The 72,089-nt window shown below is 43.6% G+C and overlaps 2 protein-coding genes across 2 annotated transcripts; both read left to right on the plus strand.

Annotated features, from left to right (window-relative positions):
• Positions 1–35,274: 35,274 nt before the first annotated feature.
• On the plus strand, positions 35,275–36,799 carry LOC309384030 (ceramide synthase 4-like; the record flags this gene model as incomplete). The annotated part of the gene is made up of 3 exons (XM_081937188.1): positions 35,275–35,444; positions 36,303–36,420; positions 36,677–36,799. The coding sequence occupies 3 exons, from the start codon at positions 35,275–35,277 to the stop codon at positions 36,797–36,799; spliced, it is 411 nt and encodes a 136-aa protein (XP_081793314.1).
• An 802-nt stretch (positions 36,800–37,601) lies between these two features.
• Positions 37,602–49,700, plus strand: LOC309384031 (ceramide synthase 3-like; the record flags this gene model as incomplete). The annotated part of the gene is made up of 7 exons (XM_081937189.1): positions 37,602–37,609; positions 38,796–38,853; positions 39,131–39,181; positions 45,804–45,896; positions 46,759–46,887; positions 49,449–49,555; positions 49,646–49,700. 7 exons carry the CDS (start codon positions 37,602–37,604, stop codon positions 49,698–49,700), a joined length of 501 nt encoding a protein of 166 aa, XP_081793315.1.
• Between the last annotated feature and the right edge of the window lie 22,389 nt (positions 49,701–72,089).

The following is a 72,089-nucleotide window of genomic DNA, read 5'->3' on the forward strand; positions in this document are numbered from 1 at the left end:
ACCAAGTGTTGAAAACATGGTATAATTCTGAGTCTGGAATAGCAGAAAAATCAAATGTTATGATTTCAGTGAAGGCCAGGCAAATCTCCTTCTCCTTCAGCATCGGCACCAGAGATGAGATGAAACGTTCTCCATTGTCATCTTCAGGGGCCAGAAGCCCAACCCAGTTCCACTGGAAATACAGGAGCAGACGGACTAATCCCACATACTGAGGAGATTCCTTGGGGTTAATCCGGAAGAAGGAGGGATAAACTCTTCTGTCTCCCTGAGAGAACTCAAAGCCAACACCGAGCTGGAGAAAGGGAGAATCCTTTTTAAGAGACAAAGTATATTTTAATGCTGACATTAAGGGTCCCCACTGTGTGGTTTGTTGCCCCACCAGTCAGGTTCATCCACTTTGAGTGGCAGGCTTCATCTTCCTCCCTTCTTAGGAAGAGCCGCCAGTTACCTATTTTACCTGGTTGTGATAGATCAGAAGTCAAGGAAACAAACCACCCACCTGATGCAGAGAATAAGATGCACTGCAGTTGATAAACTTCTATGAAAGTCAGGAAGTAATTCCTCTTGGCAAGTACAGCATTTCAGAATTACATCATCTCTTTGCAGTTATATAAAAAAATTTCATGACATATAAAATATAAAAATCCATTGTATGGATTATTTAAATCTGATAATCCTGATGTCCTCCCCACCCACCCACCTTTGTTTTAATCTTCTGTGGCTTCTGTGTGTGTTTCTATTGTTTGTGTATTCCATCCTGTATCCAGTGCAGCCCCCTTACCTGTGGGACCTTGTAGATGCTGAAGATGGAGGCCATCTGCCTTGAGGATTTGGGGTTGTCACCCCCAATGACAGAGAGCAGAGGGTCCTGCCCGTCACATTTGTAACCTGGAACCATTCGGCCTCGGGTGGAGAGCAGGGAGAGGCTGTATATGAAAATATTCCTCTCCGTCTGCTGATTTTCATAGATGTGGAAGCCAAGCGTGATGTTGGGGAGGAGAACCAGATCCTTGTTGACCTCCGTGACAGCAAACATTAAGGCCAGGAACTGCTGGTAATTTTGGGGTAGAAGTCTAGAATGAGAAAAAGATTGGGGAACATTATAGGAAAGCTCTTGTGTGCTGGTGGAGTTGCTTTGCCTTTTTTATGTGTCCTTGGAGCAGGAAGTCACAAGTTCCATTAGCTTGTTTTGGCTTCTTTAAGGATGTTCTTTGATCGCACTTGGATTGCATTTTATACCCCTCTATTCTCTTTCCTTTCTTCACTTTCCTCCAGTGGCTGGAATCTTCCCCAGTTGCTCCTTTTCCTCCTTCATCATTTTCTTTCTCTCTCAGAGTAGCTACTTCAGGCCTGAGCAAAAGACTCCAGTATTTTCTTTCTTTTTATGTACACTGAGAGCATATGCACCAAAGACAAATTTCTTGTGTGTCCAATCACACTTGGCCAATAAAGAATTACATTATCTACTACTGTTATTCTCTGCTGATTCCTAAACTGGGGGTTTTTTGGCAGTGTCCCACACTGGAAAAGGATGGAGCTTTCCTTTGAGTTTTTTTAAACTATGACTTTCTTTAATATTATAATTCAACTTCTTCATTATGCCATTACAGACTCTAAGGTGCTGTCACTTCCCACTTTGATATAGTTTATAATGACCCTGACGAAGACTTTTGAAAGACTCAGAATTCTAGCCTTATTCTTAAATTGGGCTCTTTATCAAGGAAACAGTAGCAATAGCCCTTGGGATTATAGAGTGCTTTACAGGACACTTGGAGTGGTTTACAGAGTCAGTATATTGCCCACAACAATCTGGCTCCTCGTTTTGGTGAGGAGAGGAGGATGGAAGGGAGAGGAAGAGAAGGAGAGAGGGTAGGGAGGGGAAGAGGAAGAGTAGGAGTAGGAGAAAGGGAAGAGAAGAAGGGAAGAAGGAAGGGGATGGAGAGGAGGAAGGAAGGAAGTAGGCAAGGGAGGGAGGGAGAAAAGAAAGGGAAAATAATGTGGTGCTACCACAGGAGGAAGGGATGGTAAACAAAGCAACCCAAACTGTATATTATAACCTATTAAATGAAATAATAAATGCATAAGAATGATAAATGAAAAGGAGAATAACCGTTATGTGAATGCATACTTAAAATGGTATGTAAGAGAATAAAAAATAAAAACATTTCAAAAGAAAATTCAAGGTCCTCATTTTACAAGCCTTGGAAGGATGAAGGATGAGTCACCCTTGAGCCAGTGGAGCTAAATCCCTGGCTGTGAACAAGCCCTGAATCCAAAAGGAAGAAAACAATCATCTACATCTTTCCCCTCCAGGTGAAACTTACGAAATCCCTTCAGTAAACAGAGATGGGGGCTTTTGAAAGCCAGCGACACTGGAGGTCACAAACGTTACCAGGGGTAAATTCCCTCCAATAATCAGATCACCAGGCCTGTAAAATTCCCACTGATAGCGAAACTTTAACTGTTTTGGCAACACACACATGGCTTCAATGTCTTTAGCAGTAGATGGAGGCAGGAGGCAGGAGAGCAGCAGCAGCAGCAGCAGCAGCAGCAGCAGCAGGGGAGGCAGCCCAATAATTCCGGTCAGCCTCCCTGCCAGATTAGAGTTTGTGCAGAAGCAGAATTGCATTGGAAATCTCAGCAGAGCTTTAGCACACTGGGCAGCTTCCGTGTGGCCTCGGGGCAGGTTTATCTCCCCTCTCTTTGTATTAACACATTTGTATTTTGTCCTTTTATTACATCCGATCTTATTCCAAAATTGGATTATGTGCTGTTATTTTATTTTAATGATAAGGTTGCAAGGCTAAGCAATCAATAAACCTCTATTATAGCCATCATGCTTTCTCCTACCTCTGTTAGGACTTTACATGAAGACCAGCTGAGTCTCACCGAACTCCAGAGTTAGTTCTTTGGAAGACAAAGCAAGGTTTTTCCCTGGAAGATTTCTGTGAGTTGAAATCCACAGGGGATACATTACGAATTACTGTTCTTCTGGTAATTGCAGGAAAAGCTACTCTTCTACCCACTGAGCAATAGATGTCATTTGCACATTAGATAGCTCAAACATGTTTGTGTCTTTTGTTGCTAATCCACCCAGCAGATGGTCTTGAGAGTCAAGGTGAAGTTAAGTTTTTGATCAACATGAAAGTGAACGCCTGCACACAAGATAGTAAAGATGACACTAAACTGACAGGAATAGCCAAAACCTCAGAAGACAAGCTCAGGGTCCAAAAAGATCTTGACAAACTTGAACAATGGGCCCTATCCGACAACATGAATTTCAATGTGGAGAAAAGCAAACGTTTACCTTTAGGAAGGAAAAATCAAAGGCATAAGGACCGATTAGGCGAGACCTGGCTCAAAAACAGCAACTGCCAGAGTTGGAGTCTTAGTGGATGTCCACTTGAACATGAGCCAGCAGGGTGCAGCAGCAGCCAAAAGAACTAATACAATCTTGGGTTGTAGAAACAGAGGCATAGAATAAAGTGGCGCTAATATGTCATGTGATTTTGATTCTTACTTACTAGTGAGACCACATATGGAATACTGCAACCAATTTTGGTCACCAGACTGCAAGAAAGTTGTTGAGACTTTGAAAAAAGAGTCCAGAGAAGAGCAACTAAGCTGATCAAAAGTCTAGAGACTAAACCACACGAAGAGGAGCTTTCAGGTTTTGGGTTTGGCTACTCTAAAGAAAGGAAGAATTAAGGGTGACGTGATAGCAGTATTTAAGGCCACAAAGCAGATGGGGTCAAATTATTCTCCAAAGAACCAGAGGGCAGGACCAGAAACAATGGATGGAAACTAATAAAAGAGAGAAGCAACCTGGAATCAAGTAGAAACGTCCTTATAGTGAGGAGAATTAAGCTGTGGAACAGCTTGCTACCAGAAATTGTGGGTGATCCATCACTGGAGGTTTTAAAGAAGAGATTAGACAGTCACTTTTCTGAAATGATATAGGTTCTCCTACTTGAGCAGCAGGCTGGACTAAAAGACCTCCAAGGTCCCTTTCCAGCTCCATTCTATGGTAAGATGGAGTTTGGCCTGTGTCATAGCACGTTAGCAATAGCAATAGCATTTAGACTTACAGAGTGCTTTACAGCCCTCTCTAAGTGGTTGACAGAGTCAGCCTCTTGCCCTCAACAATCCGGGTCCTCATTTTACCGAGCTTGGAGGGATGGAAGGCTGAGTCAACCTTGAGCCTGGTGAGATTCGATCTGCCAAACTGCTGGCAGTCGGTGATCAGAAGCACTAGCCTGCAGAAAAGGTAAAGGGGAGCCCTCACACATATGTGCTAGTCACTCCCGACTCTAGGGGTGGTGCTCATCTCTATTTCAAAGCCACTGTCCAAAGATGTCTCCGTGGTCATTTGGCCCGCATGACTAAACACCAAAGGCACCCAGAACGCTGCTACCTTCCCACCAACGTTCCTATTTTTCTATTTCCATTTTTACATGCTTTCAAACTGCTAGGTTGGCAGAAGCTGGGACAAATAATGGAAGCTCACTCTGTTAGGTCCCCAGAGTGTAGTGGGACTTGAACCACTGAACTGCCAACTTTCCGATCCACAAGCTCAGCATCCCAGCCACTGAGCCACCACATCCTGCAGTACTGCACTCTAAGCACTCTGGCACCAAGGCTCTTAGATAGAACGGTTGCTAATGGAGCATGGCAGCTGTCAGCTGTACCCGAGGAAGTGTGAGCAACCATGCAAATCATTGGTTTAGTTATACCCACAATACAGGGGATGGAATGGATTGATTGATCGAATTTATATGGCCACCCATCTCATGCAAAGTGATTCTGAGCAGCATGCAACGGTCCAGTAAAAATGTAAACAAAGAAGGCAATCATTGCTTAAAACCTTTATACAAGGACGACTTCTGGTCCCCGAAGGCGACGGACCTGCGTGTCCACCGTTCGTCTCTTCGGTGGGCTCCTTTTAGGAGCACAGGGGTCCTTGGAGGGGCTCCCTGCTGTAGGGTGGCTCGCTGGGACCCCATGGATCAGCGGCAGCCGCAGGGGGGTCTCCAACCTCGCCCCAGGAGCCGGGGAGCATGGGCGGGCGCAGGGCGGGGCTTGCTGTTGCTGTGCGCCTTCACTGAATGGAGCCTGGAAGGAAACAATTAATCAGATGCTACAGCTGAAGTGCGGTGAGGTGGGAAGTTTCCCTCAATCTCTTTTAAATCTACCTAATTGATGAGCAGCAGCCTTTCTAAATTGTGGATTCAATCCTTTGAAGTGTTAAGATTGGAGAGGGGGTTTTCCACCACCCCTCGGAAAAGTGGCACTCGGAATATCTCTATCTCTCAGAGAGAGAGATATTCTGCTGGTGCCACTGCTTGAATGCAAGGCAGAGGTGAAGCAAGGGTGGCCTGGCTGCTGGTCCCGATGTACACTGGTATAGGACAGGTAGGTCAGCTCTGGGGCTGAGCTCAGGAGAGGCAGAGTATGGAGGGGAGTCCTGGCTGCCTCTTGGGGATGGGTCTCCCTGCCCTTTCCATAAACTGCGGCCATTGCGGATGGGGCAGTGGGCGGGAGACTCATCCCATGTGTCTGGTGGAGCTGGAGGAAGAGGTTTGGACAGCACAGACTGAGCCTCTTGGTGGCAGCAACAACAGTAGGTGGAAGCAGATGCATAGAAGAAGGCCTTCAAGGTGGCAATGCAGCCACCTGTCCCCTCCCAGTTGGGATGGCCATGGGCAAGCAAAATCAAATGGTAGGACAGAGTGGTGAATGAGTGGGCAGCCACCCAGTTCCTTCAGCAGGCATAATCATATTCCTCCTCTTACGGCTCTGCCTCCACCTGCTGCTTGTAGGGCTGGCCTGTCAGTCCCAGTTCTTGGACCCTCCTGCACAGCATGGGCTGCGGAGCCCCAGTGGGCTCCTGTGAGCTGCAGCTACTGCCAGACCCTGTTGGCTCCTGTGCATTCACCCCCTCCTGTGCATGGACTGTTTTGGGATGGGCTTTGTGTTTGACCTATCTGAGCTAGAGCTTCTATAAGGGCTACCTCGTGGCAGTACAAGCTGCAAAAAATCAATATTTCTCCATTCTTATTGCACTTCTGATTGCACTGAGTGAATTCTATGGACTTTTTAAAGATTATACAGAACATTCTGGGTAAGGGCCACATGTAGGTTTTCCTTCAGGCCTCACAGAGGAATTTTCTGTTTATAAAATTGCTTGGATCTGTTCCCTGTTGGTGGCCAAGCATGGTGTAGGTCCGATGGAGATGGCTATGGAAAGGACTTACCCGTTATCTAGGAACAGTTTGACATTGTTGAGCCCTAGGAAGTCATCCTTGGGATGTAAATGTGACCACCTGTGAGTTAGATCCATGTCCCTCTTGGCTTGTCAAAGCCACCTGGAAGGTGACATGTGGGTGGGTCCTAATGATGCGTAATTCATCCTTGAGGAAGAGGGTCTTCCCAGCATCCTTTAAAGAGTTTCTGTTATGGCCTCTCCTCAAGAAATCTTTGCTAGACCTCACCATGCTGATTATTTCATACAGTCTCCCACCTCCTTAGAGAAGGGGATTGAGAAAGTGGTAGATCCTTGAGAGGATCCTGGATTAAGTGGATTATCTAGACTCCATCTGGTCAGGGTTCAGGCCTGAAATGGGACAGCAACACCATTAGTGACGCTTTTGTATGATCTCTGGTGGAAGCAGGATGAAGGTCATGAATCCATTCTTGGTCTTTTCCATGGCTTTTGATATGATTGACCATGTATACTTTTGGGTCAGTTCCAGGATTTATGGGAGTGAATTTTGTGCTGGTTCATCTCCTTCCTCTGTGGCCAGTCCCAATAGATCTCGTTGGGGAATGAGAGGTCCATCAGGCAGCCCCTGCCATGTGGGATACCAGAGGACCTGGTGCTCTCTTTGTTCCCATTTAACATCTACATGTTACTAGGTTACCATAGAACGAGATATATCTGTACGCAGATGATACCCTGTTGTACATCTGTGTCCCAAATGAACTAACAGGCACTATGGATGTTCCTTCATGGTGCCTGGATGCTGTGTGGATCTTAATGGGGAATAAGAGGCTTCAACTGAACCTTGACAGGAGAGAATGGTTGTGGATGGGGCTCCTCTATCTGAGTATTTGTCATCTTTGGACATTTAGGAGTTGTAATGGCTCAGACTGAGCTGGTGTGTAATCTGAGGGCCCTCTTGGTCTCACAATGAAGAACACCACAAAAATCAGATTAGGAACACAAATTGAAATAGGGAAGAAAATGGTAAGTGAGCACCTGTCTACCCTAGACGAGTTCAAATCACCAGGACCGGATGGATTAAACCCCAGGGTTCTGAAGGAACTAGCAGACGAGAGCTCAGAACCACTGACTTATATCTTTCAGAGATCCTGGAACACCGGGGAACTACCAGAGGACTGGAAAAGAGCTGATGTGGTTCCCATCTTCAAAAAAGGAAAAAAATAGATCCAGAAAACTACAGACCTATCAGCCTGACCTCAATACCAGGAAAGATTCTGGAAAAAATAATCAAGCAACGAATTAGCTAACACCTGGGGGAGGCTGTTTTCGCCCTCCCCATACTCCGATAAAGCCTCTGGAGCCTCAGGAGGGCGAAAAAGCATGCCAAAATGGGGGGGTCGCACCTGTAGTGTGCGCATGTGCACTGGGGGGGTCACATATTGCATTATGGGTGCGGCACGCTTGCACATGACCCCCCTGCGCTCCCCCCGCTTATGCCACACGAGCCAAAAAAGGTTCGCCATCGCTGGTTTAGGCTGATTCCTCTTTTGATTCCATGCCCAGGTTCTGTCACTCCTCCTGGAGCTTCAGTTTGTTAACCAGAACAAAATTGAACTGTGGAGAGTCTCAATGTCCACGATAGCAACAGAGCTGATGGAGGCAGGACTGGTGGAAGAGTGGAGGTAGAAAGTGTTCTGTTATTGGGAACAAACCCACAGTAGAGCATTAATTCATGCTTGAGAGATGGGGTTGTCCCCCTATTTCTGAAAGAGGACTCAGTTTGACCCCTACTCAAGGAATAATTGCTGGACCACATCATATTTGGATACTTTTGATGGACCCTGGACCTCATTTCTGTTAACATTCAAGACTGGGTGTGGGATGGAAATGGTGTTGGTTGCACATTTAGATGAGCTTTGGAAGGAGCAGAATGAGGGCAGTGCGTCCATCCTGGCTGAATGTGACCTCTTGGTACTCTTTAATGTCATCAACTGTCTAGCTCAGGAAATCAGAAGTCTAAGCAACCGAAATGAATATAGGTTTATTGCGTGCTAATATTTTCCACATTTTATTTTTTATTTCGTTTATTTGGTTTGTCAAGCATGTATGAGAAAACAAGCATAAGTATGAATATAACACATAAACATATAAGTATAAGCAGGTATATATATAGACATAAGAAATGAGTATAAATAAATGGGAACAGTAGAAAAGGGATGTTAGGCCCACTGGTGCGCTTATGCATGCCCCCTTACACACCTCTTAGGAATGGGGTGAGGTCCACGGTAGGTTAACATTTGAGATGAGTACTACTAAGTCCTTGACAGAGTGAGGGTCGTCTACGAGGTCGTATCCACCTAGCTTGTATTTGGTGTTCTGATTTTTGTTGCCAATGTGTAAGAATCCGATCTACTAATGGTGGAAGCAAATTTGCCACTAAATAAGAGTCAACAGATTTTGGCTGGACTACTTGGGGCCTTGAGGTGAATGGAGCATTCGACCCTTCCATCAGGCTCAGCCATGTCATGTCCTACCTCAACCCTGGTTTCCATCTGCTTTGGCTCTCTTATAGGGTTACAATACAATACAATAGCAGAGTTGGAAGGGACCTTGGAGATCTTGTAGTCCAACCCCCTGCCTAGTCTATACCGTTTCAGACAAATGGCTATCCAATATCCTCTTAAAGACTTCCAGTGTTGGGGCATTCACAACTTCTGGAGGCAAGTCGTTCCACTGATTGATTGTTCTAACTGTCAGGAATTTTCTCCTCAGTTCGAAGTTGCTTCTCTCCTTGATTAGTTTCCACCCATTGCTTCTTGTTCTACCTTCGGGTGCCTTGGAGAATAGTTTGACTCCCTCTTCTTTGTGGCAACCCCTGAGATATTGGAAGACTGCTATCGTGTCTCCCCTAGTCCTTCTTTTCATTAAACTAGACATACCATTTCCTGCAACCGTTCTTCATATGTTTTAGTCTCCAATCCCCTAATCATCTTTGTTGCTCTTCTCTGCCAGAATCACAATCTAATTTCCTGAATTAGTATATATTCCTAGCAAGGCTATCCATAAACTTAAGAACAAGCTTTCCATCAACTCCAAGCACGAGACATCACTGAGGATATTTTGAAAACATGATAAACAAAGACTGGATGACAGTTGCTGGCCACAAGTAAAGTATAACCAGTTGCAGCACTTGGTAAGGAATTCTTTAATGAACAAGTTCCTCCTACTTGTCAACCTTTTTTTAAAATAATCACATTCTCAACATGCCTCCAAGACTGAATGAGGCAATCCATGCATTAGTTATAAATTCTTGTTCCTTACTATATTTTCTCTACAGTTCAGATCTGGCCTCAGTACAATAATGTAGCATTTAGGGAAAAAGATGCAAGCCAAGAGACCAGCCCCAGAGGCCAAAATGGAGAAGATCTCCACAGCCACCATGGACTTCCCTTTGGTGCTCAGGTAGGTGGGGAGGAAAGTGATCCAAACACTGCAAAAGACCAGCATGCTAAAATTAATGAACTTGGCTTCATTAAAACTATCAGGCAATTTCCTAGCTAGAAATGCCACTGTGAAACTGATGAGGGCCAAAAGACCAAGGTAGGCAAGGACAATGTAAAACATTAAAGCTGAGCCTTCATTGCATTCCAAGATGATTTCTCCAAACAAGGAGTGAAAGTCCAAGTTGGGGAATGGAGGAGACGTTCCCAGCCAGGTGGCACAAATAAGTGCTTGGACAAGGGGACAAGCTAAGACAATGGAGTTGGTCAGTGGTTTACCTAAGAGTTTCCTTGTCCTGTTCCCTGGCTTGGTGGCCATGAAAGCTAGAACCACCATGACAGTTTTTGCCAAGACAGAGGAAACTGAAAGAGAAAAAAGAACGGCAAAGGCAGCTTGTCGTATGAGACAGGTGACCTTCCCAGGTTGACCAATGAAGAGGAAGGAGCAGAGGAAGCAGAGCAGGAGGGAGACCAGGAGGATGTAGGTGAGATCTCGGTTGTTGGCCTTCACAATCGGTGTGTCATGATGTTTATAGAAAATCACCAGTACTGCTGAAGTGATCACAGAGAGGAAAAGAGCAAGAAAAACTAAGACGTATCCCAGGGTGTCTTCATAGGCAAGGAAGTGGATCTTCTTGTCAATGCATTGGTCCTTGTCCTTGTTGGGAAATTGGTCTTCTGGGCAAGGGTCACAGTGAACTGCATCTGTTAGAAAAATTAATCAGTGAAACAGAAGTTGCCTCCAGAAGTTGTGAATGCCCCAACACTTTAAGAATATGTTGGATAGCCATTTGTCTGAAACAATATAGGGTTTCCTGCCTAGGATGGGGTTGGACTAGATGACCTCCAAGGTCCCTTCCAACTCTGCTATTGTATTGTATTGTATTGAAACCAAAAGTCTTTGTCTAAGGATTTCTTGAGCAAGTAACATGCAAAGATGATACACATGTTCCCTTTCTGCTCTTGACCTTCCCCCAAAGGGAGCAATGAAAGAACCCTCATGCTATTTATGGTACATCAAAAAGAGAAAACAATTCTTCATTTATGATGATCCAGGGGATAGATTAGCCAGAGACAAAGTTTTGTTCAGTTCTACATTTCCATTCACTGTGTGCTTCCATGAGTAATGTGGGTTTCAGTCTGAGATTGTTGCCTGTTTCCCCAACTCCCATTTTATAATGGAACCGAGAGAAGACAGACAGATCTGTTATCCAGGAATGATGCTGTTTTGTTTGTGTCTACATTATCCCTGCCTTGATCTCTCTGCTTTGTACTAGGTCTATTTCAGTGGTGGGTTTCAAATGCCATGCACATGTGCGGCAGCGCAGAAGCTTTAAATCACAGGTGAGGAGCTCTGGCGGGCAGACGGGCTCTCTGAAGCACCGTACTAGAATGGTATCTGGTGCTCTAGGTTGGCTCTGGTATGCCCATACTGGGGCGTACCGCCTGCAACCCACCACTGGTCTATTTCCTCAGAATTTGATAGAGATGCCAGAAAAAACAAAATTTAAATGATCACTTTAACTTGAAAGTTGGTTTCCCAATTGGAGGTGAATGTAGAAGCAGAAATGGATGTTGTGGACTTATAAAGTGTGCCCTCAACCTCTCTGCCCAGGGCAGTTTAGATTTGTAAACTGAAAGGTTCTTCTGAAAAGTATGAGTGCATGCCAATTTTATCAAAAATGATCACAATAACAAACAAATAAATGTCTTAATGAATGGCTTCATTCCTCCTCGAAGATCTACATTGAAAGTCTGCTCTACCTGTCTGATTAGAAAAGGTCCCTTCTGGACAAGCATCACATTGGTAGCAGCAAACCTGCTCTCCCTCTGGAACTCTTCTCCTCTCTCCTGCCTGGCACCTCTTCTTGCCACACCTGGCAAAGGGCTTCTTCTGAAAGAGAAAAAAATAATTACTTGAGATGATTTAAGCAATGATCCTGCTGCATTCATTCTTTTCCCCATTCCTCTTTCCCTTCCTTATTTCTACTTCTATGTTCAGAATCACTTCTAAAGAAATATATTGCCTCTGTCTATCAGAAATCAAGAACAATCCTGAGGTAGTCAGCAAGGGGCATCCTGGACACACCCATGGATGGGAAGATTGGATCTGAAATCTCAGCCTGTAGACAAAAGCTTGTGATACAAATTAGAAAAAACCAGGAAATAAGAGGAACCAAAATTAAAAATGAAGAATACAAAATACAGGCCTTTGCAGATGACTTAGTATTTATTATAGAAAATCCATTAGAAACAGGGAATAAGTTAATGCAAGAACTAGAAAAATATGGAGATGTGGCAGGACTAAAAATTAACAGAGAAAAGACTAAAATAATAACCAAAAATCTGAAGGAAAAACAGAACAAAGAATTAGAAAAAACAATAGGACTCCAGGTAGTAAAGAAAGTCAAATATTTAGGAATATGGCTAACTGCAAAGTGCTCAACCATAAAAGAAAATAATTACACAAAATTAGTGCAACAAATAAAAAAAGACCTGGAATTATGGGGGAAATTACAACTATCGCTATTAGGGAAAATAGCAACTATAAAAATGAACATACTACCAAGAGTCCTATATCTATTTCAAACGATCCCCATAAAACTAGAGAAAAACTTTTTTACCGAACTGAATAAAATAATACTAAAATTCATCTGGCAAGGGAAAAAAGCTAGGATAAAACTGAAAGCATTACAGGACGATAGAAGCAGAGGTGGTATGGGACTACCTGACTGAGAACTCTACTACAATGCAGCAGCACTAATTTGGATTAAAGATTGGATAAATTTAAAAAATAAAAGAATATTAGCAATAGAAGGCCATGACCTGCAAACAGGATGGCACTTTTTCTTATGGGAAGAGAGTAAAAAGAAGCAAAAATATTTCCATAGACATTACATTAGAGAAGCATTGATTCAGGTCTGGAACAAAATTAAAGCAAAACATTATATGAAAATACTGGCATGGCTTTCCACCATGGAAGCCATGATACACCCCAATACGCTAGATCTATCAAAAATGGTTAGGTATAGTGAAATTTTAGATAACCAGGGGAATTTGAAAACGAACCAAGAACTAAAAGAGAACAATAACAATATAGATTGGTGGCCATACCTCCAATTACAATCAAGATATAAAAAAGATATAAAAGAATATGGAATATATACGGAATTGCAACAAATAGACAAAATCTTAATTGGCCCAGAAAACAAATTTATGACGAAAATGTATAAATATTTGTTAGAAATAAACTTAGAAGAAGAAATAGTTAAAGGATGTATGATAGCATGGGCCAAAATTTTTGGTTATAATATAGATGTAGCGGATTGGGAAAAAATTTGGAATATAAATTATAAATTAACGAGATCAGCAACACTGAAAGAAAATATATATAAAATGTTTTATCGTTGGCACCTACCACCAACAAGATTAGCAAAAATGTACCCAACACTGAAACCAATATGTTGGAAATGCAAAAAAGAACAAGGGACATACTACCACATGTAGTGGACCTGCCCGCAATCGCAAAAATACTGGAAAAGAATCTGGAAGTGGGCACAAGAAATTACGGGGGAACAAATAAAGTATAAACCTGAAACCTTTCTACTAGGAATAATTAAAGGGAACTATACAAAAAAAATTAAATATCTACTAACACATATATTAACTATAGCTAGAATTGCCTTTGCCCTATGCTGGAAGCAAAATAATACACCGCCAGACAAATTAGTGATAAAAAAACCTTGGAGTGCGCAGAGATGGACAAACTAACTCAAAAATTAAAGGACAAAGAAGAATCGGAATACTACGAAATTTGGAATAAGTGGTATGAATGGTTGGATAATAAGAAAAACAATTAAGCCGAAAACAATATACATAAACAAACATAGAACTGTATATAAAAATAGGTAAATATGTTAAATATCATAAAAATGTATAGATAAGATGACATAAGGATTGTAATATATGGTAAAGAGAGGAAAACATACACAGATACGACCATGTAACATTGTACAAACTGTTGATATAAAGACTGTAATATGTGATAAAAAGACAAAAACAATAAAAAATTATTACACACACACACACAAAAAAAAAAAAGACAAAAGCTTGTGATTAAACTACAGTGTATCTCAAAGAAACAACCACGAGGATACAACTGAGCAGCAATGGTGCATGGAAATCACTCTCGCTTGCTGTAATTGCATCTTGCATTTCAAGCAGAAGCCAAACCTAACCCTTTGTAGAATGACACAAATCAAACATCAAATATGTTACATACAAAACAGATTTTTCACCAAATGACTGCCATAATTTCTGACTCAATTGTTTAGTTTTCAAGTTAGGAAGATGTTCTGCATCTCAGGAAGAGAATGAATCTTTCCTTGAACTTACAACATTTCCTTGCAGCTCACCTTTGTGGCCCAGATGATTCCATCAGAGTTAATGGTGAAATCTTGGCCTGGGGGAGCCTCAGGATTTACTTGCCCAGCTTTCATGGGGACAAAAGATCGATTGGGGAAGAGAACCCAATTGAGAAGATCAAAACGAGCAGATCCCAGTCCACCTTCTGAGAAGGAGACTTCTTCTCCAGCACTGTTGTTGAACTGGACGTTCCTCAAATGGGCAAGAATCTGAAAGAAAGGAGAACTTCAGAAATTGGTGTATTTTTGCTAGAGTTACAAATGAGACCTCATGGCTTCACATAATGGCCATCTTGAGAAGATGGGTTTATATTTGAGAAGCCAATTCCATCTCTTGGTGGTGATCTGAGGAATCAGGTATATTAACCTCTGAAACTAAAAGGTTCCCATTTGTCACTGGGCATGGTTTCCATCTCCAATTTCACCAAAACACAAAAAAATTACTCCCACGATCTAAATTTAATTTTAGAATTTTCCTCTTGGCTACATACAGTTTCCAATAGTTCCTTTGACCCAACGTCTTGTTAACTGATAAATGAATGTTTGAAATGAATAAATCATTTCTATCAGAACCATGGAAAATTCCACTGATTTTCTCTAGTTTGTTGTCAAAAGAAGAAGAATGCAGGAACCAGGATTGATCCACTGGGCCATGTGGAAGGAAGCATCTGACCTGGTTGGTCCCTTCTCTGTTCAGAGAGGTCCAACATTTTAGCCTTTGATGCAGGAAATTCTGATGAATTTCAGACCAGGAACCCATTAGGACCACTTTGAATCTTGCTGTGTGCTGTGGTTGTCATAGAAACAGAATCACAGCATTGGAAGGGACATTGGAGATCTTCTAGTCTAACCCCCTGCTCAAGCAACAGACCCTCTACAGCTTTAGACAAGTGGATATCCTGCCTCTTCTTCAATGACTCCAGCAATGGGGCACCCACGACTTCTAAACGTAAACTGTTCATTAAGAAATTTCCCCTTAGTTCTAGGTTGCGTCTCTTCCTGGTTAATTTCCATCCATTGTTAATCTGAAGCTCTCTTCACACAGCAATGGAATAGCCCAACAAATGATAAACTAAAAAAGGGGCAGGGTCTCAGATGAATTTATATGAGATGATGAAGACATTTAATCAAGAAATGAATAAATTCATATGGGAAGCTTCCGAACTAAGTGGACTGAGTCAAAAGCCACAGAAATTACCTGCCATGACTGGACATCTGAGATCCTCTTTCCAAGCCTCATCATGGTCGGTTGGGCTCTGGATCCATACCTTGCATGTAAAGCGTGTGCCAGAGCATAAATGGCATTGTAGATATTGTAACTTTCACCTGTCATTCTTGTTTCAAAAGTGTAATTGGGCAGATTCTGCACATTCTCCTTTCCTGTACATGGTTTTTCCCCCTTTGGAGGGATCTTTCCTGATTTATGGATCTTGCAGCCAAAGACAAATTCCCACCACATAGGGAGAAAGACATCTCCTTGGGGGTTCAAGGGGTCTAAAGACAGGAGGAAGTGACTGAATTTAGACACATCCCCAGTGTTAAATCTGGGCAACGAGAGACAGACTGCGGACACGAAGTGACTTAACAGCTCTTTATTAGTAGTAATAGTGATCCAGCTTGTTTGGTAGTCGGAGGGTCCCCCTTTTATAGGGATTGGGCACGCCCCTCGACCAATCAGAGGGATACCTGTTTCCCGCTGTAGGAGCGGACCAGAGGGAAGACTTATCCCGATATATGTTAATATCTAACACCCCTCCCCTCCTAGATGGGACGTTACGGTAGGTAACGTAGTCCTTTAGGTAGGTGGGTGTTTGTCTTGCTCGGGAGGAACGTCGTAGTTCGGGTTGGGTTGAAGTGGTTGCAGGACTGGGTGTGGGTTGGTTCGAAGTAGTTGCAGGATCGGGTGCTTTTTCTATTTCCCGTTCTGGAGGTCTTGTGTCTTCGCTGCTCGGGCGTTCAGGAGTTTGTTCGGCTGCTTTGCCTGGAGGTTGCTCAGCTGCGTGCGTGTTGTCTTGTTCCACGCTTGGCTCGCCGGTGTCGTTGTTTCCTGTGATGGAGTTTTCTTGTGGCTGACTCTCTGTAGACAGGAAGCTTTTGTCTTCATTTCGAAGGTTGGAGTGTGCTAGGCGACCCCGAAGTTGATCGATGTGCCTTTTCCAGTTCCGCCCATCTTCTAGCTCCAGCAAGTATGATCGTGGACCCGTGATGCCAATGACCTTTGCCGGCATCCACAATGTCCCCCCTGTGTAGTTGTGAGCGTATACTGAGTCCCCTACTCTGAAAGACCGGATCTTACTTGTGGAGTCTGGGGGAGCCGTGGCGGAGTAATTCGGGTGGAGCCGGTCCAGGTGAGACCGTAGGCGACGGCCCATGAGTAGTTCAGCGGGGCTCCTACCCGTCGTTGCGCTCGGGGTAATGTGTTGAATGAGGAGGTAATGGTCAATGCGTGTTTGCCAATCACCTGGACCCATCCTGGCGAGGGCCTCTTTTGCGAATCGCACCATTCTCTCCGCCTGTCCGTTTGATGCTGGGTGGAATGGCGCGATGAGGGCATGCCGGATTCCCAACCCTGCTAAAAATGTTTCAAAGTGCATGGCCGTGAATTGGGGCCCGTTATCGGATACGAGGAGATCTGGCAGGCCATGGGTGGCGAAGAGTCGCCGTAGAACCTTTATGACTGCCTCTGCCGTGGTTGAAGTCATTAGGACTACATCTAGCCATTTAGAATAAGCATCTACAACTATGAGGAAGGTCTGACCCTGGAATGGCCCTGCGAAATCGATGTGTATTCGCGACCAGGGTGCCTTGGGTTTCTCCCATTCCGTGGTGGGCGCTTCCGGGGGTGCGGGTCTCGACTCCTGGCATGGGTCGCAAGTGGCCACCCACTCCTCTATTTCTTTGTCCATGTTTGGCCACCACACGTAACTTCTTGCTAACGCCTTCATCCTCACAATCCCCGGATGACCCATATGTAAAGCCTCTAATACATTTTTTCGTAGAGCATAAGGAATAACAACTCGATCCCCCCACAACAAACATCCCTGTAGTACTGAGAGTTCGTCCCGTTTTGACCAAAACATTTTGAATTCCGGGCCCACATTTCCCTTCGGCCACCCCCTCCAAACCCAAGTTTGCACTTGCTTTATTAAATTGTCTTTAGAAGAGAACCTTGCAACATCGTAGGAAGAAACCGGTCCCGAATCCAAACAGTCAATGAGCAATACCAGTACTTCTGGAGTGGGGTCTGGCAGAATGTCGGGTAATGGGCAACGGCTGAGTGCGTCTGCGTGTCCTAAAGTGGAGCCCGGTCGATGAATTAACTTGTAGGAGTACGCAGCCAGGAAAACAGTCCACCTGGTCATGCGTGGAGACAGGGAGACCGGAGTGGGGCGGTTTCCCGCCAAAAGTCCCAACAGCGGTTTGTGATCTGTAATCAGTTCAAAATCGCGGCCGTAGAGGTATTCATGGAAACGTTTTACACCAGCTACGGCAGCCAGCGCTTCTCTGTCCATTTGGCTGTAGTTCCTTTCGGCCGATGAAAGAGTTCTGGAGTAGAAAGCGATGGGTGCTTCTTTTCCGTCGGGCATCCTGTGGCTGAGGACTGCTCCAACTCCGAAAGGCGATGCGTCGCAGGTCAAAACCAGCGGTAGGGTCTGACTGTATTGAACAAGCAGTGAGTCAGTGGTGAGCAGGCGCTTTACCCCGGTGAAAGCTGCAGCTTCGGATCGTCCCCATTTCCATGGTGCGTTCCTCTGGAGTAGACGGTGTAGTGGCTCAGCAACGGTCGCCTTCTGTCTCAGAAAAACGCTGTAGAAGTTAAGTAATCCGAGGAAAGCCTGCAACTCGGTCTGATTTCGTGGTGTGGGGGCGTCCTGGATCGCCTTAATTTTCTTTGAAGTGGGGTGTATTCCCTGACCATCAATTCTATAACCCAGGAATTCTACGCTAGGCACGTTAATTTGGCATTTTTCCTTTTTAAGGCGGAGACCCTTTTCTCTGATTCTGGCCAAAACAGATCTGACTCTTTTGTTTAGTTGCTCCTCGTTTGCAGCGGACACCAAGATGTCGTCAAAATATGGGACGACTCCCGGTATCCCTTGCAACAGTCGTTCCATGACGCTCTGGAACAATCCTGGGGCAATACTCACGCCGAATTGTAGCCGGTTGCATTTAAAAGCTCCCCTATGCGTCACTATAGTCTGGGCCTCCGCTGTGGCGCTATCAACTGGCAGTTGCTGGTAAGCTTGTGCCATGTCTAACTTAGCGAAAACTTTTCCCGGCCCCAACGAGTGCAATAAGTGCTGTACTACGGGCACAGGATATGCGCTCTGTTGTAGCGCGACATTAATTGTGCATTTATAGTCCGCGCAGACGCGGACTGATCCGTCTGGTTTGACTGGGGTCACGATAGGTGTTTCCCAGCGCGCGTGATCTACCGGCTCAAGGATCCCTTGTTCCACTAACTTATCTATCTCCTTATCTATTTTTGGGCGGAGTGCAAAAGGCACTCGTCTCGGTTTAAGTCGGATTGGCGCCACATTTGGGTCTAAATTAAATGATATTGGTTTGCCCACATACTTACCAAGACCGGGGCTGAACACATCCTCGAACTCCTTAAAAATCTTTTCAGCGCTGCTGTTTCTCACGGCGTTGATTCCGGTGACTTCTAATCCCAGGGCTTCAAACCAATCAAGCCCCAGAAGGTTCTGCAATGGCGCGCTGGCGATGGTCACGGGCAGCTGGGCTTCGATGTCCTTGAAACGGATGCGGAATGTGCCTTGGCCCACGATGGGGACTTGGTTCCCCTGGTAGTCTCGTAGCAGGACGTCTGGAGCACGCAGTTGGCTCTTTCTGAGGCTAGGGATAGCCTGTTTCATGGATGCCCATGAAATGATCGTCAGGGTTGATCCTGTGTCAACTTCTAGCTCGCAGGGTGAGCCCTCCAAGAGGACTGTGACTTTCAGCCTTTTGGGCCGCTTAGGGCGGACCTGATGTATCGTGGTGAGATACGTTTGCAACTCCTCTCTCTGGGTCAACTCTATCTCATCGTCAACATCCTGAAAATACTCTTGTTGAGCGTCTTGATAGAACGCTCTTTCAGCTCTCTGTGTGTATTCTCTCTGGGGATACGCTCGCTCACTTCCTTGTGAGTAGTCTCTCTGGGAATACGCTCGTTCAGCTCTTTGGAAATTTTCTCTCTGGGTAAACACTTGTGGATTTCTCTCTGGGCGCCCTTTTTGATTTCGCCAAGCCCCTGGGTTGGGCTTCTGTTGGCGGTACATGGGTGGCTGCCGTGAGGCAGGGACTCCGCTCCGGCACACTCGTGCGATGTGCCCAAGTTTGTTGCAATGCGAACAAACAACGTTCCTGAACCTACAAGTAGACCTGGGGTGATTCCCTCCGCAGCTTGCGCAGGGCGGCAAACGGGATCCGGGTCTCCCCCCAGGCCTCACGTGACTGCTCTGCATTAGGTGACTGTCCTCGAACTCGGGATTCTCGTAGTCGGGGCTTGTGTCCTCGTAGTGAACTCTGGTTTGCCTCGGTGCTGGCTGGTTTACGCTGGCCCCTCGTTGTATGGTCACCGATGATTTCTCCGCTGATTCTGACGCTCTTGCTTCGTTTAACGCTGTCTGTAGGGTTAAACTCGGGTTTGCCAACAGCTTCTTTTGCAACGAAATGTCTCTTATCCCACAGATGAGCCGCTCTAAGATGTGTTCTTCCAGATCCCTGTATTCGCAGTGAGCTGCTGCTTTTCGTAGGGCTGCAACATATTGATTAACGGATTCTCCCGCCTTCTGAGTCCTCATGTTGAATTCCTTGCGGCAGACATGGCGGGAAGGTTTTGGCGCGTAATGGGTTTGCAGAGTCTGTTGCAACGTTGTCCACGATACTGCTTGTATTGGAGTAGGCGCGGTGAGGTCTCTGGCCGTATTGAAGACTTCTTTTCCGCAGTAGCCGAGGAAGATGTTTTTCTTCCTCGCATCGGTGATCCCCGTGTATTCGTTCGCTTCGAGGAAACACTCGAAACGAATCATGAAGGCTTCCCATTCGTCGTTTTCTGGGTCGAAAGGAGCGGGGGGAGCATGCATCGCCATCTTCTCTGTTTGAATTTGCCGCGCTGCGGTGATCTGAGATGGCTGTCGGAATTGCTGCCGAATTCCTGGGCTGGATCAAATCCGGAGATTCTGGAGGTAGCGTTCTTCGTCCTATCTGTCTCTCAATCCCACCCTCGTCGCCAATGTTAAATCTGGGCAACGAGAGACAGACTGCGGACACGAAGTGACTTAACAGCTCTTTATTAGTAGTAATAGTGATCCAGCTTGTTTGGTAGTCGGAGGGTCCCCCTTTTATGGGGATTGGGCACGCCCCTCGACCAATCAGAGGGATACCTGTTTCCCGCTGTAGGAGCGGACCAGAGGGAAGACTTATCCCGATATATGTTAATATCTAACACCCAGAGTGGTCCCTAAATTGCAAGACCCCATGAAAAAACTTTATGCATTTCAATGTGTTTTCAGGTTTGTCAGCACCAAGTTTCCAATGGGAAGTGAAGATAAAAACTTTCCTCAATGATTCTTTTCTGGCTTTTTCAAAAAAAAATACCGCCCCTATTACAGTGACAGTAACAAGTGAATCTGCAAACAGAATAAACACTTTTGCTTTAGACCAAATATGGAAATTGCCAATAAAATTCCTGGCAGTTGTATATAAATCACCCTGTTTCAGCATTAGAGTGAAGGCCAGGCATATCTCCTTCTCCTGGAGCATCGGCGTCAGAGTTGAGATGAAACGTTCTCCCCTGTCATCTTCAGGGGCCAAAAGCCCAACCCAGTTCCACTGGAAATACAGGAGCAGCTGGACTAATCCCACATACTGAGCAGATTCCTTGGGATTAATTTGGAAGAAGGAAGGATAAACTCTTCTCTCTCCCTCAGAGAACTCAAAGCCAACACCCAACTGGAAAAAAAGATTCTTTTTTCAAAGACAAAATAAAGGTTTTATATTGACTTTAGTAGTGACCGTTGTGTGGTTAATGGCCCTCACAGTCAGGCTGACTCACTTCGACTGGCAAACTTAATCTTCTTCCCTTCTTAGCCATTTTTATTGGTTGTGGTATGTCACAAAAGAAGAGAAAAAACTTGATACAGAGAATAAATGGAACTAAAATGATGGCTACCCTTTAATAAAGAATAAACGAAGAGTCGCAAGCTCATTTTATCTCCCACCCCACAAAAACTAATTTTAGTTTCATCTTGGCTTCTGTGCATGCTTTTGATCTCTGTCTATTCCATACTGTATGCAAAAGAGTTCTCTTACCTGTGGGACCTTAAAAATGCTGAAGATGTTGGCCATCTGCCTTGAGGTTTTGGCATTGAGATCACCAATGATGGACAGCAGAGTGTCCGGATGGTCACATTTGTAACCTGGAACCACTTGGGCTCGCGAGGAGAGCATGGAAAGACTGTTTAAGGCAATATTGTCCTCCCTCTGGAAATGCTGATAGATGTGGAAGCCAAGGGTGATGTTGGGGAGGAGGAGAAAATTCTTATTGACCTCAGAGACAGCAAACATCAATGCAAGGAACTGCTGGTAGTTACTGGAGATAAATCTGTAGTGAGAAAAACATTGGAGAACATTATAGGAAAACTTGTGCATGGGTTTAAAATTTGCTTCACTCTTTGGGGGAACTTTTTGGGGCAGAAACTCCAAAATTTCATTTGATTTGGGTTTTTGTTTCCATAGGATTTCCCTTGGCTAAATTTGGGTGACTTTGTGAGAAAGGAGACAATATCGTGGACTGTTTTATACTCTCTATATCATCCCTGCCATATTCACTGCTGCAGCGGCTGTAATTCTTCCAAACTGCTGCCCTTTCACCATGATTATTTAATGTCTCTCTTGGAGGAGCTTCTTCAGATGAGGTAAAGATTATTGAGCACAGGACTACAGTGGGAGTCACCTCATAGATTTACTGAAGGCCATTATTCATCAGCAATGCTGATTCCAACATTGAGAGGGATTTTAGTTACACCTTGTGTTTTTCTTTTCATTTTCTACCAGAAGTTACTGGTCAGATTAATATTATAACTTGACTTCTTCACTAGGCCAGCACAGCTTCTTTCTTCATATTTTTTTTGTTTAATCATCTTCCTGATGAAGAGAATTCCAGCCTATTTTAAGAGCTTGTTAATTTATTCAGAAAAACACAATATTTGCACTATGCTAGGACAGTTCAATGCAATAGAAGAAGAATTTCTGAAAGGGGTCCCAAAATTTAAAGCAAAGAAATGATTTCTCTGCCTGTTTCTCCTTCAGCTGAAACTTAGATGTTCTGTAGAGGAACTTTCAGTGTATTAAAGTCTCGGACAGAAGACTCTGAAATGGCTCCGAAGGGCAAATTCCCATCAATAATGAGATCACCAGGCCTATAGTGGCTTACATCTAAGTCGATATAATCCCTGAGCACACAAATGGTTTGCAGCTTCTTCACTGTAGTTGCAGCCTGGAGCCAGAAGAGCATCAGCATCAGAAGCAGCATAACTCCTGCCTGGTCATTCTTATCTCCTTCCCTCCTAGAAGAGAAATCAAGGCTTTATGCAGAAACAGATTTGAAGGTTCCTGAAATCTCCCTGGAACCTTAGCAGATCAGACACCACCTGTGCCACCTGGATGTCCCCAGGACAAATTTATATCAACCATGCTCCCTCTTACCTGTGTTTGGGCTGTGACCAGAGGGGAAACAAAGGCATGTGAGTCTCTTCCAACCCAGGAGTGAGCTCTTTGCAAGACAGGCTAAGGTGACACGTTCTTCCTCCCAGCTGGTGAACTCAGAGATATTTTTTAAAACAGGTTTTGTCCTGGAAGATCTTTGTGTCTAGGAATCCACAGGGGATACATGAAGAATAACTGTTCCTCTGATAATTGCAGGGAAAAGCCATGGTCCCATCCCCTTGGCAACAGCTTCTCTTCATACAGAAGAATGGAAAACATGTTTGTGTCTCTTCTTGTAATTCACAGAGCAGATGGAGTCCTGGGGAAGTTGTGTAGTTGACCTACATGAACGTGATCCCTGGACACAAGATGGATTTTGGTTTTTCCCCCTAGTTTGCTCAGATAATAGGAGTGCTACTTGGGAATAGAGGCACAAGGTGAAATGAAATTTGGGGAAGTATCTCAAGATATTAACTGCAAGTTTTTAGCAATAGTGACAAATTTCTGTTGTTGTAGCCTGAGGGTAGCAATTGTCATCCGGGTGTCTCTTTTGGTCTTTTGGGGTGCTGCTCCCCAAATTGCCAGGTCTGAAACTCTTTTCTTGAAGATTCATTCACAGGACCAGTTGGGATCATTACTTCTGTACCAGCCTTCCTACTATACAGCAACCTCTGTTTCTGAGCCTCTGGAGGGCGTTTCACAGTTGACTGAGGGGTTCCCCACACTTCTGCTCTTGATTGATGTCAAGGGGACAAGCTAAGACAATGGAGTTGGTCAGTGGTTTACCTAAGAGCTTCCTGGTCCTGTTCCCTGGCTTGGTGGCCATGAGAGCCAGAACCACCATGACAGTTTTTGCTAATACAGAGGAAACTGAAAGAGAAAAGAGAACAGCAAAGGCAGCTTGTTGTATGAGACAGGTGACCTTCCCAGGTTGACCAATGAAGAGGAAGGAGCAGAGGAAGCAGAGCAGGAGGGAGACCAGGAGGATGTAGGTGAGATCTCTGTTATTGGCTTTCACGTTGAGCACGTTGAGCTTCCTGAGTTGGTGCAGAAAGAACATTCCTTATTATGCTTTTTTGATGACATTTTTGATGTTATAGTAGAGAGAAAAAGAGAGCGAGAAAAACTAAAATGTATCCCAGGGTGTCTTGATAGGCAAGGAAGTGGATCTTTTTGGCAATGCATTGGTCTTTGTCCATGTTGGGAAATTGGTCTTCTGGGCAGGGGTCACAGCGAGCAGCATCTGAAATCAAAAGTCTTTGTTGTCAAAGGATTTCTTGAGCAACTATTATGCACAATATCCCTCCTGCAAGGATGATACACCTGTTGCATTTCTGCTGCTGACCTTCCTGCAAAGGGAGTGATGAAAGAACCCACTGAGCAATGCATGGACCATCAAAAAGAGCAAATCACCCTTTGTTCATGATGATCCTGGGGATAGAGCAGCTAGAGAAAAAGATTTGTTCAGTTCCAGCTGTCCATTCATTGTGCTCTTCCACGAGTAATGTGGCTTTTTGTCTCAGATTGCTGCCTGCTCCCCCCCACTTTGTAATGGAGCCCTCAGAAGATCAATAGACCTCTTATCCAGCAAAGCCGCTGTTTTGTTTACATGTCCATTACCTTGCCTTAACCTCTCTGCTTTGTGCTTCAAATCTGTTCATTTGCTCCGTCCTACTCTTTCAAAGAGAGGTAGATGAATGGATCTCCTCTTTCTCTGGCTGGTCTGTTTCTTCTGAGTTTGATACAGCTGACAGAAGAAGCACATTCTGATTTATGTGTGTGTGTGTGTTTGTGTGTGTGTGTTTGTTTGTCCTTTAATGACCCTATAATCCCTTGTATTGTGGAGTGGGTAGAGTCACAGCAATGAATAGAGCTGAGAGTTTACTGGCCAGATGCCCTTCCTGTCACCAATGCAGAATTCGCAGAAGATATTTACTCATTGTGCCCAGAGAGAGAAATGTCTGTATCTACCTAGGATCGAACTCACAGCCTCCTGATTTTGAGGCAAGAGCTCCACCTCTAGGCCACCACTCAAGAAGCACACTCTAAATGATAAACATTAAAACATGGATTTCCTCAGAAAAGATTGGAAGTTGGTTTTCCCAATTGGATGTTTGCGTAGGAGTGGAAATGCAAGTTGGAGATTCATAAATTCTTCCCTAAAACTATCCTTCATGGAATTGTTGAGGATCAGGGCAGTTTAGAACTGTAAACTGAAGAGTTCCATTAAAAAGTATAAGTGCATGTCAATCTTATCAAAAATGACAACAATAACAAAAAATAATAATGGATGTCTTCCTTGATCCTGGAAGATTTACATTTGAAGTCTGCTCTACCTGTCTGATTAGAAATGGTCCCTTATGGACAAAGGGCACATTGGTAGCAGTAAACCGGCTTGCCCTCTGGAACTCTTCTCCTCTCTCCTGCCTGGCACCTCTTCATGCCACACCTGGCAAAGGGCACCTTCTAAAAGAGAAAAGAGAAATACTTCAGAAGGTCAATTCAATGATCATGTATCATTAAATGTCCACATTGACATCTCCATCTTCAAAAGATCTTCAGAATAACTGTTCACCATAGTGCTGAACCTGGCAAAGTGGATTGCCTGAAAGAGAAATACTTGAAACTACTTAAGCAATGAACCTGCTGCATTCATTCTTTTCCCCATTCCTTATTCTGACTTTTACATTTAGATTCTCTTCTAAAAAAATAGTTTGCTACCGTCTATCAGAAATCAGGAAAAGCTCTGAGGGATTCAGGCCAGTGACATTCCATCCAATGAATGCAGTAGATTGGAACTGGGATCTCAGCCTGCAGAGGAAGGATTGTGACTGAACTAAGGTGTGGCTAAAAGAAAGAAGTATGAGGACACAACTGAGCAGAAATGGTACATGTCAATCACTGTTGCGGACTGTAATTGCATCCTGCCTTTCAAGCAGAAGTCATTCCCAAGCCTAACCCTTTGTGGAATGACACAAACTAGAGCTCAAAGGTGTTACATGCAAAGGAGATCTTTCACCAAATGACTGCCATAATTTCTGACTCATTGATTATTTTTCAAGTTAGAAAAATGTTATGCATCTCAGGAAGAGAAGGAATCTATCCCCAAACTTGCAACATTTCCTTTCAGCTCACCTTTGTGGCCCAGATGATTCCATCAGAGTTAATGGTGAAATCCTGGCCTGGGGGAGCCTCAGGATTTACTTGCCCAACTTTCATGGGGAGAAAAGATAGATTGGGGAGGAGAACCCAGTTGAGAAGATCATAAAGACCAGATCCCAGTCCATCTTCTGAGAAGGAGACTTCATCCCCAGCACTGTTGTTGAACTGCACATTGCTCAAATAGGGAAGAATCTGAAAGACAGGAGACCTTCAGATATTAGAATATTTGGGCTAGAACTACTAATGAGACATCATGTTTTCTATCAGAATATGGTGACCAGCTTCATAAGATGTTTGTATTTCTGTCTGAGAAGCTAGATGTGTGATCTTGGTGGAGATCTGAGAAATCAGGAATAACACAAAATATGTAATTTGAAACTACAATCTTGAGAAGATGAGTTTTTTGTCTGAAAAGCTAGAAGTCAACCTTGAAGCTGACCTGACTGAAGCCATCTTGGAGCTGAGGGATAGGGAGGGGAAATTAGAGATAGCTGGGACTTTGTAGCAAAAAAAAAATATTTTTTTCTTGGGAACCAAGGACATTCTTATATCTGGCCAGAGGAAGGAGGAGTAAGGGCACCAGGCAATGAGACTGCATCTTCATTGGATCATGTGACTGATTGTTTGGGGTTGAGGGAAAACCTTCACTTTTAATTAGGTAAAAGCCGTGGGAACCTTTAGAGTCCATTTTCACCAGTCTGTACCAATATAACATATCCAATAAAACTATTCTTGGAGGAGTCTACCTGCCTTGGAGTTTTGTTTGCTGTGGGTATGTTACTTGGAACCCTGACACTAGAGGTGGAGGTGGAGATTTGAAGAATCAGGAGTAACACCAACTACTGTATTTTTCAGAGTATAAGACGCATCTTCCCCCCCACCAAAAGAGGCTGAAAATCTTATACTCTGAATGTAGCTTTTTCAAAGCTTCTTCAGCCCTAATGAGGTGCTACCGAGTGAAGCGATCTTCCCTGCTTTGCTTGCTTTTCTTATTGCTTCTCTCTCTAACAATCAGCTGTACTTTAGATGTCATTTTTTTATCCCCAACCCGGATAAAACCAGCACCCACAAAACTATGTGCTGAAGCTGACAAGACGCTACCCAAATGAATACCTGGTAGGCAGATTTTTCCCCCCCTATTTTCCTCCCCAAAAACTGAGGTGCGTCTTATACTACGATGTGTCTTATTCTCCGAAAAATACAGTATTTAACTCTGAAAGGATTGTAAGGATAATTTACAATTCCAATTTCAATTCTAACTCCAATTCCAATTGAAAGGATAATTCTGTAAGGATTGCAATTGAAAGGATAACTCTGTAAGGATTGCCTCTCCTCCAAACTTAAGAAAGTGAAAACTCTTGAAATGAAGTATTCCAAAAGGAAGCATTTACTAAGCAGAAGTGAAAACAATAAGTTCAAAGCAACGTCTGAATCCCCTTAGGCAAGGCAAGTAGAATTAAGGCGGTAGAGACCCCTCCCGTTAGTTAGAATGCAGATTTTAGCCAATACAAAACTGTGAAGGTGGTTCCTTCACCAGCTGCCTTGAGAACCGGATAAGCCTCCATTCCCATGGCTGTCTTCCATTAGACATTAAAGTGAACCATCCCACTTGGCCATCATAAACATTCCCCAAAAGGTGAAGGGATCTCAAGGCACTTCGGCACCAGGAAACCAGTTGTAAAATATCATTTGTCACAGGCACTGCTAATAAATCGACTCCAAGACACCCCCCCCCTCCTCCCAACTAAATGGCAGCATCACTTTTAGGAATCTGACACTACAAACATTTCCCCTTATTACTGGGCATGGTTTCCAACTCCAGTTTCATCAAAATACAAGATATGCCAAGAAATTAGTTGCACAGTCCAAATTTAATTATAGGGGTTTCCCTCTTGTGATATTTGGCTACATGCACTTTCAAATAGTTCCTTTGGCCCAAGGTCTTGTTAGCCGATAAATAAATGTTTGAAATGAATAAATGATTTCTATCAGAACCATGGAATATGCTTCTCTCTCTCTCATATTGTCCCCCTCTCTCTTCTCTCTTTCTCATTCTCTCTCTCATTTTCTCTTTCATTCTCATTCTCTCTTTCATTCTCTCCCTCTTTCTCATTCTCTGTCTCATTCTTTCATTCTTTCTCTCTAATTCTCCCAGCCTCCCTGTCTCCTCTCTCTCTCTCTCTCTCTCTCTAATGGCCACAGTTACTCCAGGAAGGGACTTCGATCAGCCCCAGACCAGTGACCCTGCGTGCTCCTGCCCTGGCAAGGCCCATTTACATTTTGCCCACTTTCCGGGGAGGCGTCCACGCTGAACTCCACCCACCCAAAGACTCTCTTTCTCCCCCAGATCGGAGCTGGCAAAAGAGCAGCCAGAGCCCCAGGCAGCGGCGGCAGGTCTGGCATTGGGACGGAGAAGACGGCTGGGGTTGGGGGGGGGCTTTAGGAACCCTTGGGAGCATCAGTCCGGGCACCCAAAAGGGGGTTGGAGCAAGCGCTGGGAGGGGGGCATCAAGGCTGTTTATTGGAGGGGTGGGGGGAGAAGAGACAGCTGCCCAACCAGCCGGTGCAGAAGCGGCTGCGAGATGGACGGGACGCCGCTGTCCCCGGCTGAGTTTCCTTTCTCTTTCCCGATTGGGGCTCCCACGGTTGAGCCTGTTGCGGGGTCGCTCCGGGTGGGTTTCCTTCAGGCTCCGGGTTCCCGTGTGAATCCAGAGAAAGGGCGGAGAACCCGGGTTCTCTCTCCCGTCCAGAAATTCCCTTTCAGAGCCTCTGCCGCCAGACCAAAGATGTTAGGAAAAGAACAACTTTCGGACCATTTCTCAAATTCTCCAAAAATACTACTACTACTACTACTACTACTACTACTACTACTACTACTACTACTACTTCTTCTTCTTCTTCTTCTTCTTCTTCTTCTTCTTCTTCTTCTTCTTCTTCTTCTTCTTCTTCTTCTTCTTCTTCTTCTTCTTCTTCTTCTACTACTACTACTACTACTACTAATAATAATAATAATAATAATAATAAGTCCTAGGCCCCTGGGTGGGGCCCGACTAGTAATCAATGCCAAATCCGGCGAAACAACTGGCCGCTGTGATACAATTCTGTTGATGCAATAATAATAATAATAATCCATTTGGTTCAGTTGGGCAGCAAAATCAAAGGTTTCACATGGGGACGTGGTTGGGAAGGTGCTTTCTCCAGAGGCAACTGAAGCTTCTGGGATGAGAAGCGAAAAGTCTTCAGAGAAAAACCAGGAAGTCCAGTTGCCTCTGGAAAAAAAGCCCCTTTGGGACAACCAGGACCAAGAGGACTGAGAATCCCCATTGACATGGGGATGGGGGTCTTCCTGGCTATGTAGGGGGGGGGGGACAGGGCAGGTGACAAGCAAGCTCTGCCCTCTTGCAATCCATGCTCTGTCCCTTCGGTGTCCGGATGTTGCTTGCATCTCAAGAAGGAAGGCAAAGCTTTTCTCGTGATTTTGAATGAAAGATCTTCCGTCAGTCAACCAGAGGTTCTTTGGATACAACTCTGGAGTTGCAACTCCTAGTACTCTGCAGACCAGGTAGCCCTGCACATGGGGAGGAGAGCTGGGGGTTGATGGCAGCCTGCCAACTGCCACGTCTACTTTCTGTGGTGTCTCCAGTGACAGGAGAAGAGCAGCTGTTGGACATCAGGTGAAACTCAGCTAAAGCTGCTTTTACAGGACACCTTTTGTCAGATGGGCTCCAGGCCACGTAGGGATTTTCTTCTAAGCTCCATTGGGTGGGAATGTCCCCCTGTGAGGTCTGTCTGAAGGTTAGAGAAATACAGGAGATCCTCAATTTACGACCACAATTGAGCCCATGTTGTTAAGTGAGACATTTGTTAAGTGAGTTTTGCCCCATTTTACGATATTTCTTGCCACCGTCGATAAATGAATCACTGCATTTGTTAAATTAGTAATGTGGCTAAGTGAATCTGACTTCCTTATTGACTTTGCTTGTCCAGAAGGTCAAAAAAGGTGATCTAAGAGTCAACATGACCACAGGATATTGCAACCATTGTCAACATGAACCAGTTGCCAAGGATCGGAATTTTGATTATGTGGCCGTGTCTCTGTGTGTGTGTGTGTGTGTGTGTGTGTGTCTGCCTACAATGGTTGTAAGTGCTTTTTTCAGTGCCATTGTAACTTCAAACGGTCACTAAATGAACTGTTGTAAGTCAAAGACTACCTGTAAGTTGGATATTATAGAGCAAGATCAGGGTCATCTTTGTGCAGTAAACAAGCTGTGGCTAATTTAATGCTTGGGAAATGCTCCACACCCAGTTGTTTTTTTTTTAAAAAAAACACTTTCCACACCCAACTCTTTTTTACTTTTATTACAATTTTGGGGATGTCCTAACACTGTGAGATGGGCACTGTGTGTGTGTGTGTGTGTGTGTGTCTGTCTGTCTGCAGAAGCTTCAGGGCTGCTGTCTCGGGTGAAAAGGGTTCGTGGCTGAGCCCATTGAGGGACACCAACTGGGGTCTGAGCCCTGGTGGACTTTGTTGAACATCAGAGGTTTCGTGAGCAGCCGCTGTTCTCGGGAGGAGCTGCATTGCGACGTCTCTTTTGCAGTGCTTGGAGGCAGCCTGGGAGATTTGATGGAAGGCGTCTTCCCATCGCTTGCTTGACCAAGACTGCAAGGACCGGCTTTCCTGGGTTTGAAGGCTCAGCCCTGAAGGCTCCCTTTGCTGCAGATGATTCTTCAAGTCTATGGAGATTCTCGGTCCTCCAGGTCACGGTTGTCCCAAAGGGGCTTTTTCAAGAATCATCTGGACTTTCTGGTTTTGCTTTGAAGACGTTTCGCTCCGCCTCCGAGAAGCTTCTTCAGCTCTGACTAGACTGGTGGTGGAATGGAAGCTTTTATACTCCTTGCAGACATCTGGTCATACGTAGAATACGCAATACAATGCAGTGAGCCATGTGCAGTTTTTTAATGCATTTTTTTATTTTTTTTAACATAAAAGACAACATAAAAAATCCGCATCCATTATGTACAGATATCCTTTGGTTACAAGCTTTTGTGCATCCATATTTTCAATTACATATATAGTCACAATTTTTCCATCTAATATGACTAGGTACCTCACTTTCATTTTACATCATATATTCAATTACAGTTAATATTTCTTTCCTTTCAGCAAACCTAATTCCCTTGCATTCTTAATTATCTATTTAATAACAATATGCCTTTATGTAATCACTTATCTCATTCTGATTATTTTTACAGTATAAAAGAATTTTCCAACTATTTATGTTTATACATCACTTCTTTCAATTATGCATAGTCCCACTAATCATCCATCAAGTATGTTTATGTTCATTATTGTTCCTTCATTTTTAAACAAAGTATTCTAAATGCTCACTTCATAAATATACCAATCTTTCATTATTTCCTTATTAAACTATTTATCAACAACAAGATATCTTTATAATATACATCACTACCTAGCAGTGGTGGGTTTCAAAATTTTTTGGAACCTACTCTGTGGGTGTGGCCTGCTTTGTGGGAGTGGCTTGCCTGCCATGTGAGCAGGTGGGAGTGGCTTGCCAGCCATGTGACCGGGTGGGAGTGGCTTGCTGGCCGTGTGACCGGGTGGGAGTGGGATGTTAGAAGATCCCAAATGAAGTTAGAAAGGCTGGGTCCCAAACCCAGCTGGCTTAACTGGGATAGGGTGAATAGGGGGTAGAGGTTCACAAATCACCAAGGACCCTCCTCTCCTTTCCCCCCAAAAGCAGAGGGCGTCAGTATTTAGAGGGAAGTCCCCCAACTTCCCCCCTTGGTGTGTCACTCTTTCTCTCTCTCTCTTCCCCCCCGTTTCTCTCCCCCCTTTCCTTCCTCCTCCTTTTCCTCTGTTCCCCCCAGTTTTTCAAGCTGAGCCATTGGGGGAGGTCAGAGGGAGAGAGAGACGGATTGAAGGGTGCAAAGAGATGGGCTTCCCATTTTGAGAAGCCTCCCTTAGCAAAAGATCGCTGAGAGGAGGAATGGGAGGATTCCCCACCCCACTTTTCCCTTTCCAAAAGATCGCTGAGAGGAGGAAAGGGAGGATTCCCCACCCCACTTTTCCCTTCCCTTTCCACCTCTCAGCGATCTTTTGGGAAGGGAAAAGTGGGGTGGGGAATCCTCCCTTTCCTCCTCTCAGCGATCATTTGGGAAGGGAAAAGTGGGGTGGGGAATCCTCAGATCGCTGAGAGGAGGAAAGGGAGGATTCCCCACCCCACTTTTCCCTTCCCTTTCCACCTCTCAGCGATCTTTTGGGAAGGGAAAAGTGGGGTGGGGAATCCTCCCTTTCCTCCTCTCAGCGATCATTTGGGAAAGGAAAAGTGGGGTGGGGAATCCTCAGATCGCTGAGAGGAGGAAAGGGAGGATTCCCCACCCCACTTTTCCCTTCCCTTTCCACCTCTCAGCGATCTTTTGGGAAGGGAAAAGTGGGGTGGGGAATCCTCCCTTTCCTCCTCTCAGCGATCATTTGGGAAGGGAAAAGTGGGGTGGGGAATCCTCAGATCGCTGAGAGGAGGAAAGGGAGGATTCCCCACCCCACTTTTCCCTTCCCAAAAGATCGCTGAGAGGAGGAATGGGAGGATTCCCCACCCCACTTTTCCCTTCCCAAATGATCGCTGAGAGGAGGAAAGGGAGGATTCCCCACCCCACTTTTCCCTTCCCTTTCCTCCTCTCAGCGATCTTTTGGGAAGGGAAAAGTGGGGTGGGGAATCCTCCATTTCCTCCTCTCAGCGATCTGAGGATTCCCCACCCCACTTTTCCCTTCCCAAATGATCGCTGAGAGGAGGAAAGGGAGGATTCCCCACCCCACTTTTCCCTTCCCTTTCCTCCTCTCAGCGATCTTTTGGGAAGGGAAAAGTGGGGTGGGGAATCCTCCATTTCCTCCTCTCAGCCATCTTTTGGGAAGGGAAAAGTGGGGTGGGGAATCCTCCCTTTCCTCCTCTCAGCGATTTTTTGGGAAGGGAAAAGTGGGGTGGGGAATCCTCAGATCGCTGAGAGGAGGAACGGGAGAAAGGGGGGTGAGCGAGCAATGGAGTGGCTTCTGAACCGGCAGGGGTGAGCAAGTGAGTGATAGGGGCGGGGCAGGAACTTACTTCCGGGTTCATTGTCCAACAGGTTCGCCAGAACCGGTGCGAACCGGTAGAAACCCACCACTGCTACCTAGGGTTCTGCATAATATTACCAATCGTCTATTAAATGTACACAGATTCATTATTATCCTTATCCTTCATTTTAAGAGAAAGTATTCTAAATTGTTCAATTCATATGTATGTCAGTCTTTCATTGTATCGTTATTAATCTATTTAACAACATAATTGTAATATCACTTATCTCCTTCAATTAAAACATACATAAAACATTTTTCATTACCAGGTTTTTTTGTCCAACAACTGGTAAAATAAGTCCCATATATTATAAAATTGCTCATCTTCTTGTTCTCTGATTTCAAATGTCAATTTACTCATTTCAGCACACTCCATTATCTTTCGAATAACTTCCTCCTGTTTTGGTATTGTTTCAATTTTCCAATTTTTTGCAAATACGATTCTAACTGCTGTTAAAATGTTTATAATCAAATATTTCAAATCTTTATTGCAAATTTCTGGTATAATTCCCAATTAAAAAATCTCTGGTTTAAGGTCTATGTGCTTGTGTATCATTTTCTCCAACCACATGTGAATCTTATTCCAGTATCTTTTAGCTTCAATGCAAGTCCACTACATGTGGTAGTAAAAACCCGGTATCTGATGACATTTCCAACACTTTTTGGATTTATTCTTGGACATTCTTGCAATTCTCGTTGGGGGTAGATGCCACCTGTAAAACATCTTATATCTTAATCAATAATATCTTATTGCATGTAGGAGCTGTCAGCAGCTTCAGCAGCCTGGTGGCTGACTCGCGATCGGTGGCAAAGGGGGCTTTTTTCGGGTCACCTGAGACTTTGTGAATGTCTCTGGGACCACTGGATCTCCCCCTACCTTTCACCGTCTCTTCGGGATGGCTTAGACCCAGATTGGATCATCCAGATGATCTGAATTAGATGACTATTCTGGAGAGACCGGAAAGGTCATCTTCTCACTGTGACGGGAAGCTCCTCTCCAGACCACATGATTTCTGAATAGTTTGTATCCCAGAGCAGCTATAACTGCACTCAACAATGAACTAAAGGGCCATCATCAGTGAGCTGTTGGTCTTTTGTGCGGATGTTTGGGTGGTTTAGGGGCGGGGAAATTTTGTTGGTTGGGGTGTGTTTGGGGATTGTCATGTGTGTTGGACCTGGTCTCTGGGTGTTATGGGAATTTTGTTAACAGGTATACTGTGTATATACAGTACGTACAATGACAATAAAGTATATATATTTTAGAGAGGGCTGTAAAGCACTGTGTAACAATATATAAGTCTGTGCTATTGCTATTGCTAACACTGCGCCTAAGACAGAATCTTGAACTACCCCCGTGCATACATCAACTACATGTTGATGTGGTTCTATTGAGAACTGCACTGTGAGTGTGATTGGTCAGCCAACTGCAAATCCATCTGATGGTGGCTCTATGCCATATTGTTCTGTCTTACCAAAAAGATGGGTACACTATACTTTATCAAATGCCTTTCTGGAGTCTAAGTATATTATATCCTTAGCATTTCTTTACTCCACTGATTCTGTCAAACAAAGAAGGCAATCAGGTTTGTTTGGATGACCTGCTTTCAACAAACCCATGGTGGCTTCCTGTAATCATCTTGTTCAGTTTTGCTTCTTGTTGACCTTTTCCTGGATTTTCCCATTTAGTGATGTCCAGCTGATTGGTCTGTAATTTCCTGAATTCATTTTTTCCCACTTTTTTTGAAAATTGGAACCCCATCAGCTCTTTTCCAATCCTCTGGTGGGTCCTCTAAAAGACAACTTCCACCCATTGTCCATTTCATCCCTAGTGTTAAGAATTAAATCTACGTAGTATAGCTGATTCTAGTTCTCTCTGCCAGTTTTTTTTTTTTGGGGGGGGGCAAAATTGTAAAGCTAGGCATGTGATAGGTGATCACAGAAGTGTTTCAAAAATCCTTGAATTGTCTGTTTCCTGACTTGACCTAACTACAAACACTTGCAAGAAGGGAAGGAGATGGAGTAGTGTTGCTGGAGTAGTAATGGCTGAGAGGGGCCCTCCTTCTGAAAAAAACCCCTATCAGTGTCTCATCTCACCCCCTGCCTTTCTTCTCTCTTCCCAGGAAGATGGCTCGGCGCACACAGTGGCTTTGGAGACAGGAATACTGGTTACCTCCAGGGTTCACCTGGGAGGACATGGAGGAGACAGGGGACATCCGCTATCCCCAACCCCATCACCTCCTGCTCTGCCTCCCCATGGCTCTCATGCTGGTCGCCCTCCGGTTCTTGTTCGAAAGGCAAGCTCTTGCCTTTGCTTCTGTCAACCAGAACCAAGGAGTAGTGGAAGGAAGAGACCCTCCCATCTGTTTGCAGAGACCTTTCCTTCCCTCCCCACGCAAATGCTTGAAACAGTGGAATGTACCTTTTGCCTTTAGAAATCATTTTGGAGGAACTGAATTTGTAAGGGTGACAAATATGAGAGCCAAGGGAAGTTGAACATGGCATTATTATGTCTGACATTGCTTTGTTGTTTGCATTAGCTTCCTGTTCTGACCTAGGCTTTCCCAGCAGCACGAAGCCGAGTCCTTGTCTCTCTAAACCCCTTTTATTTAATTTACATGAATGAATTCCTCTCCAGCAAAGTCTTTCCTCTCCCACAGGCTTGCAAGGTAGTTCCCAATTACCAAGCTTTATCAGGCTTGGAGCGTGGTGAGGCCATTATCTTTCAGACGCTGCAATACTTGGCAAGAATGCAGGAATGAACTAATTGTCTCCTGCAACCTCCACTCCCCTTTTGCTCCTCTTTTATTCCCTATGAGAGGGGCCATTCACCGTCCACCTGTGGCCTCATGCAGTATTCCAATTGTGGTCTTACTAAGGCTGTGTAAGGTGGTACTAGAACGTTATGTAATCTTGATTCTATGCCTCTGTTAATGCAGCCTGGGATTGCATTGGCTTTTTGGACTGCCGCTGCACACCGTTGGCTCATCTTTACGTGATTGTCCATTAGGACTCCAAGATTCCACTCACAATTACAGGCATTAAGCCATGTTTCACCTAGCCTGTACCTAGAAATGAGGTTTTTCTTGCCCAAGTGTAGAACCTTACTTTTAGCCAATTTTCATTCACCTGACCAAAGCTTTTGCCTTTTCCAGGGAAGTCGCCATCCCCGTGGGCAAAAAACTCGGTTTGCAAGAAAAGGTGAGGTGGAAACCTCCTCCAAACCCGATCCTGGAAGCTTTTTATACAAAGCAGAGGACCAATCCCCAAAAGGTGAGTTTGCAGATAAATACCACCCATCTCGCTCTCAAAGGATAAACAGCTCAAAGGATAAAGATCATATGAAAGTGAAATATATCAGTGAAATGGGAGCCTGATACAAAGATAGATAGTATCCCTGCATGTGTATTTATAGCACAGAGAAATTAAGGAAAAATTAAAAACTGTGGCCTATTGCATTTCCCAGAAAAGTGGTCTTGAGACTTGGTTGTGCAGCTTTTCTCACCTGGTTCTGTGTCCTGCATTCCAGGAAGAAATCAGAGGTTTAGCCAAGCAGTGCGATCTCCAACCGAGGCAGGTAGAGAGGTGGTTCCGATACCAGCTGAATCAGGACCAGCCCAGCGTGACCAAGAAATTCTGTGAAGCCAGATGAGTGGAATCCTTTGGGGCATGGTAATCCATGTACACTCCATGTGGACCAGAGCATCTCTTAGTACCCAACAGGATCTTTGTCACTGCTGATTTTACAAGAAGATGATTTAAGAAGGGTGCTTGTGTTGGATGTCTAGTGGGAATATGCCTGTTTGAAGAGTCTTTATCAATTGATCAAGGATGCTTCTCCCAAAGTTTCTATGCTGAAGAATGGATTTCTAAGCTTGAATAAAGTTCACTGGGGAAGGGAAAGTCTTTGAAATCAATTGATCCCCTGTGTCATTGCATTCTGCCAGAAAGCTTTGGACACATGGAAGAAGAGAGAGACTGGGTGAGTCCTCATCTGGGGTGGGGCAATGGGAGAAGATGGCAAGAAAGTGAATGGCAGTAGGAATGGACCTGCTTAATTCATTCTTTGCATCTGTCTTAATGCAAAAGGAAAGCAATACCCCAACCTACCAAAAGTAGAACCATCAACACAGACTAGTAGTACATGTCCAAATAGGTAAAAATTGTAAAACAACACCTGTCCAGCCTAGATGAATTCGCATCACTAGGACCAGATACAGATTAACAGAGTGTCATGCCTGTAAACTATCTATCTCTTGGACTTCAGGCCTGCCACATTTTCTACTGTCTATTTTCTATTATGGGAAAATGGGAGGGGGATTATACGGAGTTGGGTAGTATGTAGCCATAATAACATTCTTTCTAGAAAGTCAAGGTCATCCTTTGTCTCTACACCTGGCCAGAACTGGATGGGTGGAAACTGCCAGCATGGCAGTGGAAGATTGGACAACGTGATGGACTTGTGGGTTTTTGGGGAGGATTTTGAACTTTCAACTGGATGGGAAAACTGGGAAGCTTTCCCAGATTCAGGTTTTCCCAGATGTGCCAACATATTTCTCTTAATCAATTGAAACTTTGAGGAATCCTTTGCCTCGGACTCTGATTTACTTTTGGATTCTATTTGGAACCCTGACACAGAGTTGGAAGGGACCTTGTAGGTCATCTAGTCCAACCCCCCGCCTAAGCAAACATTACACCATTTTCAACAGATGGCAGTCCAGTCTCTTCTTGAAAGCCTTCAATGATGAAGCTCCTACAGCTTCTGAAGGGATCTTCTGTTCCAGTTAAGTCATTGAGGCCACTTGGAGGTTGTGCCACTTAGCTGCAGCCAATAAAGCTCCACACACATTTGCATTACTCAGGTGACTCTGAGGACACAGATAAACCTCCAGATGGGCTTAAAGACTCACTAAAATAGTGCAAATGATCAGCTGTCCACGAGGAGCGTAAATCCTTCCATTCCCCACCATCCAATCAGAGCTGAAGAAGCTTCTTGGAAGAGAAGTGAAAATGTATTGAAAGGAAAAATCAGAAAGTCCAGTTTCCTCTTGAAGAAAAGCACCTGGATGAATGAAAATCCCCAAATAGGCATCTGTTGGGTGTTTGTGACTGGTGATGCACAGCAGGGCAACCATTTGGTGAATGGACAGTCATGTCTCCTCTGTGGTCCATAACCAAACTAGTCATCTTACCCTATTCAGACATGGATGGAGAAGCTAAACAGAGTCAAATATGTGCAGAAGGGAAAATTCCAGGGCTGCAGGTTGGATGGGAAATGGGAAAGCATCTCAGGAAAGAGGAGTGCTGGCCAAAAAAATAAAAGATACGTAGATGTCTCTATGACATAACCAGAAGTTGAGATAAATTTGATGAAATCTTTATTTTCAGTATTTACATAACACATTCAGGGAAGAGAAGAGATCTATTCAACTGTTCTGGAGACCAGAATCTGGGCCTAGGCCTTCAAGTAGAAGAAAGGCTGAAGGGTGGGAAAGTTATTGATTGCTTCAGAAGGTGGAAGTGAGGGCTGGAGCAGTCCCATTCCTCTGTGAGCTAGATTTTATATTCCCTTCTAGCACTAGAAGCTCTGGAACTCCAAGCCTGTTGTCCAATTATACCCTGATGCTTTTTTTCTGATTGTTTTCCAGCTGGGGTGCCTTTCAATTCCTCATTTTCCTCTTCATTGAATTGGCCACCATTTACAATGTAAGTGCCAACTTTCCCTACTTCTGTTGGTCATTGTCAGAAAAAACCTGGTCATGTGTAATACAGGTAGCGGCCTTCTCTGCCTCCCACCTCCTAACATTTAACGATACATTTCTGATTAGAAAAAAGGGTCCGTTTTTCAACCCTTTCCAATATCTTAGTGACTACGGTTGCTTTGTGGTCTCCTTTCCCTTCCATCGTCCCCTTCATGTCAGATCTAAAGAAGTGTTGGTGGGATGGTATGATGTCATTCCTAATGAACGGTATCTTCTTGCAGAAACCCTGGTTCTGGAATGTCCGCGAATGTTTGGACGGGTACCCACAACAGGTAAGGCATCAGGAGACATTCGAATGAACATTTCAATAGGAAAAGGTGAATCAACTACTAAGCCCCTTTGCAAATAATAATAATAATAATAATAATAATAATAATAATAATAATAATAATAATAATAATAATAATAATAATAATAAGAAACTGGAATCCATCCTGTTGTGAGTTTCCAAACATGACATTCATCCCAGCTTTAGAAATTCAATTATTTCCTATTCTTGCAGCTGAAAAGCAAGTGATTAAGCAGGGATAAGAAATACCACATGAGTCCAATTATAAACAAATCACCAATAGGCCCTGGGCAAAATCATTGGACTTTCAGGAGACTTTCTAGATGACAAATTTATCATCCAAAAGGTGGATGTGACAACTATATTGGAAATTTAATAGGGATGAGAATGGAATGGAATGGAATAGACTAGACTAGACTAGACTAGACTAGACTAGAATAGAATAGAATAGAATAGAATAGAATAGAATAGAATAGAATAGAATAGAATAGGAGTATGTAGAACAGAACAGAATAGAATAGGAGTATATAGAATAGAATAGAATAGAATAGAATAGAATAGAATAGAATAGAATAGAATAGAATAGAATAGAACAGAACAGAACAGAACTGAACTGAATTCTTTACTGTCCAAGTGTGATTGGACGCACAAGGAATTCGTCTTTGGTGCAGATGCTCTCAGTGTACATCAAAAGACAAGATACATTCGTCAAGAATCATAAGGCACAACGCTTAATGACAGTCATAGGGTACAAATAAGCAATCATGAAACAATCAATATGAATATAAACAATAAGGATATAAGCAACAAAGTTACAGTCCTGCATTCCTAAGTGAGAGGAGAGGGGTGATAGGAACGATGAGAAGGCTAATAGTAATAGTAATGCAGCCTTAGTGAATAGTTTGACAGTGTTGATGGAATTATTTGTTTAGCAGAGTGATGGCGTCTGGAAAAAAAATGTTTTTGTGTCTAGTTGTCTTGATGTGCAGAGCTCTATAGCATCGTTTTGAGGGTAGGAGTTGAAACAATTTATGTCCAGGGTGCGAGGGGTCTGTAAATATTTCTTTTTGACTCGTGCAATGTCCAGGTCCTCAATGGAAGGCAGGTTGGCAGCAATTGTTTTTTCTGCAGTTCTGATTATCCTCTGAAGTCTGTGTCTGTCTTGTTGGGTTGCAGAGCCAAACCAGACAGTTATGGAGGTGTAGGTGACAGAGTCAATGATTCCTCTGTAGAACTGTATCAGTAGCTCCTTGGGCACGTTGAGCTTCCTGAGTTGGTGCAGAAAGAACATTCCTTATTATGCTTTTTTGATGACATTTTTGATGTTAGGTGTCCATTTTAGGTCTTGAGATATATAGAACCTAGAAATTTGAAGGTCTCTACTGTTGATACTGTTTTGTCTAGTATTGTAAGAGATGGTAGTATGGGAAGGTTTCTCCTAAAGTCTACCACCATTTCTACGGTTTTTAGTGTGTTCAGTTCCAGATTGTTTCGGTCCCACCACGAGGCTAGTTGTTCAACCTCCAATCTGTAAGTGGTTTCATTGTTGTCTCAAATGAGACCAATCACTGTTGTATCATCTGCAAACTTCAATAGTTTAACAGATGTATCATTTGAGATGCAGTCATTGGTATATAGAGAGAAGAGAAGTGGTGAGAACACGGAGCACTGAGGGGCTCCTGTGCTAATTGTGCAAGTATCTGATTTGATTTTGCCTAGCTTTACCTGCTGCTTCCTGTCTGTTAGGAAGCTTGTGATCCACTTATAGCGTAAAATATCAGCGAACAATTATGAGAAAACATTTTGAGATAAGAAGCTGAGATGAGACGCTTCTCTGCAAATCTTCAAAGGTGAAGGAATTCCTGTTTAAGATTTATAGCATCTGGAGGAATGCAAGGGGGGAAACATTCTGCACACAGCTGGAAATGACAAGATGTTTGGAATCCCAGACCAACTTCTTCAGCCAAATGTGAGTCAATCTCCTCCCCCCCAACTTCACTAATAAATGCTGCAATGGACTGGAGGACTGGAGTGGAGATAATTACTCCTTCCAAACAGCGATAAATGAAATGACTATTTATCCTGCAACTGAGTTGAAGACAGATTCCCTATCAAAATGGGAAATTCAACCCAGCCACCAAGAAGGGATTTGGCCAGCATCTTTCACTTGCCAGCCACTGCAAATTGGGCTGCAGCTTGTGAATGAAGCACCACTAAATTGGGCTTTCTTTCCAGGGCATGGATGGAAAAGATTCCAGTGAGCAAATCCATGGCCATCAGCATGGGAAAAGCCTCCAAGCCAGCAGAGGGCACCTACATGGCCCATAACTCCTCCAAGCCAGCAGAGGGGTCCTTGGCACATAACCCCCCCGCCAGCCATTGTTGGTTGGACTGCAACCTGTGAATCAGGCAACCCCGGGATGGGTCTTAACCCCAGGTCATGGATGGAAGGGATGCCAATGGGCTCCTGCCCTCCCTCAGCAGATGGCACCATGGCAGATAACTGGGCAGTGACCAACCAAGGGATTTACCTCCCCACCGGTTCCAGTCTCCCCAACACCTTATCCCACCTTCCTACGGAGAAGCAATCTCCACAATGGAAGAAGGAATTACCAAAGGAAGGGCTGCAGGACGGATGGCAGGACCATGTGCACCTGCAATGCCCCAACAGGTTCTTACCCCACCTTCCTACAGAGAAGAGTTCTCAACAATGGAAGAAGGGATGAATGAGGGGAATGGATAACAGAACAATGTGTAAAGGTGGTTCCTAAGTTTAGAGATGTAGCTGGGTTCCTTCCTTCATGGGGGCCAATAAAATGCCATCATTGCTGTCAACTTGGCCACAGAGCGGCAGAGTGCTTGGCTCCAGCCCCAATGCCACAAACGTGCACACCAACCTCCATGGCGGTAAAGAGAAGGCCCCAGATGCCACCAGAAAAAAGTCATCTGGGCCAACAACCTCTGGAAGAGGATCCCCAACTTAAGGTGACAAAAAGTCCTACCAAGAGGGAGGCCTTGGAGGAGGAAAAGGGCAAACAACCTCTGGAAGAGGATCCCCAATCTAAGGTGACAAAAAGTCCTACCAAGAGGGAGGCCTCGGAGGAGGAAAAGGGCAAACAACCTCTGGAAGAGGATCCCCAACTTAAGATGACGAAGAGTCCTACCAATGGGGAGGCCTCGGAGGAGGAAAATGCCGAAGATGACCCAATGGTGAGTGCACCCATCAACCCCTTCGCCTTCCAAGTCAACCTCCAAGTACCTGAGACGGGGGTGGAAGGGGAAGTTGAAGCAGTTGTGGACACCGGTTGCACTCGATGCTTAATCAGCATGTCGATTGTCAAGCAACTAGGCATACGCACAAGACCTCTAGCCTGTCCCATTTGGGTTGAGCAGGTAGATGGAATGCTAATTGGAGGGGCCCCAGCCACGCTAATAACTGAACTGGTGAAGTTACAAGTTGGCCGCCACTATGAGTTTCTCAGATTCATTGTGGCTCCAGAGATGCCAGAAAAAATAATCTTGGGGCTTGCATGGCTTGGCAAGTGGAGGCCTATGATAAAGTGGGAAGATGGTGGTAGGAAATTGATTATTGTGGTTGAGCCGCTACCACCAGAGGAGGAAAAGGGCCAAAAACCTCTGGAAGAGGATCCCCAACTTAAGGTGACGAGGAGTCCTACCAAGGGGGAGGCTTCAGAGGAGGAAACGCCCAAACAACTGCCGGAGAAGTCCCCTAGGCTGCTACAACGAGTGGTCAGCCCTAACCGACCATGGGAAGAGGTCGCAATGGACTTCATCGTGGTACTCCCAGACAGCAGTGGGAACAGGGTAATCTGGACAGTTATTGATTTGGTTTCTAAGCAGGCGCACTTCATCGCTTGCTCAGGGTTGCCGTCTGCAAACAAATTAGCAAAAATGTTTGTGAAACACATTTATCGCCTGCACAGAGTACCCAAGAGGATCATTTCAGACCGCGGAGTCCAGTTCACAGCCAAGTTCTGGAGAGAGGTCCTGAGATCCATTGGGTCCACACAAGAACTGAGCTCAGAGGTTCATCCCAGCATGAACTGAGCAGCAGAGAGAGCCAATGCGGTGGCGGAACAATACATCCGGTGTTTTGTGGACTATCAGCAAGACAACTGGTCGGACTTGCTACCCTTCGCCGAAGTGGCATACAACGACGCAGTCCATAGCAGCACTGAATTAACTCCTTTCCAGATTACCAGTGGCATGGAATTTGTTGCCATGCCTGAGTTGCCTAGAGGACCTCCTTCCTCCATGTCTTTGAATGAATGGATGGACATGCTAAAGAAAGGATGGGAGAATACAAAGAAGGCTCTAGCAGTTGCGGCAGAAGCCTACAAGAAGCAAGCTGATAAACATCGCTCGCTCCAAATCCCCTTCCGTGTGGGGGACAAAGTTTTTGTATCTACCAAATATATAAGATTAAGGATGCCTAGCAAGGAATTTTGTCCAAAATTTCTAGGTCCATTCCCAATAGTGAAGATAGTTAACCCAGTTACAGTTCGACTAAGTCTACCCAGAAGTCTAGGGAAAATTGGCCCAGAATTTCATTGTAGCTTGTTGAAACCAGTAATTGGATCTTGCATAAGAGCATCCACCCAAGCTCAATCTCCTCCTGTAGTGATAGAAGGGGAACCACAATCTGAGGTGGAAAAAATCGTAGACTCCAGGTTGAATAGGGGTCGCTTACAGTACTTAGTGCACTGGAAGGGTTACCCTTTGTCTGAAGCTACTTGGGTGAACAGTGGGAAAAAAGCAATTCCATGAGAAGTTTCCCGATAAGTCAAAGCGTCCTCCTGGGGGAAGAAGAGGTGGTTAATTTTTGTTATGTTAACTTTTATGTTATTCTCTTTACAGGAAACGTTTTTCTTCTGAGGAGAGGCCGCCTGTCAGGCCTGTAGTTATGTTTCTTTTAGGATCTTTGTCCTGCCATGCTATTTCATTAGTGTAGTAGTTGGGAGGGGGGAATAGAAAGGAGTAGATTTGTGGAATGTGTTGTTGTCATTCTTTCTAGAAGCCCAAAGTCATCTTTTGTCTCCGCACCTCAACACCTGACCGGAAGCAGAGGGGTGGAGATGCCAGCGTGGAAGAAGAAGATTGGACCATGTGATGGATTTATGGGTGTGGGGATAAGATCATGAACTTTCAACTGGGTAGAATCCCAGGAAGCTTTTCAGATTTGGGATTTTCCACAGATGTGCTAAGATGTCTGACTTATTAAATTGAAACTTTAAGGAAAGTTTTGCCTTGGATTCTGATTTAATTCTGCATGATACTTGGAACGCTGACACTGATTATGAGAAGTCAGCATGGGCTTGTTGAAGATAAATTATGCCAAACAAACCTTTTATTGCCTTCTTTGATGAAATGACTAAATCAGTGGACCAAAGAAATGCTGTGGATATAGCAAGGCATTTGATAAAGTAGACCATAACCTCCTACTTGGTAAGGTAGAACAATGTGGAATAGACAGCATCACCACCAGATGGATTTGCAGTTACCTGTCCAACCACACTCAGCAAGAGATCCTCAATGGAACCATGTCTAGATAGAAGCATGCAAAATATCTCAAAATATTGTCTTGGCCGCAGTGCTCTTCAACTTCTTCATAAATGACCTAGATGAGGAGATGGAAGGGGTGCTCATCAAATTTCTGAATGACATTAAGATTGGGGGAATTGCTAACATTTAGGATACCTCATCCAAGTCTGGTTACCATGATGCCAAAAAGATGCTGAGGCCCTAGAAAAAGTGAAGGCAGAGCAACAAAGATGATATGGAGTGCAGAGGATAAATTGCATGATGAATGACTAATGGAACTACTGTATGTATGTTTAGGCTAATGAAGAGAAGACTGATGGGAGACTTGTTAACAGTCTATGAGGACTAGAAGGACCATCATGGGGTAGATTTATTCTCTACAGCACCTGAGGGCAGGACAAAGAGAAATGGGTCTGGATAGATCCTTTTCAAGCATGAAATATTAAGAGAAGCCCCATGCACATGAGGACTCTCTAGGATAGTATTTCCCTAACTTGACAACTTTAAGACATGTGGACTTCAACTTCTAGAATTCTCCAACCATCATGAACACAGTACTAGGATATTTGCCAGAACTGCAGCCCTCTTTTCTTTTGGATCTTTGGCCTTCCACACGTTCTATTATTCTACTATGCATTTTCTATTGTGGGAAAATGGGAGGGGGGATTGTAAGGAGTGAGATGCTATGCAGCCATAACAGCATTCTTTCTAGAAAGCCAAGGTCATCCTTTGTCTTTGCACCTCTTCACATGGGTGGAACTGCCAGCATGGCAATGGGAGATTGGACCCTGTGATGGACTTGTGGGCATGGGGACAAGATCGTGAACTTCCAAATAATGAGGGGGAAACTGGAAAGCTTTCAGATTCGAGTTTTCCCAGATGTGCCAAGATGGCTCCCTTAATAAATTGGAACTTTGAGCAATACTTTGTCTTAGACTCTGATTTGCTTTTGGATGCTATTTGGAACCCTGACAATATTGTCTTCACTTTGGAAGCTAAGAATTGGGATTACATGACACCATTTGTCCATTTATGCATTGCAGCCTCTCCAGCTGAGCCTTTTTGGCTACTACCTCATGCAGTTCTCCTACTACTTGTCCAAAGTTATGACAATTCCTTTTGATGTCAAATACAAGGTGAGTGAACTCTGGCAGAATAGAAGCGGAGCAGCTGATCAGGAAGCCCCATTCAGATTCCGGAAGGAAATGCGTGTCTTCCTGTTGGTGTGCTACCAGCATTTATGCCTTTCAATTAATTTATGCAGCAGCCCATCTGGCCATTGCAGCTCAGGTAGTTCATTTGAAAACTCCACAATCAATCAAATGTAGAGGAAAAGTAACACAAAACCAAGCAAGGGTGCTGCTTTGGTGCATCTTAAGGCACAAATTTTATATGTGATAAAAATATTGTTGTTATGACTTTTAACTGCATCATAGAGAAATGATTTTGAACCAGGGTATCTCAAATGGAATAACATATGGAATGAACCCAAAATCTGGGAGCAATGACGTTGTGCCTCCTTCGGTGCTCCTGGCTGCTGCTGTGCTGCTAATGAGATATGATATGATCTTCATTTTCAATTTTCTGTGATAGTTTCCCAGCCAGTCTCACAATCCTTTGCTACCTTTCTCCACCCAGTAGCAGCCAGATACCTGTTTGCTGGAAGGGGGAAGGGGAAAAGGAAGGAAGGAGGGGAGGGGAGGGGAGGGGAGGGGAGGGGAGGAAGAAAGAAAGAAAGAAAGAAAGAAAGAAAGAAAGAAAGAAAGAAAGAAAGAAAGAAAGAAAGAAAGAAGGAAGACAGGAAGGAAGAGAGGAAGTATTTCCAATACTCTTCACAAGGTTCCCAAAGGTAAGGAAATATTTCTGAAACAATGACTCAACAAACCACAGTTGTCTATTTCCACTCACAACCCCTTCCCCATAACCGGACAGATGCCCCCCCCCCCCCCCCCGGAGGAGCTACAAAATCAATAATCTAGTTATCTCCTTTTTCTGCAGGACATTAATATGATTCTTGTCCACCATGTGATCGCCATGTTGCTCATTGGCTTCTCCTATTGCACCAATTTCATCCGTGTTGGTTCAGTTGTCATGGTCCTCCACGATGTTCCCAATTGTCTGCTATTTGTAAGTTCATGTCCGTGAAGTATTCTTCCTCTACCCTCAGATAAAAGAAGAATGTATTCTTTCCTTCCTTCCTCTCTTTTTAAAAAAACAAAACCCTCACCCATGTTTTTAAAAAGAGGAAATCAATCTAGAAAAGAATTTATACCAGCCTTCTCTTGCCTGCAGTCTGCCAGACGTGCTGGGATCAGATAAATAATTGAAGCTATAAGTCCCAATCTGGAAGTCTTCTTTGAAGGTTGAGAAAATACAAAAAGAAAATAGTAATTCAGAGAAAGAAGCAGCACGGAAAAAAAATGGGGGCTGAAATTGTTTCAAATTTTAAATATCCAGTTTTGAGTTTGAAAGCTAACCTTCACTTGCGGGAGACTAAAATATTCCCATCAGGCTTTGCTTGGAAGGTGGTCTGCATCCAGGTTTCTCCTTAGCGTTTTCATATTCTGCAAACTACAATTCCCAGGATCCCACTGGGAGATGGAATACAGATGCTGCTGCAGCTTAAACCCACAGAAATTTGCCATCATATCCTGATGGTCAAGTGTTCTCACAACAGGACCCTCAGCCACTCCACAGTTTCTGTCCCAAAGATGCTTTTTCAAGAGGCAACTAGTCTTCCTAGTTTTTTTTCCTTTGAAGATGTTTTGCTTCTCATCCAAAAAGCTTCTTCAGCTCGGACTGGATGGTGGGGAATGGAAGTGTCAGGTCCCGGATATTTCTACTGGGAGGCTGGCATTTTGGTGGAAGGAAGTGGGGAGGAATGGAGAGATCTGTATATGAAGTATATGTTTCCCTGCAAGAATGGAGTGTGGGAGGGGGTTGGTTAACACTGCTTTAAATTGTGTATTTTTTGGAGTATAAGACGCACCCTTTTCTCTCAAAAAAGAGAGTGAAAATCTTGGTGCATCTTATGCACTTAATACAGCATTTTTGGCCTCCCAAAACCCTGCTCCCTTTGCAAAAATGGCCATGCAGAGCCTTTAGGAGGCTTCCAGAGTGCTCCTGGGGGCTGGGGAGGGCAGAAATGAGCACAAAATTGGCCTTTTGTGCTTGTTTTCACCCCCTGAGACCTCAGGAGCACTCTATAAACCTCCTTAAGGCTATGTATGCCCTTTTTTGTACAAAAATGGGCCATTTTTGCAAAAAAAACCAGGCTGTTGTTGTTGGGGGGTTTCTACAAAGTGAAAAAAAATTATCTTCAAAATCTTGGTGCATCTTATACTCCAGTGCGTCTTATACTCCAAAAAATATGGTAGCTGGTTTTAAGCAAGAAGCTTCAGTTCTTGCCTACATCTCTTGTTATCACAAACTGTCCAATAAAAGCTCATTTTGGAACAACTGCAGTTTCAAGAGTCCTGCTTTCTTGGGAAGATTGGAAAGGCAAGAACTTACAGGAAGAATTTATACTCCTTGCAGACAGCTGGTCATTTGCATTCTTTTAGTGAGTTGTTAAGGCCACTTCAAGGCTTATCTCTGTCCTCATGGTCCAGATTAGTCATTCTTTCTTTATTGCAAATTTTGTCAGAGGAAATAAAGTGGATTGCCAGATTTTACCCCACCCCACCCCCCAAACAAAACCTCTGTTTATACATTACAGAAAATAGAATAACAGAGTTGGAAGGGACCTTGGAGGTCTTCTAGTCCAACCCCCTGCTTAGGCAGGAAACCCTACACTGCTTCAGACAAATGACTATCCAATCTCTTCTTTAAAACTTCCAGTGTTGGAGCATTCACAATTTCTGGAGGCAAGTTGTTCCACTGATTAATTGTTCTAACTGTCAGGAAATTTCTCCTTAGTTCTAGGTTGCTTCTCTCCTCGATTTGTTTCCATCCATTGCTTCTTGTCCTGTCCTCAGGTCTCTTGGAGAAGAGTTTGACTCCCTCTTCTTTGTGGCAACCCCTGAGATATTGGTACACTGTTATCATGTCTCCCCTAGTCCTTCTTTCTCTTAAGCTAAACATACCCAGTTCCTGCACCCGTTCTTCATATGTTTTAGCCTCCAGTCCCCAAATCATCTTTGTTGCTCTTCTCTGCACTCTTTCTAGAGTCTCTACATCTTTTTTACATCATGGAGACCAAAACTGGATGCAGTATTCCAAGTGTGTCCTTACCAAGGCCTAATAAAGTGGTATTAACACTTCATGTGATCTTGATTCTATCCCCCTGTTAGCTTTTTTGGCAGCTGCTGCACACGGCTGGCTCCTATTTAAATGACTGTGCACTGGGACTCACAGTTACTACTATTGAGCAAGAGTCACCTGAGTAATGCAAATGTGTGTGGAGCCTCCTTGGTTGCAGCCAAGTGCACAACCTCCAAGTGGCCTCAACGACTCACTAAAAGAATGCAAATGACCAGCTGTCTGCAAGGAGTATAAATCTTTCCATTCCCCAACATCCAGTCAGAGATAAAGAAGCTTCTTGGGTGAGAAGCGAAACATCTTCAAAGAAAAACTAGGAAGCCCAGTTGCCTCTTGAAAAAGCACCTTTGGCACAACTGGGACCTGGATGACCGAGAATCTCCATAGACATCAACAATTTCTGCTTCTTTTTCTCTCTTTTTCCCCAGAGTGCAATGATGTGTAAGTACCTGAAGTGGTGGAAAACCTTTGACACACTCTTTATCCTTTTCGCAGTGGGGTTCCTCTTTGCTCGTGGCATCGTTTTTCCTTACAAGTACGTTTTGGGAATGCATGGGGAAAGGGCAGGAATTTGACAACACAATCGCAGTGGCATCTTTTGTTGACATTTTCCCTCACATCTTAGGACATCTTGTTTATATTGTGATGACCAGAACTACAGCCAAGTGTGGCTGTACTAACACTTTGTTAATATAACTTTACAAAGCCTTCATTCAGCCATACTTGGAATGGGGCATCCAGTTTTGGTCACCACAATATAAACAAGATGTTGAAGCTCTGGAAAGAGTGCAGAGAAGAGGAACAAAGATGATTAGGGGACTGGAGGTTAAAATATATGAAGAACAGTTATAGGAATTGGGTATGTCTCGTCTAGAGAAAAGAAGGACTAGGGGTGAAATGATAGCAGTCTTCCAATATCCAAGGGGCTCCTACAAAGATGGGGGGGTCTATTTTCCAAAGCACCCAAGACAAGGCAAGAAATGATAGATGGGAACTAACTAAGGAGACAAGCATCCTGGAACTAGGGAGAAATTTCCTAACAGTGAAAGCAATCAACCAATGGAATAGCTTGATTTCAGATGTTGTGGGTGCTTCCTCACTGGAGGCTTTCAAGAAGAGGCTGGATGGCCATTTGTCTGAAATGGTATAGAACATCCTGTTTGAGCAGGGGTTGGGATAGATGACCCCAAAAGTATTTTCCAAGTCTACCATTCTATGTTCTATCTCAGCTTGTAACTGCTATAAACAAGTAGAAGTTTCACCCTGCATGTCACCCATCAAACTTCCAGAGCTGTCAGCCGGAAGCTGCATGTTGGTTTTTGGTCTGCTCTTATCTTGAATGAACAGCACTGCTGGAATCTGACTCCTCGTCTGTTCCCCACGGACCATATTGCACTAGCCCCAGGTTTTGTTTTTGTTTGGGAGTGGGATATTAAAAATCAGGACCCAAATAAGGGATCCTGTCCCCTCCCCTCTACAACAGCCAACTAAGCACACTAAAACTCTTCAGAAATGAATGGGGACATCGAAAAGATTCCATGCTGCACCATCTCAATTGCAGGTCCCTCTTGCAATTTGTTAGGGAGGGCCACCCATCTTTATTTATTTATTTATTTGAACTTATTAGTCGCCCCCTCTCCCCACAGGGACTGGGGCGACGTACAAAAGCAACAATCAAAACAGTATCATATAGAGGAGGTAAAAATAAATAAATAAATTACAGTGCTTAGAAAAAGTTAAAACCCCAATAACATTAAAAATTTAAAAACTAAAATTAACAGTTAAAAAATGACCAAGGGGTGGAGAAGCTGTAGAGTTATGCCAGGCCGGCTAGTCGAAACAGGTAGGTCTTCAGTTTCATACGGAAGGAGCGGAGGTCGGTTGTTGTCCTAATGTCTGGGGGGAGGTCATTCCAAAGGGTAGGGCCCACCACAGAGAAGGCCCTACTCCTGGGCACTGCCCTCTGACACTCTCTGGAGGACGGCACCCGGAGGAATCCCTCTCTGTGTGAGCGAATGGGTTGCAGGGATGTATGGGGCAGGACATGATCCCGCAGATAACTAGGCCCTGTGCCATGGAGCGCTTTGAAGATGGTGACTAACACCTTGAAGCGCACCCGGTAGGCCACAGGAAGCCAGTGCAGCTCGCGCAGGAGAGGTGTTATATGGGAGAACCTCGATCTCCCCATAATTACCCGCGCGGCTGCATTCTGGACCAACTGCAGTCTCCGGGTGCACCTCAAGGGGAGCCCCATGTAGAAAACATTACAGTAGTCCAGGCGAGACGTCACCAGCGCATGAGTGACTGTGCGCAAGGCCTCCCGGTCCAAAAGGGGTCGCAATTGGCGCACCAGGCGAACCTGGTGGAACGCCCCCCTCGCCACGGCTGCCACATGATCTTCCATAGCCAGCCGGGCATCAAGGAGGACGCCCAAATTGCGCGCCCATTCCACCGGGGCTAGTTGCTCATCCCCGATGGCCAGCGATGGAATGTGCTGGTTGAACCGGGAAGCCGGAAGCCACAGCCACTCTGTCTTGGAGGGGTTCAGCTTGAGCCTGTTGTCACCCATCCAGACCCGTACGGGTTCCAGACACTGGGACATCACTTCGACGGCCTTGTTGGGGTGGTTTGGGGTTGAGATGTACAACTGAGTATCATCAGCGTACAGATGGTACTCAACCCCAAAACCACGGATGATCTCACCCAGTGGCTTCACATATGCGTTGAACAAAAGGGGCGAGAGGACCGACCCCTGCGGCACCCCACAAGAGAGTGGCCTCGGGGTCGACCTCTGCCCCCCAGTCAACACATATTGTGTCCGGCCAGAGAGGTAGGAGCGGAACCACCGTAACACGGTGCCTCCGACCCCCAACCCCTCCAGACGGCACAATAGGATACCATGGTCGATGGTATCGAAAGCCGCCGAGAAGTCTAATAGGACAAGGATGGAGGAACAACCCCCATCCTTTGCCCTCCAGAGATCATCCACCAATGCGACCAAGGCCGTCTCCGTGCTGTGACCGGATCGGAAGCCGGACTGGCGCGGGTCTAGATAATTAGCTTCCTCCAGGTGACGCAGGAACTTCTCAGCCACCACACTCTCAACAACCTTCGCTAAAAAAGGAAGGTTGGAGACAGGACGATAATTTGCTAGCTCCTTTGGGTCCAGAGAAGGCTTCTTGAGCAGGGGTCTCACCACCGCCTCTTTCAAGGCGGCTGGTAAAAGGCCCTCACTCAGCAAAGCGTTCACCAGTCCCAGTAGCCAGCCTTGTGAGCCCTCCCAGGAAGCCAGTACAAACCAGGAAGGACACGGGTCCAATAAACATGTGGTGGCTCGCAGTCGCCCGCGCAACCTGTCCAAATCTTCGGTGACAACAGGGTCAAACTCCTCCCAGCGTGGTCTCTCAAGACTCGCCTCGGACGCCCCCCCTGGAGCACTGGAGTGGGTCTATCCCCTCCGGATCTGATCAATTTTATCCTGCAGGTATTCCCCAAATTCCTCTGCCCTGCCCTGCAATGGGGGATCCCGCTGCCCCTGTGACAGAAGGGAGCGGGTCACCCGAAACAGGGTGGCAGGGCGGTTCTCTGCGGACGCTATAAGGGTGGCACAATACTGACGTTTGGCCACTCTTATTGCCACAAGGTCCTTAAGTAGGCTCTTACCTGTGTTCGGTCGGATTCGGAGCGGGAGGATCTCCACTTGCTCTCTAGGCGTCTCCTGTGGCATTTCATCGCCCTTAGCTCCCCGTTAAACCAGGGGGCCCGGGTCGATCGTTGCCATCGGAGAGGCCGCAAAGGCGCAACCCGGTCCAAGGCACCGGCGGCCGCATTGTTCCACGCGGCTACCAGGTCCTCTGCCCGGGAGCGGGACAAGTCTGCAGGAGGTGGCCCAAGCTCCGCCTGGAACCTATCTGGTTCCATCAGACGCCTGGGGCGGAACCATCTGGGACAATCTGGTTCCGCCTCCCCGCGGCGGGGAGTAGCGCCAGGGAAGTCCAGCTGGAGAAGTGAGTGATCTGACCATGACAGGGGCGTGATGACTAAATTCCCTCTTCCCAGATCACTCGTCCACTGGTCGGAGACAAACACAAGATCCAGTGTGTGGCCTCTCTCGTGTGTGGGGTCCCGAACTACTTGAGTCAGATCCATGGCTGTCATGGAAGCCATGAATTCCCGGGCTACCTCGGATGCCTCTCCCGTCGACGGCAGATTGAAATCCCCCATCACTAATAGCTTGGGGGTTTCAACCGCCATCTCCGCGATCCGCTCGAGGAGTCCGGGCAGGGCTGTTGATGTATGGCGGGGAGCCAGGTATACTATCAACAGGCCCAACTGTCTCCCTGGGCCCCATTTCACACCTAGAGACTCACAACCAGATATCTGCGACACAGTGAATTCTCTCGGTGCCAAATCTTCCCGGATGATTATCGCTACCCCACCGCCCCTACCTTGGGCCCGTGGCTGGTGGAATACACGGTAACCTGGAGGGCACATTTCCCTGAGGGGCAACCCCCCCTCCGGGCCCAACCAGGTTTCCGTTATTCCTGCGAGGTCCGGCTCCCCCTCTGTGATCAAGTCACTGATGAGGGGGTCCTTGTTAACCATGGACCTCGCATTACATAACATCAGCCTAAGGCCCAGGCTCTGCCGATCCTGTCCACCTAGACTGCGGGGGTTGGTACAAGCGACCGGGCGTGTCCAGCGGCCCCGGTCTCCCAACCGACTATACGTTCTTCTAGTGTCCTCGCGCCTGCCCCTCCCTACGACCATCGCTATTGGAATTCCCCTTGTAGGAATGCTGTTTCCTCCCACCTCCCCCACTCCGCTCCCCTCCATCCTGACCCCACCTGTTGACCTGGCTGTATCTATACCCCAAGGCTGAATAACCCTCCCCCACTCCCTGGAACCCCTTAAAACCTTTAAAAAACATTTTGCTAAAAAACCCCTAATCCCCCGCTTCCTCCACCTCTCTGGGTTAATGAACCCTTCATCGAGGTGGGCCCTCACCAGGGCAGGGGGGCATGCCTGCGAGAGGGGGGACCCTCGCAGTCGTAGAATGTCAGAATCTTTGTTTTCATGATAGAACCCCCCCCCCAAATATACAATCCAGACAGACACTGGCTGTGTTTAAGTGGGAGTCCTACTGAGACCCTCAACCCCAGAGCTTCAGGAGAGGAGAATGACCATTTGATTGGGTTTTGGAAGAGAGATCAGCGCTATCACGCAGTGCTGAAAAAGGGGTACTAAGAAGTCCTTTCTGAGTCTGCAAAGGTACGTACAAGAGCGAGGGGGGGGAGCAGCTGTGCCACATGATTTAGATTCACTATAAAGCAGGATATCTTGCGTTCTAGAGGATATAAATCCCACAGCACAGCAGATCGTCAGAAATACAGGTTAGCCCAAACCGGTAGCAATTTCAGTTTGCATGAATGATAGCATTTCTTACCGGTAGCATATCACCCCTGTAATGTGGATAGCTCAACCTTGCAGGAGGTTCAAGTCCCCCATGCTTCTTGAACATTTTTTAAATTTTTTTTTATTAATTAAATTTCTTAGTGCTTAATACACATTGTGTTGTCTGGGTGTTTAATTTGATGAACAATACGTGTTACGCTCTTAATCTCCACTTCTGTTTTCCAACCACTGATAAAACAGATTCCAGGTTTGATAATATTCTGTATCTTCCTTCTGTTTTGTGTTTAACATCAGTCTGTCCATTTCTGCACATTCTAGTATCTTCTTAATTATCTCTTCATCTCCTGGTGTTTCTTCATTTTTCCAGGATTGCGCAAATACAATCCTCACTGCTGTCAAGACGTGCAATATGAACTACATACTTTTCTTATCAAGTTTACCTGATTTTATATCTAATAAAAATAGTTCAGGTTTAAAAACTACATTCTTTCCAATCATCTAATCTAGTTTTTATGTGCCCATTTTTTAATCCCATTTCCACCATTTGCTAGACATATTTTTAAACACTTTAGCTAACCTAGCCGGTGGTAAGTGCCATCCATAAAACATGTTATATACGTTTTCATTCTACAAAGTTGCCATTAACAATGACCTCTTAAACATTTTGAAGCGCTTTCTTCTAAAGAGCCGTGTGCGTGCCTGTATCCCATGCAAAACATAGCCTGGCCCTTGGGTTCCATCTCCCATGCAAAAAGCCAGTTGTGAGTCCCCAAAAGGGTTTTTGCTCTCTGATGGACTCCATCCAAGCAGGGTTGAAGAGGTGACCTCTCTCTTTCTCTGTTGTAGATGGAAAAGAATGTGCGGAGCGACTCAGAGAACAGCGAGGAGGAAGATGTGGATGAAGTGGACCAGAAGGTAGAACAAAAAACCAAATAATCAAAACGGCCCCACTGTCAAGGAATTACGCAGCAGGTGTCCAAATGCAGTCATAGACACTGAAACAAACTTGTAGTTTTATATAAATAAATAAGTTTGAGATTTATATTTACAGCAGACAAGACTGAAACAGAGAGGAGCGTCTACTTTCCAAGGAGAGATTCAACCTGGAAATAAAGAGAAATTTCCCGACAGTGAGAAAAATCAACCCATGGAACAGAAGTTGCCTTCAGAAGTTGTCGGAGCTTCATCACTGGAGGCTTTCAAGAAAATATTGGCCTACAATTTGTCAGAAATGGTGTAGGGTCTCGTGCTTCGGTTGGGGGTTGGATTGGATGACCTACAAGGTCCCTTCCAACTCTATTATTCTATTCCTATTCTTTTCTATTTCTATTTCTATTATTTGTATTCTATTGTCAGGCAAACAGGAGCATAGGTTGCCTTATGCAGGTGCAGACAAGCTAGTCAGGAACACAGGAGAATTATGAGGTAAATCAAACAGTATATAGAACACACAGAAGAAAAAAGGCGGGAAAAAAGGGAAACTCCCCTTTTAGGTTTACAGCATCCAATCACAGAGTAGATTGCCTCATGCATTAACAGACAAGATAGTCAGGAACACAGGAATATCGTGAAGTAAATCAAACAGTATACAGAACACAGAGAAGAAAACAGACTAGATGACCTACACAGTTCCTTTCAACTCTGCTGTTCTGTTCTGTTCTGTTCTCTGTTCTCTGTTCTCTAGTCTCCATATTCCATATTCCATATTCTGTTGTCAGGCAAACAGGAGCATCATGAGGTAAATCACAACACCCACAGCAACCAATCATAGCACATAGCTTCATGCAGGATCCCAAACTTTCTACAAGGGAGCTGTGTGTGTACACGCTTGGTGGCCACTTGTGTGAACCATCTCCAATTCCCCCCCCATCCACAAAGCCAGAAAGCCTGTCCTAGAATATAAAATGAGAATGGACCCCCACCTTCTAGCATTGATGATGTTACCTAGTTTGGTCATGAAATGTCTGCCAGAAAACCAGCAATGTGTCAGGTCCTATAGATCTCTCTTGGAAAGCTTCCATTCTGATGTATGAGGGGGAGGTTTGGGGGATTCTTTTGCATGGGGTTTTCCTTTGTTCCTTTCCTGGCTTGATGTACCTTTGGGGGAAATGGGGAAGGGGGAAGAATGTGCCCCAGGCCATCTGTTTTGTCTCACCACTGGAGAAGTCAGATTGTGGCACCTGGCAACTGCCTATTATCACCTTCTCAGCCTGAAGTTCGCACAACATCTCAGCATCTTGGGATTGGCTCGAAGTTGAACTGGACGTTGGGAGGGGCCTTGGAGAAAGCAGTTTAACCTAATGCTTTGGCGTGGGAAATTCAGATCCTGCCTACACTCTCTCTGCTATCACTGTCCTCCAATAAAAGTTTCCTTTGAAATGCTTTTTGTTTCAAGAGTTCTGCTTTCCTGAGAAAGCTGGTGAGGCAAGACTTTATACTATCACTTGCTGAGTACAATTGATTATCACACGCCACCAGGACACATTAGAACTCCTACTACCTGAACAATCTATGGAACAGACCAAACTCCACATTATGTGCAGGTACTAAATTTCATTCAGGTCAATTACCCAACTTCACCTTGACTCTCAAGTTCAGTTGCTTTGGGGATTGGCAACAAGAGACACAAACATATTTTCCCCCTTCTGGTGCATAAACAAAATGATGTGTAAGTGGGTGGGACAACTGCTGTTCATTGAAATTATCAGGAAAAAAAAAACAGGAGTTGTTAATGTGTCCCCTGCAGATTTCAAGCCAGAAAAATATTCCAAGATAAAACCTGCTTTAAAAAAAACATGCTTGGAGTTCTCCAGCTGGTGGCAGGCAGTGTCACTTCACCTTGTCTGACAAAGAGCTAACTCCTGGATATGAGGAGACTGAGTTACCATTAATATTATCTTTGGTGACAGCCCAAACACAGGTAAGAGGAAGCATATTTGATATATTTGCCTTGAATCCATCCAGGGGACATGCCCTGTGTTTATCCTGTTAAAGCTCTGGTGAAATTTAAAGTGATGCCTGCAATTCAGTTTCTGTACAATCTTGATTTCTGATTTAGGAGGGAAGGTGACAAGAATGACTGGGCTGCCTTTTCTGCTGCTACTGCTCTTCTGGCTCCTGGCTCCAATTACTACAAAGAGGATGCAAACCCTTTGTGTGCTGCCACAACCTTACAAGATTGAGGAACACTATTACAGGCCTGGTGATCTCATTGTTGGTGGGAATTTCCACTTGGGGAACTATTGGGACTTTTACATAGACTTTAACAAAGACCCATAACCATTTTCTATCCCATATTTGTAAGTTTTATCTGGAGGTAAAATATCTTGGTGATTGTTTGCCGTGTTGTTCTTGCAATATTTGAACTTCTCAGTATAGTTCAATTCTTTGTGCTGTTCTCAATAAACAGCCAAACTGATTCAATAGCCTAGATGTTCAAGCTTTCCAGAACTCTTCACCAAGAAGACAATACACCACATAAAGTGTGAATTTTACTAGCCTAGTGAAGGAGTTGACTTACAATGTTAATTTGGAAAGAAAATCATGATGGAAGACTCAAGGAAAAGAGCAACATTTTTTCAGTGTGGAATACTGCAAAAAGCAAAAAAAAAAAAAAAAAAACCTCAATTTTGGAAACAACAGTGGTTAGGAATAATTGCCCTCAGTAAATATTTCCTTTGCTTCCCACTTGAGTTTTGTGCTCAGCAATGGTTTGCAGACCTGAAGAGAGACCCATTGATTAGGCTGCTAGAGGAGAAAGTTGGTAGTTTATAGTCACTAAAGCAAAGTGAAGAAATGAGGGATGATAGAGGGAAATAAAATGGTCCATGATATGGACAGAGAGGCTTTTCTCCTTTCTCAAACACCAACAAGTTTGGTCAAGAAACATATTCAAAAAGAAAATGATCAAAGAAGACAAATTCCACTATGACTCACAAACTTTTCAGTAGCATTTCACAATGTTTCTCTCATTATAGACCCACACCCACCAACTACCAGCAGTTCATGGCCTTGGCATTTGCAGTGATAGAGATCAATAAGGATCAGGTTCTCCTCCCCAACATCACTCTTGGCTTCAATATGTATGACAATGCCAACTTGAACAAGAGAGTTTCTTTGATCAGCCTCTTTCAGCTCTCCACCAGTGACCAAATGGTTCCCGGTTACAAATGTGACCAACGGGACACTCTCCTCTCTGTCATTGGAGGTGACAAACCCATATTCGCAATGCTGATGGCCTCCATCTTCAGCATCTTCAAAGTGCCACAGGTAAAGGGGATCCTTTAGATACAGTAATGGAGTAGACAAACTACAGAAGCACACACAGAAGTGCAACATGACACCAAAAGGGAGGGACCTCAATAGCGTATGACTTAGATAATTGATGCTTTATTTAGATTCATATTTTATGTGTCAAGATATATTTTATATAACCTCTAAGAGATACAAAACATAATGTTTTGGTATTTGCTCAGAGGAATTCCTTCCTAACTTATTATTTATAAAATAGTAGCAGTTCCTTCACTGCACTTTATTCCGTGTACCAGATTGATAGTTTTTTCACTTGGATTCAGCCAGGGGAAATATGGAAATTGGTGGCTCTTGCCTAGAAGGGAGGAAGCTTATTTCTCAAAATAACTCAGCTTGACTAATGGGGTGACTAATAACGCAATGGGCTACCATCGATCTTTATTTTTGTCTTTTAAAGAAGATTTTCCCTTCTTCCAGCTCAGCATTGGCTTTGAGTTCATTCAGGGAGACCGAATAATTTATCCTTCCTCCTTCCGGATTAATCCCAAGGAATTGCCTCTATTTGTGGGTTTAGTCCAGCTGCTCCTGCATTTCCAGTGGAACTGGGTTGGGTTTATTGCCTCTGAAAGTGAGAATGGAGAACGATTCATCTCAACTCTGAGGCCAATGCTCTTGGAGAAGGAGATCTGCCTGGCCTTCACTCAAATGTTGAAACATAATTTTTCTCCTTCGGATGTGCAAAAATTCATTTTACATTCGAAAATATGGGCTAATGTTGAAGTTATTCTTTCCTTTGCAGAACCTGACATTGTGCATGTGTTTCTTTCATATAGTAACAGTCCAAAAGTTTGGATCTTAACTTCATATTGGAAACCATATTTATTAAATTATGCATTTAGAAGGTTAGCTTTAAACCAGTTGCATGGGTCTCTGCATTTTCGGGAGCACAGTAGCATTATCTCAGAATTCAGACATTTCATTCTCTCTTTAGACCTTTTGAGGCCACAAGGGGATAGAATTCTCCCAAAGTGGTTGGAACGGGTCTTACAATGTGAGTTACACAAACCACATCACTCTTTTGAAAAATACTGTAAAGGAATAGGGAATGTACCGAATCTGCCGATCTACAAGTTCAAAAGGAGCATGACAGGCGAAAGTTACAATGTCTACAATGCCATTTATGCTGTGGCACATGCACTACATGCAATGTGTGGTTCAGGAGTGAGACCAGCCATGAAGAGGCTTGGAAAGAGGATCTCAAATGTTCAGTCCTGGCAGGTAATCTCTGTCCTCTTTTATGCAGTCCATAGATTTTAGAGATGAATCTTACCATGTTTGTTATTTGAAACATTCATTAAATGTAGTTTCTGTATGCTGCCATACCAATGTCCTTTCAGGACATATTAAAAGAAGCATTTGTTGAATTTAGTATACTGTTCGGTTGGAATGAGTAGAGATGGGGGAAAGAGAAGGACTGCAAACCAGCTGTGTGTAAGATCTATAGAGAAAACATATCTCTATAGCAGCCTGAAAGGCCTTCAAAGGTTGCCCAATTTTCAGAAAGGAGATGTTACCTCAGAACCAGATGACAATCTGGGTGTATTTTTGCAAGGAGTTTCAATAAGGCAGTTGTTGTCTTAGAGGGAACATTTCCAGAACCACCTCATTCTCTCTCAGTATGTAGCCTGAATCCAACCTCTTCCTGGTCTAAAATTCACCAGACATCTCTGAATCAAAAGCTAAATGATGGACCTTTCCGGACAGTGATGTGACAACCCAAAACAGGTACTTCCACATGGCCCCCACTTACTCACATCTTGTTCCTGCATTCTATTTTTTTTAATCACATAAGGTCAGTAGAATTCTACATTGTTTTAAAAGAAATTGTTTAACCATTCCATTTAAAACAAACATTTAAAATTGTATGTACACAAGTATCAGGGGAGGAAAACCAGACCATGAAATTTGTAGTACGGCATTAAAATATTTGTATTTGGATATTATTCTGGAAAAATTAGACTTGAATAAGCCATGATACAAATGCCCAATCATAAAGGGGAACTTTGTAGTTTTGGAGAAATAGCTGAGCATTTGGACAATAGAACGTGTTTTGTCCTCCTTTTCATTGTAAAAAAGTTGGTCACCTTACATTTAGGTTACTCTTGATTGCTCAGATTTCCACAAAGGAAACCCTTCTATCCTGTGGGACATACACCTATCTCTGAAGATGATGGGCATCACAGAATAACAGAGTATAAATGAATCTTGGAGGTCTTCTAGTGGATAAATGTTCTATTTTCTTGCTTACTTTGGCTTCCATTCCCAATCTGCATTTTACAGTCATTTTTTAAAAATAGGATGGACTGTTTTTTCCCTTTTGTTGTAAAGACAGATGCAAAAAATTAGTTCTACTTTCTTCCTGTAGCTTGTTATTTTCTTACCATTTCCTTGACTTTTTGCTTGTTTTTTACATGTTGAAAGAAGCTTTTGGTTATTTTTGACTTTTATCACAGATCTTACACTATTTTGAGCCTTAGCTTTCTTGACTACATCTTTTCAGGTTTGGGCAATTTGCTGATATTCTTCCTTAGTGTTTGGGAAACATCTTCCATTGTGACAGGGACCTGGTTGGGCCAAGTAATGGACATGTAGGTGTAAGGGAAGGAACTCTTGACTTTTTTTGGGTGGGGAAAACCCAGGAGCCTTTCAGATTCGGGTTTTCACAGATGTGCCATTATGACATCTCTAATAAAATGGAACGTTGAGGAAAATGTCTACTTCAGAGTTTTATTTCTGTTGGGGGAGTTACTTGGAACCCTGACAATCATTCTTATTTTACTTTTATATTGACCCAAATGCATCCAAGGTGATTTTCATCACTCTCTTGCTATATTTCTGTAGAGATATAGCTATTTCTTATATATAGCCAGCTCAACCTTCTCTTTTATAAACTCTGTTTCTTAAATCCCTCCAGTTATGCATTCCATGTATGGGTTTCATTCATCAAGTTTCCATAATGTCATATCTGCCTTCATGTTGTTGGATTTCATGGTCACCCTGTTTATGCCTCCGATTTTGTGCATTGGTGTACATGCATTTGAACCTTTTTGACTAGCACTGTATTTGTTTTCTACAAAATCCTGTTTTGTGTCTAAGAAGTCACTTTTATGCGTGGTTTTCAGCCTATTATTCCAATTTCTGAAGGTCACTTTTGTTTCAGATTCTTCCTTATTTGATGAATGTGAAGTTCAATAACAGTGTTGGAGAGGAAGTCTCCTTCTCAGAAACAGGACTGGGATCGGCTCGTTATGATCTTCTCAACTGGGTTATCCTCCCCAAAGAATCAATTGTCCTTCTGAAAGCTGGGCAAATAAATCATGGGGCTCCCCAAGGCCAGGATGTCACCATTCGCTCTGGTACAATTGTCTGGCCTAAAAAGGTGAGCTGGAAGAATCATTCTCTCCTGGGGTTGCAAAATATCCTAACTGGAAAGCAGCACTATTGAAACAGGAAATATGACAGCATGATATTGGGTGAAAAACCTGTTTTGAGTGTAACATTTGAGGTCTGAATTGTGTCAGGATTGGGAAGATTTTGTTGTAATCCAGTCAGTAATTAAAGCAGGCCTCAGTAATTTCTTTTTGTTTGGTAAAGTTTTTTATTTTTTCAATTTCATAACATATAGCCACATGTATACTATTACATAGCCAACATTGTATTGTATTATAACATATAGCCACATGTATACTATTATATAACATATAGCCACATAACATATAGCCACATGTATACTATTACATAGCCAACATTGTATTGTATTATTAAATGTTTACATCAATTCATCTTACCATCAACTGCCAAAAATGATTATTGGCTCTTCTGCTCTCCATACACCATATTTGTACCATATCCATCACTTTCTTTTCCCTCTCTCCTCCCCCTCCCTACCTCCTTTCTTCCCTCTGTCATCCTTCCCTTCTCTTAATTCCCCTTCCTCTCTCCTTCTCCTCTCTCCACTCCTCATTTCTCACCTCCTTTTTCCCCCTCCTTGCACTCTCTCCTATCCCTCTCTTCTTCCCTTCCCTTTCTCCTCTACTTCCCACTCTTCACCTCATTTACTTGGTGCATCTCAGTTTCTGAGCAAGCTCCATTTTATGTTGATGGTCTTTATCAATATACATATTTAATTTTAACATATCTTTAACATATTATTTTTAAAAAAACAAAATGGTATACATATATAGTCAGTTGTGCTTTTAACACCCCCCCCCAGCCTAATTTTGGCCGAGGTGTAGACCTAGTTACAATTCCCAGCTATTCTCATTATTATCTTTACATCCTTACACGCCCCCAATTTGTGGTTCTGCCTTTAAATCTCAATACTTTCCCATTGTAAGTATATTTCATGTTCCCTCTCCATCTTTCCAGACCTTGCATTAGATTTCCCTTAATTGTCTGTAAATAGCAATCCTTACTGTTCAATATTCACTACAATTCCCTTAAACTATTGTATAGAACAACAAGCGGCAAACATCTCACTTTGTTCATCATCTTAAAAGTTCTATATATGTCCATGTTTCATATATTTTAACCCATGCTTGATTGTCCTTCTATTATCATATTCAATCAATTAGCAACTCAGTTTAATTATCATGTATAAAAGTGAATCACAAACCTCTGCTTTACTACCTCCCCATATCAGTTTTATATTTGTCCATATTCCATATATTTATTTAGCTATATTTCCATTATCATATTCAGCCAGTTAGCAACTCCATTTTATTGTGTTTGATTTTTTCCTAGTAAGTCTTTTGTCCCACTTCTCTGTTCCTGACTTCTCCCTTTTCGTTGTTTTGACACGTCCACACTCTTCAATTTTTCCCACTCCACTGTCAAAGAAAAAATTATATTTCTCTTTGTTGGAGCATAACCTTCTATTTCAATTTTATTTTTTTAATAATTTTTTTACATTTTTAATTTAAAACAAATACAACATCCTTCTTTACATGCTATAGAAAGTGTATCAGTTGGTTACAAAAAGACTTTCATGCATCTCTTCCACAGTCAACAAACATAATTCATATTAACTTAAGTATTTTAACTCAAATATTTATACATGTCACCATCATCATATCTCCATTTTCATTTGACTATAATTGTTTAAGCGTCCTTCATCATAAAATATACCAAGATTTAATACATAACCACGTACTGGCATTTCATTTACTATTTCTAAAATCCTCCAATAACACTGAATCCTTATGTCCTATTCTAGCTAACCATCCATAATATTTAATAACAAAGTTTTCTAATCCTCCTTTCCAAATCCAAATGTTTAAAGTTTACATCCAGTTTCCTTATGTTATTCCCATATCTATATATACATTGTTATTCTTATCCCTCCCTTATTTGATTATATCCTGTATCATAACATTTTCCCCTAATAATCAAAGCTTTAATAGTATCTAACTTTGTTGTTGTTGTTGTTGTTGTTGTTGTTATTATTATTATTATTATTATTATTATTATTATTATTATTATTATTCTGTGGTTAATCTTTGGTGAGATTCACAGCCTTTGGGGCTGGTTGGTAGCTCAACAGCTCGAGTCCTAACCAAGGACCTAGGAACTGTTAAGGTAAAGTCGGAGGATATAAGCTGTCCAAGTAGGGCGATTTTTTGTAGAGTCAGAATGTTCAAGTCAGGTAAATTTAGAATTTTCAAATATCGAGGTAGCCCTTTGGGTATTGCCCCAAGGGCTCCAATTACAATCTGGACAACACACGATTTCTTTTTCCACAGTCGCTCAACTTCAATTTGCAAGTCCCGGTACTTTGTGATTTTTTTCTTGCCGTTTATCTTCAATTTGTGCATCTCCGGGTATTCCAATGTCAATGAACCATACTTTTTTCTTTTCAACTATTGTTATGTCAGGTGTGTTGTGGGCCAAGTGCCTGTCAGTCTGGATTCTGAAGTCCCACAAGATCTTGACTTTCTCATTCTCTAAAACCTTCTCAACCTGATGGTCCCAGTGGTTTTTGCTGTACTCAAATCCAAACCTTTGGCACAATTTCCAGTGAATGATCTTAGCAACAAGGTCATGGCGTTGTAGATAGTCAGTTTGTGAAATGTTGCTGCGCCCGCTGATCAAGTGGTTGACTGTCTCATCTTTCTCTTTACAGAGGCGACATTTGCTGTTGGTAGTAACATGTTGTTGTTGTTGTTGCTGTTGCTATAGTTGTTGTTGTTGTTGTTGTTATTATTATTATTATTATTATTATTATTATTATTATTATTATTATTATTATTATTATTATTATTATTATTATTATTATCCTTTATGTATAATCAAAGGGATTGCTAATCTTCCTTACATGGGTACCATTCAATATTCATATCCAATTATACTACTCATCATAACATTACACATTGTAACATTATCAGTTATTTATTTAAGTTATATCTATTGTCAATAAATTTCACTAAGTTTGAGTTTTATTAAATTTATATACCGCCCCCCTCTCCCCGCAGGGACTAAGTTTAACTAGTTTTAAATTATATTCTTCCATCCATCTACCTGTATCTTTCCAATAGCAAAACAGTTTCATATCTTCTGCCATTTGTGGTGTCAGTCCTCTAATCATCTTCTTGGTCAGCTTTGTATAGACTTCTCTTATCAACTCCTTGCTTATAAGATCTCTCATATAATCTCGATGCCCTCTTTCTGTTTCCTTATTCAGCTGATCTTTGATTGTCAGCAGTGTTATCACTGCTTTTGCTAATAGAATTTCTCTCTTTAAATTCATAGATACTTTAGTTTCTTGTTCTATTTTGTATTTTGCCCTCTGGAATATATTTCCTCTCCATTTAATTCTTCTTTCAGTATTCCATTCTTTCCATTTTCAGAGACAAACCAATCACCATAAATATCAGCAGGTTTAATCTCTTTATATTCATTTCCCACTTTGATTTTTTGAGTTTGAATCACCCCGTTTTGCATTTGATAGACATCCTCAATTTCTTCATCATATTCTATTGTTATATGCTCTAAATATTCCAGTTTTTTCTCTATTCTTTCATATGTATTTGATAATTTCTGTATTTCTGAAAGTATCTTTTGCAAACTTGAGACTTCTATTTTCTTTTGAAATTGTGCCATTCTAACAAGCACAGCTGCTCTAGCTTGGAAGGTTAATAAAATTAAAGCATAGATTCACAAAGAACATTGTTTTCACCTTTCTCTAATTAGAAATATACTTCAAAGGACATATGTGTGCTTCCCTTCTTATCACTCCCTGTAGCCAAGCAGTGAAACCTTGTAATGCCAAGTCAAAACAATCAGTGGAGAAAAAAAGTGTTCCATTTTCAATACACAAACACCAATCAACAAATCCTCCCAGCCTCCGAGTAGTGGTAATACTGTTGAAAATCTAATTTCCTTTTGTATCTTTTTTGTATTTCAAGTTAGAAAAAGTGTCCAATCTTTAAATGAATTAGAAAAATACCCACAGCAATGAAAGAGGAAACTTTAGTCCCTACGTTACAGAGAACAATAACAGAAAAAAATAAAGAAGAAAACTTAATCCATCCGTTTCAAAAGGCTTGTATAAATTCCATCCTCGAAGATAGCATTTAAAAAATAACATAACCACTGTCCAAAACCATTCCAAATTTAATTTCGCCGCTTGATTCTTCTATTCTCCAATTTAGATTAATTTTAAGTTTTTATAAGCAGTTTCTTTTTAAAACTGTGAAAGTTCCTCACCAACTGGAAACAATTTTTTTTCTGTATCCTTCCGTTTTGGAGCCGCCCCGACTTCGTCAGCCTTGACTGGATTTTTTGTCGCCAGCTTGAAGAACTTCTCTTGTTTCTTTCAGGGATTTTGCGATATCCCTGAGGTCAGCGAGACATATTCTTCCTCTTCACCGTCTCTTAGGGACAGTTTAGGTCCAAGTGGACCACCCAGTGGCAAAAGTATTGGCTGCTTTCTCAGAGCATCGAGACTGCACATCCATATCGTCGTGATGTTGGCTCCTCCCCGATGGTCATTTTTCTATTTTCTTTATGCCACTGTCCTCTGAAATATCTTTTGTCTGCTTTTTATTCCCTTTTGTTGGGACACAGCCCCCCTTTACCATTTTCCCTATACCACTGCGAAGCCCAATTGAGTTTTTGTCTGCTTTTTATTTCCCACCATTTCTACTCCTTCATTATATTCCCCCCATTCTTCTTTCCCTTCTTCCTTAAATCCCTGCTTCTATGGGTTCAAAATTATATTTAGGCTTGATTTTAATGATTTATGCATATTTTTTATAATTTCAAGTAGTTCTTCAAATTCCCAGCTTTCCATGACGTCCGGTTCCAAAGTTACAGTCTGTTATACAGTTTTTATTTCAGAGTTCTCATCTACCTTAAATTTATCTACTTCAGCTGCTGGGGGGAAGAGCAAGGGGAGCCATCTTGGTGTTTTGTTCTTCCTTAATGTCCAGTTCCAAAATTGCAATTAGTTATACAATTCTTATTTCAAGGTTCTGGTCCACCTTAAATTTAGTTAATTCAACTACTGTGAAACTGGAAGAGAAGTTGGAGCCATCTTAATCTTTTGCAGAGAAAAAAGGAAGGAAGGAAGAAAAAAATCCTTCATATTTCCCAGTTCTTGTAGAATCTACAATCTACTATTATCTATACTATTATACAGTTATACTAATGGACAGGTAATAGAACACAGGAGCATTTCATAGTTGGCAAACCTCAATTTACTTCCCAGCCCTTCTAATGTTACTTTATATTAACATAAAGGGAAAAACGTGTCGAAGGCAAAATGCTTAAGATCTGATTTGGGTCAGGTCCACAAAGAATTAGAAAATAGAACACATTACATGGTAAAAGAAACTTGTTTCAAGGTTGCCTCAATTAGTCCACATTTCTTCTATGTTTCTATTTTGCTAACTCATCCTGACTCCTCCAATAACTTTTTTTTCACACTGTTCAGTTGGATTTTCATGCTTTATTGTTTCATAAATGCTGTAGTTCAATGTCACAAGTCTTCCTCTGCATGCCAAAAATGGAGCTCCAATATCCAGCATACAGAGGTGGATCTGTAGTGACACTGAACTGATTCCCCCAGAAACTGTATCTGGTTTCTAATAGAACCTGGTGAGCCTTGTCTAAAGATGGATACAGAATGTGGACATGGATAAATAAAGCATGTCCATTGTGTCAATCATCTCAAGCATTTCTATTTTCTCATTTAGAAGGTACCTTTTGCCAGGTGCAGCAGAAATAGGTGCCAGGCAGGAGAAAGGAGAATTGTCCCAGAGGGAGAGAAGGTTTGCTGCTACCTTTGTACCCCTTGTCCAGATGGCAGCATTTCTGATCAGACAGGTAGAGTATACTTCAAATAAAGACCTTCCAGGATCAGTGAACCATTTCGTAAATCAAAACATTGGTGTTTTTTTTTAAATCATTGTTATTAGAATTCAATGGTCCACTGTACAAATTTTGGATTTTCCCTGTAAATCATTTCTTTCCCTTTTCAGAATACTTGGTGCACAATTCTGTATCCTTTTCCTTGTTACCAATTTATCTGTAAATCACTTTGGATTAGGAAAAGAGACCATTCCCTCTCATGATATTCAGTGCACCTTTTTGTGTCTTCCAATGTTGCATTTTGGAAATTGTCATGAAAAGATAATGTACACACACACACACACACACACACACACACACACACACACACACCAATATTTCTGCCTGATAGATCCAGTATGAAATGGGGAAAAGCAATCACTCTGATACTGAAAAGCACAGTAGTCATGGAGCTGGACTCTGAATTGACAGGGCCCTTTTTCCCACAGCCAGTTGACAAAGCCAACTGGAGCAGAATGGAATGGAATGGAATGGAATGGAATGGAATAGAATAGAATAGAATAGAATGGAATGGAATGGAATGGAATGGAATGGAATGGAATGGAATAGAATAGAATAGAATAGAATAGAATAGAATAGAATTCTTTATTTGCCAAGTGTGATTAGACACACAAGGAATTTGTTTCCAGTGTGTAAATTCTCAATGTCTATACAACAATGGTGATAAGCAATGAAGTTATAGTCATAAGAAGATAAGTAATAGGGAAGATGAGAATAAAGATGGTAATACTGCCTTTTTAGATGTTTGAAAGTATTGTGGGAATTAATTGTTTAGCAGAGTGATGGCATGGGTGGGTGGGGGGAAACTGTCATCCTATCTGCTTCTTCTGACATGCAGTATCCTACAGATTCATGTGTCTGACTAATCTATCCCAGGTTCAATGCACAGTAGCTCATTCCATAACTTCATTTGGTGACTGGCCATAGCATAAAGGGAACAGTTATGTCACCCCTGTGGATGAGATAATGCACATGGCAGATGACACTTAGATGATTACATTAAGACTCTTCATTTCAGATGCAGCTGAATGTGATCCTTGCCCAGAAGACCAATACCCCAACAAGGATAAGGTTCACTGCATTGCCAAGAAGATCCACTTCCTCGCCTATCAAGACCCCCTGGGATATGCTTTATCCTCTTTAGCTCTTTTCTTTTCTCTGCTCACAATTGCTATCTTGGTGATTTTCTGTAAACATCATGACACACCAATTGTCAAGGCCAACAACCGAGATCTCAGCTACATCCTCCTGGTCTCCCTTCTGCTCTGCTTCCTCTGCTCCTTCCTCTTCATTGGTCGACCTGGAAATCTCACTTGTCTCTTCCGACAATCTGTCTTTGCTATTCTCTTTTCCATTGCTGTTTCCTCTGTGCTGGCAAAGACTGTCATGGTGGTTCTTGCCTTCATGGCCACCAAGCCAGGGAACAGAACAAGGAAACTCTTAGGAAAACCACTGACCATCTCCATTGTCTTAGGTTGTCCCCTTGTCCAAGCAGTTCTTTGTGTCAAATGGCTGGCTACTTCTCCCCCATTTCTCAACATGGACTTCCACTCCTTCTTCAGAGAGACCATCATAGAATGTAAAGAAGGTTCAATTTCAATGTTTTATTCTGTCCTTGCCTATCTTGGCTTTCTGGCTCTTGTGAGTTTCACAGTCGCCTTTCTGGCTAGGAAATTGCCTGACAGTTTTAACGAAGCCAAGTTCATTACTTTTAGCATGCTGATCTTCTGCAGTGTTTGGATCTCCTTCCTCCCCACCTATCTGAGCACCAAAGGGAAGTCCATGGTGGCCGTGGAGATCTTCTCCATCTTAGCTTCTGGGGCTGGTCTCTTGGCTTGTATTTTTTTCCCCAAATGCTACATTATCATATTGAGGCCCAATCTGAATTGTAAAGAGAATATAATGAGGCAGAAGAATTTCTGATTTATGTGGATATTGGGAGCTTTAATTTTGGGACATTTTTGTTTTTGGTCTGATTTCTTAAACATGAAATGTGAGAAAATGTTGTCCATTAAATAATTGGAAATAAGGTGATGTGACTAATTGCAAAGTATTTGTTTATCAGCAGCAATCACCCATCCTTTTATTTGTTTTTGCTGATTATCCCCAGTGATCAAGATAGAAGTAAACTTTATATTAAATTTGTGGATATTAGTTCCCAAAAGGAAAACCTTTCACTTTATTTATTTAATCCAAAGTCTTTAAAAATATTTCTGGTTGGGTTCACTATCCAGGCTGATAAGCATGTTCCCTGTGTCTTTCTTGAATTTCCTACTAACGTTTTCATTCAGTTGATGTTTAGAGGGATATTTAAGGTTCTAGAACTCAAATGATCCCCCATGTTTTACTTTCTGTCCACCTAATCAATAAATCTGAATTTCTCCTCCAGAGCATGTTGACCAAAACAGAAAACAGCTTCTTATTGTGAGGGCCTTTTACCAGCTGCCTTGAAAGAGGCGGTGGTGAGACCCCTGCTCAAGAAGCCTTCTCTGGACCCAAAGGAGCTAGCAAATTATCGTCCTGTCTCCAACCTTCCTTTTTTAGCGAAGGTTGTTGAGAGTGTGGTGGCTCAGCAGTTCCCGCGTCACCTGGAGGAAGCTGATTATCTAGACTCGCGCCAGTCCGGCTTCCGACCCGGTCACAGCACGGAGACGGCCTTGGTCGCATTGGTGGATGATCTCTGGAGGGCAAAGGATGGGGGTTGTTCCTCCATCCTTGTCCTATTAGACCTCTCGGCGGCTTTCGATACCATCGACCACGGTATCCTATTGCGTCGTCTGGAGGGGTTGGGGGTCAGAGGCACCGTGTTACGGTGGTTCCGCTCCTACCTCTCTGGCCGGACGCAATGTGTGTTGGCAGGGGAGCAGAGGTCGACCCCGAGGCCCCTTACTTGCGGGGTCCCACAGGGGTCGATCCTCTCGCCTCTCCTGTTCAACACATATATCAAGCCGCTGGGCGAGATCATCTGTGGTTTTGGGGTGGGATACCATCTGTACGCTGATGACACTCAGCTGTATATTTCCACCCCAAACCACCCCAACGAGGCCATCGAAGTGATGTCCCAGTGTCTGGAAGCCGTACGGGTCTGGATGGGTGACAACAGGCTCAAGCTCAGTGGCTGTGGCTTCCGGCTTCCGGGTTCAACCAGCACATTCCATCGCTGGCCATCGGGGATGAGCAATTAGCCCCGGTGGAACGGGCACGCAATTTGGGCGTCCTCCTTGATGCCCGGCTGGCTATGGAAGATCATGTGGCAGCTGTGGCGAGGGGGGCGTTCCACCAGGTTCGCCTGGTGCGCCAATTGCGACCCCTTTTGGACCGGGAGGCCTTGCGCACAGTCACTCACACGCTGGTGACGTCTCGCCTGGACTACTGTAATGCTCTCTACATGGGGCTCCCCTTGAGGTGCACCCGGAGACTGCAGTTGGTCCAGAATGCAGCCGCGCGGGTAATTATGGGGAGATCGAGGTTCTCCCATATAACACCTCTCCTGCACGAGCTGCACTGGCTTCCTGTGGCCTACCGGGTGCGCTTCAAGGTGTTAGTCACCATCTTCAAAGCGCTCCATGGCACAGGGCCTAGTTATCTGCGGGATCATGTCCTGCCCCATACATCCCTGCGACCCATTCGCTCACACAGAGAGGGACTCCTCCGGGTGCCGTCCTCCAGAGAGTGTCAGAGGGCGGTGCCCAGGAGTAGGGCCTTCTCTGTGGTGGGCCCTACCCTTTGGAATGACCTCCCCCCAGACATTAGGACAACAACCGACCTCCGCTCCTTCCGTATGAAACTGAAGACCTACCTGTTTCGACTAGCCGGCCTGGCATAACTCTACAGCTTCTCCACCCCTTGGTCATTTTTTAACTGTTAATTTTAGTTTTTAAATTTTTAACGAGTCCCTGTGGGGAGAGGGGGCGACTAACAAGTTCAAATAAATAAATAAATAAATAAATAAATAAATAAATAAATAAATAAAT

The sequence above is a fragment of the Natrix helvetica genome (assembly GCF_964273705.1).
Source record: "Natrix helvetica genome assembly, chromosome: 1".
In the NCBI taxonomy this organism is placed as follows: domain Eukaryota; kingdom Metazoa; phylum Chordata; class Lepidosauria; order Squamata; family Natricidae; genus Natrix; species Natrix helvetica.